At 38.7% G+C, this 72089-nt stretch overlaps 2 protein-coding genes across 2 annotated transcripts; one reads left to right on the plus strand and one right to left on the minus strand.

Moving 5' to 3' along the window:
* Window positions 1–6248: 6248 nt before the first annotated feature.
* LOC131220421 (uncharacterized) lies at window positions 6249–9247 on the plus strand. The gene is made up of 2 exons (XM_058215363.1): window positions 6249–6863; window positions 9045–9247. Exons 1-2 carry the CDS (start codon window positions 6462–6464, stop codon window positions 9144–9146), a joined length of 504 nt encoding a protein of 167 aa, XP_058071346.1. The 5' UTR covers window positions 6249–6461; the 3' UTR covers window positions 9147–9247.
* A 22671-nt stretch (window positions 9248–31918) lies between these two features.
* LOC131219170 (AT-hook motif nuclear-localized protein 25-like) lies at window positions 31919–33629 on the minus strand. The gene has a single exon (XM_058214187.1). It carries the CDS (start codon window positions 33235–33237, stop codon window positions 32362–32364), a length of 876 nt encoding a protein of 291 aa, XP_058070170.1. The 5' UTR covers window positions 33238–33629; the 3' UTR covers window positions 31919–32361.
* Between the last annotated feature and the right edge of the window lie 38460 nt (window positions 33630–72089).

A 72089-nucleotide genomic window follows, 5' to 3' on the forward strand; every position in this document is an offset into this window, starting at 1 on the left:
ACATTTCATGGGTCACCATGCCAAAAATCACAGAGATCAGACGATCTAATCCTTCCTTGATTTGGCCTTATTTTCTTTATCCATCCCTTTTCTAAGCCATGTATGAAATGATTATGATTACCTAACAAAATAGCTTCTTTGGAATCATAAGTAATCGATGATGGCACCTAACAAATAGATGGTCCAGATTGTTGACAGGACCTATTTTCTGTAAAAAAAATTGACCGTCTATATTAAATTAAAGCTATTGATCAAATGGTTATATCTTGTCGGATTATGAAATGTTTTAAGATAGCCCTGTGAAATGTGGGTTGGATCTAATGAACCGTCTAGATCAATGGATTAGACTGTCTAAGTGTCCCAATGCACCTAGTAGCACTATAACTCATGGTGCTTTTAGAGCACTGTGGCATTTCTCAATATAATATACTTGATAGAAATGGGGGAGAGGTTGATGGACAACCTAGCTGACTTAGATATTCCTGATATTTCAGCCGACTGGTTTTGATACCGTACCTCTTGTGGCCACTCAAATCACTCATCTAGTCCCCACAATATCATGCAAGAAGATACCATCACATTAGAGAAATGGTAAGCGTCGGGAGAGACTGAAGAGGCGACACATGTGCTAATGTGGAGTGTGTGCAATATCTGGGCCATTCATCAGGCATGGCCCGCAGTGACGGTGCCCTGGGCTAAAACTTAGACCGGTTGGATATCAATTTAGCTTTGGGTGTATGAGAAAGATGACCAACGGTCTACAATTAAGATATATGTGTGGCTCATCTGATTAGTGGATCTTTAAGAATTTTGGGTAGGGATGTGTTCACAGAGGGCCTACCTTAACAAGTGGTCTGGATCCGTCACACATGTTGAATATCGGCACGTGTGCCATGGATTGCCTATCCCATATCTCCATCAAAGAACCTCATCAAAAGGTATATCCTAAGAAAAAAAACGTGTATTATACTAATGCTCTGGCGGAAAGGTTGTACAGTGCCCTTGGAGCTTTTTGTTTGTACATGTGGGCCCCATGATTCAAATGATCCAAACTGTTGAAACTAAGTGCCTCATCTTGGATGGCCCATGAACAAAAATACCCCAGATTGGAAGATCCTAGCTGAATGTTATTTGGCCTTTCTCTTTCTTAAATGTGAACCGTCGCTCTACTGCTTATTTGTTGACAAACTATTTAAAGGCTAGGATTCATCCCAGCTTGTGGATTTTGGTGCATGGACCATCTGCAGTTGTGCCTCTAATATCAACCGTTTGGATCCCGGGCCCACTTGCCCCACATGTACAAAAAGGGTATCGTACCTCGTAAATAACAAATGATAAAAGACCGGTCAAACTTCAACTGATGGAGGGAGCACTTAAGCTACTTTTATTTTTCCGACTGGCAAACAAGTCCCTCAAAATATCAGAAATACCAAAAATACTAGACAGACCCACAAAGTTTCCAAATGATCTCAATCGTTGAATTTAAAGGGGGCATGAGCTTAGTAATGATCTCAACCATTGAATTTACAGGAGAAGTTTCATGTCTTTGTAGTTTCTATTGTGATCAGAAATGTATGATTTGAGTAGTTGGATCATACGGGACTCGTGTACGTCTCCTACCAATGTAACCTGTGGCTCAAACGTGATACGTGTGCAATATAAACGGGTAAGGGATTGGCTACTCCCCCTGCCACTAGCCAATGGCTAGTGGTCGGTGCTCTGTTGGCCCCACCATGATATATGTGTTTCATCCATGCCGTCCACCCGTTCTTCTATTTCATTTTATGGTATGAGCCCAAAAATGAGGTTGATCTAAATCTCAAGTGGACCGCACACGGCACAACATTGATTGAATGCCCGCCGTTAAAAACTTACTGGGGGCACAAAAGTTTGGATCAATATATATATATATATATATATAGGGAAAAGGTACTATGCACTCGACCTCACGAGTTGGACCCATGAGGTCGAGCTGTGTGGGCCCCACCGTGATGCCTTTCAAAAATCTAACCCATCAGTCAGATGCACCATTCCATCCTATGCCTAGATATCAAAAATCAAGTCAATCCGTGACTTTTTGGGCCACACCACATACAGAAGTGGGGAGGGGCTGTGCACCATTAAAACATTCATAATCAGTTTTTTGGACCCACCGAGATGTGGTTTGAAAATCCAGCCCATCCATTATGTGTGTCCCAATTGAATGAGGGTTCAGACCAAGTTTTAGCAGCATTCAAAACTCATATGGGCCCCACCAAGTGCTTTTATATGTTTTAGCGGTGATTCACATGATTTTAGATGGAATGGCCCACCTGAGTTCCGTATATGGCTGATTTTTGGGATATCCCATAATTTAGAGGGGACCCATCAAATGCACGGTGTTGATGGTTGACATGCATCACGGTGGGGCCTACACAGCTCGACCTCATGAGATGGACTCGTGAGGTCGAGTGCATAGTACCTTTTCCCATATATATATATATATATATATATATATATATATATATATATATATATATATATATATATATATATATATATATTCCCTTTCATCCAGGCCTATTTGACCTTATTAACAGGTTAGATGTCAAATAACCATTACAGTAGGCCCTAGGAGGTTTTTAATGGCGGAAATTCAATCACTAGTGTGGTCCACATGAGATTTATATCTACCTCATTTTTGGCATCAAGCCTTAAAATTATCTTTAAAAAATGGATGGACTGAGTGGATAAAACACATACATCATGGTGGGTCCACATAACACCGACCACTAGCCACCTGGCTGTGGCGGCGTCACTAGCCAAACCGCGTCCATATAAATGCACTCATCAAGCGGCTCCCACAGTTTAGACGCTCTGGTCCAATAATCATGCTGGACCACACTTCTAGCAGGCTACACGTGCGCAGGGTGATGAGTCAACCGGCCTGATTTTTTTTATGGACCAAGGCACTGGCACAATGGGGCCACCTGATGGGCGGCTTAGATCTCACACACGTATGCCAGGTTTGGCACGACCCAGGTGATGATCACACATCAACTCTGTAGGTGTCTTTACTACTAACGTTCCTGATGTTGGACATGCGTGAGTCGTGCAAACGACGGTCCACACCACAAAGACGACCAGCCCTGACTATCAGGTAGATCACCACTCTTTGGGTGCGCCACACATGTACTTTGATCCAAACCATCGATGGTCCAATTGCCCTGCCCAGTGGGTGGCCCAGCCCAGTTTTCATACTGGATGATCTTCATGCATGGTTTTTTACTCCTTATTCCTTATCACGTCCCGACTCGTTCTACTTCGGTGAGTCATGACTCACCCAAATCGCCTGAGTTGGGGGGTGAATCAGGTAAGTGACTCGTGATGTCAACTCAACCACATTCACGAACGAAACTGAGTTAACCCAAAGAGTCAGGACGAGTCATTAAACCATGTCTTAATGACATGGCCCACCTTTAATCGGCTCAAATGTTCCACACAAGTGATACATTGGTGGAAAGGATGGCACTTAATCCTGCGTGTGGTACGTGTCAACTAAAAATACTAGACCATGTTTTCAAAAAATTGTACATTTTTTTTAAAAAAAAAGCATTGTTTAACATTTAAAAAGAATAAATAATATAAATAATGTTGAGTTGCAACAAGTCCAGTAAAGTTTCACTACGCGTGAGTGTGTGGGGTGTGTGTGCTTGCGTTAAATATATATATATTTTTTTAAAAGTCCAGTAAAGTTTCACCGAGTTGCTTCTCAAAAATTCTGAATTTTAACTAAGTCATGACTAGTTTTAGTTTTCTCCAGCCCGGGTGAGATAATCCAGCTAGTTGGACAAATATATCAATATCATAGGGTGCGGATTAGGTGAGAGCCGGCCTAACCTAAGATAGTGTGGCCATTATCTTGGGACCCGCCTTGATGCACGTATATATTTTATATCCACGTTGTCGATTTGTTTTCCCAAATTATTCTAGGGCATTATCTCATGAATGAAGCAGGTCCAATTATCATTTGACTATACTCTAGGAAACGGTGGTGATGGAATGCCTACCATTTAAAAAATTCTCAGTGTACTTTAATGTTTTTGTAGTATTTATTTGCCATCCAACTTATTGATAAGGTGGCATAAGCTTGACCCAAAACTTTCTTGGCCCATTAATGGTCAATCACCACTGTTTCTTATGGTGTGGTCCACTTGACAATTGGATCTACTTCATTTTTGGGATGATTTCCTAAAATGATTGGAAAAAGCGGATGGATAGTGTAGATATAGAATATATATATATCAAGGCGGGCCCCACTGTAAGGGCCGCACCATCTTTGGGTGAGCCCGGGGTCTCACCTAATCGGAAGCGTATTGAGTAAACTCCGTGGGCCCCAGTGTTATTCATGCATTGTATCCACTCCATCCATCTCTTTTAACACATAATTTTAGGGATTTATGCCAAAAATGGAGTATATCTAAACCTCAAATGGACCACACCACCGGAAACAGTGTGAATTGAACATCTACCAATGAAAAATTCTTAGGGACAACAGAAGTTTTAGATCAAGCTGATCCATGTATTTCTGATCTTATGAACATGGTGGATGACAAATAAACATCACTGGGGGCCTTAGAAAGTTTTCAACGGTTGAAATCAATACTTCCACTTTTCCAATGGTATGGTCCACTTGAGCTTTGTATATGCATCAATATTGGGTTGAACCCATAAAATGATCTGGAAAAATGAATGGACGGCATGGATAAACCACATGCATTCGAGGTGGGCCCAACTAAGTTTACTCAGTACGATGAGAGCGTACGGAGTTCCACCTACTCCGCTCCCAATATTATTGCCAGATTTTCAAAATCACGGTAGATTAAAATTTATCATTTTTTGTCATGATAATATTGTGATATTAAAATAGTAAAAGAATTAAGGGAAATGGTACTATGAGTTCAACCTCACCTGATATTCTCATGAGGTTGAGCTGTGTGGACCCCACCGTGATTTATATCGGACATCCACACTGTGCATCTGGCGGGTCCCCTATCTGTAGCCTGAATTCAAGTGGGCCGCGCCATCCGAAGCTATGTGAAATCATGCCTAAAACATCTAAAAGCACTTTTTGGGGCACGCCTAAGTTTTGGATACATCTAAAACTTGGTGCAACCCCTCATCCAAGTGGGACACACACAATAGATGGCTGGATGTCTGAACCATGTCTCCATTGATCTTATAAACATGAAGGTTTCAATGGGTGAATATCTACTCTCAACCGTTGTCTATGGTGTGGTACACCTAAATCATGAATTGGCCTACTTTTTAGGCCCGTGTCCCACCATAGAAGGATGCATCTAATTGATGGGGTAGATGTTTGAGATAGATCACAGTGGGGCTCACACAACTCAACCTCATGGAAAGCTTGCCCACTGCAGGTCGTCCTCATAGTACCTTTTCCTTAAATTAATTTTTTTGATAATTTAAAATAAATGCTTTCATTTTTTGGAAGATTTTCTGAGAGCTTCGGTGGCTATTTGGCCAATGAAGTGACGTCAGAAAGTTCTATGGCCCCACCATGATGTGTATCTGTTGTGTTCGTCCACTTGGGGAGACAACTTTAGCTCATGACACGTGAGCCTAAAAATAAAGCAGGTCCAAAGCTGAAATGGACTCCACTATAGAAAATAATGGAAATTGAATATCTACCATTAAAATCTTCTCAGGGCCATGAATGTTTTGGATCAAGCTGATATTTGTGTTTTGTCTTTGTTCACGTCCTTTGAACTTCTGAGCAGGTTGAATCTCAAATAAACATAATGCTAGCCTTATGAAAGTTTAAATATTGGTGGGTATATTGTCTCAACTATTTTCTATAATGAGACCACCTTAGCTTTGGATCTATTTTATTTTTGTGCTCATGCCCTAAGATGAACTCCCCGAATGTATGGACAGAATGGATACAAATACATCATGGTGGGCCTCACAGAACTTGGTGACGTCACTTCAGTAGCAAGATAGCTACTAAAGCCGTTAGTGGCTAACCCCCGTCCGGTGAAATCTGGTCGACCCAAGTCGACTCGGGCAGATCGAGTCGCGACCGAGTACCAAAAGGGGATTTTCATAATTCCTCAGGGGTACTTTTGTCAAAGAGAACATAATATTTTTTTAATCACCCTAGCTTTATCCCCCTTCATTCCTCATTACCAATAAACCTTTATAAAAGAAATCTGTCAATGTCCGGACTCCGGAATACAAAACGAGTATCGCATTGTAAAAATTCCTACTTGTTATTTTTTAGTTTTTCTCAAGTGGCCGTCCAAACGCTCCATTTTCCACGTACTTTCCCTCTCCAAGTTTTCAATTCAAAGAACTACCTACATAAGAAAGTCCAACAAAACGACTTCCATAAGTTCCAACTCCTTGAAGAAGTCTATTTATATCCCACAACACAACTTCCCACATTTCCTTCAAAAGCCATGGGCCACATAGGCTACTACAGGTCCCGCCGTGGATGGCGTCGGATCAAGGGCTTCCGAGTGAATTCTGGCCGTTTATCTGTCCACCGTCTACGCATCCGCTTCTTGGATTTCATCAGCTTCTTGCGAAGATGGAAGCGTGTATGTGATCGCGCTCTAAATTCACTGAAGAAAGGTATCAGAAACCGCAACGACAATAGCGTTAGCAGTAAGCGCAGCCTAGTAGCGGAGCGGCGGCGTCCTAACGGACCCGATTACAAGTTACGGGCATACGGACGGTCGAATTCGTTCTACGCTGAAGCGATCGCCGATTGCTTGGAGTTCATCAAGCGGTCAGCTCTTGTGATGGATGATGATGGCCCGACAAATAACGGTCGGATAACGCACACCGAAGGGTCATGGGTATGTGACCATTGATTGAATTTTTGGGATTTTGGTTTGTTTTCCATGTGTATCATTGTTATTATTTGTTTTTCCTACGTATGGTTGCACCAAAAAATGTGAAATTTCGTGATAATCATGGAATATTGTGATATTTGGTGCAACCAAACGCACCACCTTTGGTGCGTTAGCTAGGGTCGAACCTGCGACCTTGAAGGTTGCGACACAAAGCAGTGTTGGAGCTTGTTTTTTTTTTTTTTTTTTTTTTTTTTTTTTTTGGGTTTTGTAAAGAAATATGTTCTTGAATTGGAAATGAAAAGAATCCAATTTCTCTATTTTAATTTTTGGAGTTAATACCACGAGTAGAAAAAAGGTGTACGTGATATGCATGGTGGGTGTAGATATCAATCTACTTTTTCTATTAATTTTTTTTAAATTCTTTTGTTTAAATATTGTTAATTGTTAAGAAAAAGTCCTCGAAAATGTGAGTTTGGTTTCACGTATTTATTATATAATTACTTTCCAAAACAGTATGATGAAAAGAAGCGCCGTGATTGTTGTTACACAATGGCTGTGGTGGGCCATTGATCTAGAGTCATCGGACGACTCTGATTATATTATACCTGTCTTTTGTTGAAAATAAACAGTTGGACTTTGGGATTTTTTTTAAAAAAAATAAAAATTGTTCTTCTGTTCAAGTAAGAAAAGTCTTAGAACGCAAAACCGTGTAAAAACATGGAATGCGTCCTCTCTCCTTAGCTTTTTGACTTGAATTAAAAAAGAAAAGAAAAGAAAAAGAAAAAGGAAAAAGAAAGTAGAGAGCTACGGTGAGAGTTTACCACGGTTCTGAGTTATGGTGTGGGCTCCATTGTGTGATGGAGCAGAAATCATCATTGATTGATATCGAGTAGCCTTAACGTCCACGTGATGGCCACCATTTAGATATTGAGAAATTCTCATAAGTTATAGTGGCCCTAATTGCATTCGTTCACTTGGACACTGGGATCGATCGATCTGAGCTGTCCATTAAGTTAATAATACATATCATGGTCCATGTTTCAAAAATGAAGTTAATCGGATGATTCAATACATTCTTGATTTGGCCTTTTTTTTTTTTTTTTGCCATTCTTTCTCTAAGCCATTGATGGGATGGCTATGATTGCCTAACGAAAGTAATTCTTAAGAATCATAAGTAATTCATGATGATCTCTAACTGACAGATTCTGAACTATATATAACTTTTTTGTGTGTGAATGACCTTGACTGTCCATCTTTAAGACCATTGATCTTATGGTTAATATTTTTCAGATTAATGTAATGCTTTCATGGTAGTCCATGTAACGAACGTGCATTGGACCTAGTGAATGGTCTAGATCCATGGATTGGACTGTGCAACTGTCCCAATGCAACTTGAAGCACTATAACTGAAAGCACTCTAAGAGCATTCTTCTTACATGTTAGTGACCCTAACAGGATCCTATCATTTGGATGGAAGCTGATCAGATGGTTTTGCCAATGCCACCCAGCCTGGTGTGTTGATCATGTGTTGGGTGCTGTGGGGCCCAATGTGATGTATGTGTTTTATATCCATACCGTCCATCCTTTTTGCTTCCCATTTTAAGACATGAACTAAAAAATGAAGTAAATCCGAAGATAAGTGGACTACAACACAGGAAATAGTGGTGATTGAATGCCCACCATTAAAAACTTTTCGGGAGTCATAAAAGTTTTGGATGAGGCTGATATTTGCCTTTTTCCCTTCGTCCAGGTCTGAGTGACCTTATTAACAGTTTGGATGATAAATGAAAATTACGGTGGGCCCTAAAAAGGTTTTAACAGTGAGTGTCATCATCTCCTCTCTTTCTTGTGGTGTGGTCCACTTGAGCTCCAGATCTATTTCAATTTTAGATTCGTGCCTTAAAAAGAGCTGAAAAAAGGGATGGACGGCATGAATATAAAACACATATATCACGTTGGTCCCCACGGAGCCCAAAACATCAACACACCACCACCTAATCCGCATCCCATTTGGACATTGTGGTGCCCTGCCACGTGTACGGTGGATGAAATGCCAGAAACGTGAAAGAAAATTGCGGTGAATCATCACCGTATGTGTAAAGAAAAGGCTTAACTTGGTAGGTGCCGTTTTATATGTCATTCGTTGTTGCGTAATAGGCGTCCTCACGTCTTGGTGACTTACAGCATGCTTCACATGAAGCGGTGCGCATTACGCACCACTACGTGGCAAGTGAAATGCACGCGGAGAGAGAGTGGTCTTCAAGACGTGGAAGATACGGTGAATGAGCGGTTGTAAAATGCTCTCTCGCTGTGGTGAGAAGGGGACGCGGATTGCCTGGGGACGCACGGCAGCAATCCTTCTCTCCTAAGGTTTGGCGGAGCCTACCACGATGTTTGTAACAAATCCAACAAATTCATACTGTACGTCGGTTCTGCCAGCTCATAAACATGAGTTCTTTTAGGGCCTGTTTGGATAGTGATATTAAGTTGTATCAAATGGGATTTCATTACTAATTCCATTTTGAAATTCAGAATAACATATTTGGAAGAAGTGTGAGATGCGATTAAAATTAACTTTATAGGCTTTGAAAAATAAGCCTTGTGTTGGAAAGTGTGAGATCACTAATCCCATGGATGATGGATTTTTGCTTCAACCAGGTTCAATCCAAATGCAATTTGAAAGTAAATCCTATAATTCATTTATTAATGCATATATTCCAAACATAGTATTAGAAATGCATGCATGGAAACATTTTCTAAAGTTATTGAACCTTTCCTTAGTTAATATTTGTGTTTCAGTTCATCTTAGTGAAAATGACCTTGTGAAAGGCTTAGATGGCATATAAACATCAATGCAAACTCTGAGAAGGTTTCAACCCTAAGTGATTTCCAAGGCCCATGTTCTAAAATGAACTGACAAAACTAATGGAAGGGGTGGATTTTTTGCAAATATCATGGAGGGGCCACCTAGCTTCCTAACTTGCCATGGTCGATTCACTGGCAATCCTATCAGTGAGAGGGTCTGTATGAGAATACCATCACGTATTGATCAATACATACAGTACGATTGAACCTTGTAATACATACACGCGACAGTTGAAAATATTTTATTTCTAAAAGTGGTACCTATGCTTTGGTGACCTAACCATTGCTTTTGTTCATCTGCATCCCACTGCATCCACCATGGATACATAGTCCCGCATGTTGGAAGATCTACTATGGATACATACTCTAAATCTTTGGGTTTATTTTTATTTTTATTTTTTAACATACTTATACCACACACACGCACACCCACACCTACACCACATGGGCACTCAATCGCATGATCTCGGTTGAATATGGAACATTGCTGGCCAAAAATCCAATGGTTTAATCATTAATGGTGCCATTAGGGGATTTATGGGCATAGGTGGACCACCTATTTTACACGGCCCACAGAAGATCTTCGTTCTTTGATTTTTTTAGTTTTTTTAAAAGGTGGGAGTGCACACCGCCAATAATTTTATTCATAGGCATTAGAAAATTACACCTACTAAAAGGAGGACAAAAGCTAATACTCTTAGAAAGCACTATACATCATATGAATCACTTCTAATAAAATGTACATAGGCAGCCCAACGACGAACTCATTTGGAGGCTACTTTAATGGGAATAATATAAATTTGCTCCTAGAACCGCTAAATTCACATAGTTGCGGCTCATCTGAGTTTTCTTATCAATCTGGATCGTCCATTTTGCTCAATCTGCTTTTCTTAGGATGCCCTTAAAAAGTCATATTGATTGGTTGATCAAAACCAACTGGTCAATTTTCATTCAAATTTCATTAATCTGCTTGAATTATGCACATTTGACATGTTTTCTAGCTTAATTTGGCTGGAACTATAATGTGGATGGATGTGCGTGTTCCAATGTAATATCTCTTATAAAAAACAAACAATTCAACAATTACATCAGCGGACCCTTGTGTGTGTGCATATGCAATTAGAGATGGGCAACGATTCGATCCATGCAGCCCGAGTTTGGTTTGCTCTAGAAAAATCTGAATTGGGTTGGGATCAATTTGGTTGAAAATTTTGAACTGAGCTGAGCCAAATTCAAACAAGTGGCTACTTTTTGTTGTTGTTGTTGTTGTCGTTGTTGTTTATTTAAAAAGTTAAAAAAATAAAAGTTAAAAATAACAAAAAATATCTTACTTCATGATGTTTAACACCCTCGAAAGGAGGAGTGCAACTTCAAAATAATTATTGCTGTTACCATTGGAGTTTTTTTTTTTTTTTATTTTTTGTTTTTTGTTTTTTTTTTTTTTACGTTGAATCAAGGGTGGCCGAACAAGGGCTACTGGATAGGGGTTTGGGTTGTGGCAGTGGATGGCGTCAGCAAAATGGCACGACAAATGGACTGGGGCGATGTCGTTAGGCAAGGGGTTTCATTGAGAGAGAGAGAGAGAGAGAGAGAGAGAGAGAGAGAGAGATTTGGGGACTGGGTGTGGCGGGAAGAGTTCATGGTTTTTTTTAAAAAAAAATATGTAACTAGTATTCTACGGGCGGAATCAGGCTGGGCTGGTCCAAAGCAGGCCAAGCTGATCTTCAGGCTGGGCCGGGCCAGCACTGAAAGAGTTAGGGTTCAGCTTATTTATTAAACAGGCCGCATTAAACTCCACTTTGAACCGAGCCAAACCGAGCTTTTTAAATATGGCCTGGGCCAAACTTCTGAGCTGGCTGTGTTTATGCCTAGCAATCTATATGCAACCATTGATAACACATGAAGGCATGATCCAGTGGGCTAAGTGTATGGAAACCTTCCCATGCATCTAGTTGCATTTGGAAATGCAGACAATCCATAACATCAATCTGGACCATCCACTGGGCTGGATCCACTCTTACTCTTCACGGTATGCCTTGAGGAAACCAAACTGATTGGATGGTAAAAACCATCTGGTCAATGGCAAATAATAATAATAAAAATAATAAATGAAGGGATAGACAAGATCGTCAGTCGAAGATATATAGGTCCATTCACAGATGTTTAGTACCATCCAATTATTGTGATTTTCGTACAATAGTGGAAGTAGAGTTGACTGGAACTACAGGTCGCTCTAAGTTGGTGATGTGGATGCCTACGAATTTACACGTATGCAATCAGGTGCATGGGAATTGGAAGGTAGATATTATTTACACATCCACTTCTTTTTATGTACGTACGTATCACTTCTTCTTCTTCTCTCTCTCAAGCTTAGGTAGTATAAAATGCTATATATTCTACTCCCAAAAGTAAAAAACGAGATGTATGGAACAAAAGCATGGGGTAGTGAAATGCCCATTTCCCCTGGAATGAAAAGACTAAACGTTATCATGTAGAGATAACACAGTGTGAAATGGCATCATGAGTGCAGATAAGACAGGAGCATATAAGTAGCTGTATAAGTGAAGAAAATCAACTAAGGAACAAACGACTCTGTGTTTTCTCGTAGAAGGCCTGATCGTTTGCAGAGAGAAGGATTGTAGAAACTGTGTAAATATTATGTAATATTGTACAGATTATTATGTAATACACATTCTTTTCTGGATGGAATTCCTTCTAGGGATTTGGAATAACACAAGTTTTCTAGCAAATTTTCTGGTGTCTGGTAACTACCGTCAGTCCGACAGATCTTAGTTGCCCTGCATGCTGGGCCTCTCTGAGCTCACTTCTTTCTCATGCCTCCTAGCTGTTGTGATGGTTGGTGAGTTTTAGTATTAAGGAGGGATTTGAAGCAGCTAAGGGTGGCCAGCGATGTCCAGTTGTCATGTTGAAGGAGATGAATGGTTGAGCTAGGCCTGTGGATGGCTGTATATATATCATGTTGGTTTGCAGAGCTTGTCTTGGTTTCTATGGCTAGCATTTTCTTTCTTTCTTTCTTTTTTTTTTTTTTTTGGGCGAAGTTTTGGGCCAGGATGCATGTGATGGAGATTTCCTCCAGGTGGTTTTTTTTTTTTTTTTTTTTTTAAATTATTATTTATTTATTTATTTTTGTTTCTACATGAAAGGTTTATATGATAGGTGAGGATCAGATATTTTGTGGTGCCCACTTGAATCCTGTAGAATTAGCCTCTTTTTTTTTTTTTCACTTATCTATTTATTTATTTATTCCTCTTCAAATTAATGGAATTCCAATTTGGATCCTAGACCCTGAATATAAATTCGGCCAAAATCACAATTTGCTTATTTCCACTTTATTAGACAAGTAATTGCCATTCAACTTGATACTGCATCCAAACGGACACTTAGAGTATGTTGTTCACTAGCAACTCATTTATTCTTGCTTTGTTTATTGCATTAATTCTTAGTTAGATTTTATGTATGGTAAGATTATATGTTGATGTATACATAATGATTTACAGGTAAATCCAAATGTATGGTCTATTTGCCAACGGCAGTAATTATGGAAACATGAAGAGGTTTATACGGGATCGAGTGAGTCAGTATAGTTTCAGTCAGTAAGTATGCAGCTTTCTCTTTTTTGGTGTGGTCCTTGTTTTTTGATCCTTCGTTGGCCTCTTGGGCCTGGTCGTCCATTTCAACAATAGGAACGGTTCGAACATCCTGTGTTTGGAGATTAATGCATTTTGTGCTATCTATAAAAAGGGCTACTTTGGGATGATTGTGTTAGTCCATCTGCTCATCTCGAAAGTCACTCACTAATCACCATACTAGTAGTATGTAGAGATTGCATCTTTCTGGTATAAACCAATTTCACACACACACACACACACACACACACACACACACACTCACTATCTGGTGAGATACTAGAGAGATGGAAGAATCGGCCGGTATCAAAATTAAGTAGTATATGTCAAGCTAAAATGAGATTAGTTTCGCATATTTTCGATGGATAAAAATAAATGTCGATGGGTCTGCAATTGGAAACCCAGGACTTGCGGGAGGTGGGGGTCTCTGTAGGGACAGCTCAGGAGGTTTCATTTTTGCTTTTGTGGAAGGCTACGGGACAGCTTCCAACACTCACGCGGAGCTCAGAGCCATCCATGACGGTCTGCGGTTGGGCCTTTCGAAAGGGTATTGTCAGATAATTATTGAATCGGACTCTCAACTAGTCATCAGTCTTCTGTCCGGCTCTGCTTCCCCTGGCTGGAAATGGTTCTCCTGGCTCACCAGAATTCGTGATTTGGCAACGTCTGCCAAAGTGATCTACTCACATATCCTTAGGGAAGGTAACACCCCTGCAAACGCCATGGCTAAGCAGGGTAGTGGTTTGCAGTCCTCTTTTTTCTCGTGCACCTTGGCGGATCTTCCCTCTCACACCAGCGGTCTCATCTTTTTAGACAAGGTGGGACTAGGCTCGATGAGAAATTGCTAGCCTTTTTTGTGCAGATTTTCTTTTCCACATGATAGGTTGCCCCAGGTTCTTTTTGTGCTGGGCAATCCGAAGCCTTTGTAGAGTTTTGTATCCTTTTTGATTTTTGTATGCAATGAAAGGGCGGTTTTCAATTTTTTTTTTTTTTTTTTAAAAAAAAAAAAAAAAAAGGTTTCGCATATTTTCCGTAAAATGGTTTGCTCTCCTCAACTACATAGAATCCGAAGTTTATTATTTGATTCCCAAATGGAAGCTGATCACTGTCTGAATTTCTTTTTAGGACCTGTTTGGATAGAGGGAATCTAAAGTGTTCCTTTGGGATAGAGTCGCTGAAAGACTCGAAAGGAAGCTTTTTTCCTGGAAGAAATACATGCTCTCCCTTGGCGGTAGACTGAACTTAATCAAGGACTGCTTGGCGAACCTTCCTGTCTAATATATGTCCATATTTCAATGTCCCAAATCTGTCATGTCAAAGATTGACAAACTTCAGAGGAATTTTTTATGGCAAGGAAAAGTTCAATTTCTAGTAAATTTCACCTTTTTAAATTGGAAGGAGATTTGCACTCCCTACACCCAAGGGAGGGAAATCATCAAGGACTTGAATTTGGTTAACCTAGCGCTATTAGGAAAGTGGGTATGGAAGTTCTCCATCGAGGAATTGCTCTTTGGAGAGAGATCCATGCTTCTAAATATGGTCTAACCCTCATGGGGTGGTGGACTAAACCTTCCTCGATGTATAGATCATCGCACATTTGGAAAGGCATTAACCAAATAGCTGCCTCTGTTACCATCTGTTTTTGATTTTCTATGGTGAATGGGAGGAGAATTAGGTTCTGCTTAGATCCTCGGTTGGGTGATCAGCCTCTTTTATTTGATTTCCCAAGCTTGGCATCTGTTTTTTTTTCGGATATTAACACTTCCGTGGCCTCATGCTTATCGGGTGGTATCATTTTTTTTTTTGGTGGTTCTGCAGTTGTGGTTCTTTTCTCTTGTTGTTTCTCCTTTTGTTTTTCTTCAGTCTCTGGCTATTCAATAAAGTTGTACTTCAAAATTTTTTAAAAAAATAAAAAATTTAACATGTTTTTGGAAAGCACAAATGCTCCGTTTGTTGAAACACAGATGAAGGACTGGAGTCAACCATGTGGTATACATATCAATAATTTAAGTAGCGTTTATGTCATTAATCAAATCCTTTGAATGGATTGTCCGTAATAACAAAATTTTCAAAATGGATCTGTTTATCTTAAAAGGAAATATAATGTTTCTGATACTGATTATCCTACGTCACCTCAATGGTTATTTGAACAAAAAAGGTAGGAACCTGGACTTCTTCAGCTGCTGGCCACACAGACTGTTATCGCTATTTGGCATGGATTATAGCCTGCACATCTCTTCTTTTTTTTTTTTGTTCAATCAGCACTAATCATCACAGGTCCTAGAACCATATACAGATGGTTGCAAGCTGTTCACCCCAAGGTTGGTTTTCTTAGGACGTTACTGGAATTTACAAACTTTGCATATACAAAATAAAAATAATAGTAAATAAATAAAATGCATACACATTAATCGTTTTGAACAATTGCGGCCTTGTTTTCATGGCGTTGAGCATGCACGGAACGCGCTTCACATGGAAGCGTGTATTACATTGGAACCACTGTTCCGATTGCAATGATCCTGCTGGGTTATATTATCAAACCGGCAAAGGCAGCCCAGCCAAAGCTCGGAAGAAACAATAGAGAGAAGACTGCATTGGAGCGATGGAGAAAGAAATGGAAATGGCTAACAGTCCTGGTAATCTTTTTTTTTTTTTGAGAGATAATGATTCATTTTAATAAAAGGGAAAAGAGAAAAGAGAAGCTATAAAGAAAAGATCAGAGCTGCTCAGATAGCGACTCCACTACAGCCCAAGAAAGAAAAGATTATAATCCTTAAGCTTAGGAACATTCGCCGCGCGTTCTGCTACTAACAATCTGGCCCTCCGAGAAACACTCTCCACGTTTTTGCTCTCACTCCTAAAGCATCGATTACCCCCTAGTTTTGAGAATTTGTTATACTTTTTCTTCTTTTGTAGGTGGCAGTACATTTTTTTATTTTTATTTTTGGTGTGCCCTTTGTTTCTTGTTGATTTGCCCGGATGTAAACTATACATCTAGCTGAGGCATTGTTTCATTAAGAAAAAAAAAGGCCTTTCACATACATTCGTTATAAGTTTCAAGAGAAGTTAGTTACAGATTAGGAAACAAAAACAGTTTGATTGATGTTGAGGGCCTGATTAATTAACACACCTAGATTGAATGGTAGAAAATGCAATTCAATTGAAGATTGTTTTAGAATTTAAATATCAGACAAAATGGGGAAGGGAAAAAGGGGAAGAACTCACTTAGATTTAAACCTTTAATGATACAGAGTGGGGAGACCAAGAATTACACCAGTTTTTTTTTTTTCAAAAGGATGAGCACAGCAAGTTTGCTGGCTCGATTTTCATTAATCTTGCAAATTTACAGCCTAAGCCTTTCAGGCGGGAAACAGGGCAAAAACCTGTCCCACCTATCATTTTTTTTTAAAAAAATAATAATAATTTTACAGCAGGATTCGGGGGGACCTGAGAGGGCTCCCTATCGTAAAAGCAAAAAAGCACGAGAAAGGGATGAAGAAGAGGAGGAAGGTAGTGCGAATGTTGTCCAACCTAGTTTTATCTAGGAAGATAAGGCCTCGGATCTTGGCCGGGAGTGTGAAAGTCTCCCGAAAAAGGAGGTTCCGCCTGCCTGCACTCCCCATGCGAGCCAACTCATCGGCTGGACAGTTGGCTTCTCTAGGACAGTGTGAGTAGTGGACCACAAGGGAGTGGCAGAGGGCGTCGATCCTTGTGCGCCAATACCACATAGACCATGACATGGAGGCACTTGAGATGAGGGCAGATATCACTGAAAGGGAATCACTAGTAATCTCCACATTGGAAAAGCCCCGGTTTGCACAGAGGATGAGCCCGTCAAGGATTGCACGGATTTCAGCACGAGTGTTGGATCCTAAACCGTAAGAATGAGAGAACGCGAATAAGGTACCACCGGCTTCATCCCTAGCTAGGCCCCCTCCACCCGAGGAGCCTAGGTTACCCCGAGATGAACCATCAACATTTAACTTGATCCAACCAGGTTACGGCCTGGCCCATCTGACAACAGAAGGGGTTGATGGGGGGTGGTGACGAGAGGGCATGCAGAAGGAATGGAGGGCCATGGGTGGGAAGAGGTTGACTAAGACTTCAGCAGGGAGAAGGGGACTGAGCTGGATAATCCAGCGATGGACGTTGGCAAGGATGCAGGAGGTTGAAGTGTCGATACCGTTGAAACGCACTGAGTTCCTGTCTTTCCAAAGCTCCCAGAAGATTAGCGCTAGCATGAGACCCACTAAGGTTCGGATCTTTGGAGAAGAGGTTACTGCAGCCCACCAGAGAGAGGCCATTCCAATGGCCGTAGAAGGGGATGGGCTTCCCATGCCCACAGCCCTGATGAAATAATTCCAAACTGTCTTGGCTTTGGAGCCCACCAGAAATAAGTAATCAATGGTTTCCATCTGCAGAGATGACGGAGGAGGGCAGCAGTTGCAGCTAGATGCTAATGGAATACCCTTACTCTGGATTCTGACGTCCACTGGGATTGCCTTGTGGATGAGTTTCCAGGTCAACAAGTGGTATCGAGTGAACGTTGGGTTTTTAGATTGAATTTATAGACATGACATCGAGGGGATCGAATGTAAAGTTCGAGACAAGTTCACGGGTAAAAATAATCTTGAATTATAGAGATTAAAGATAAAATCCCTCCTAATTCAGCAAGGGCTACAACATGTACTCCTCGACAAAGCAAAATGTACTTAATCAATGAAAGAAGAGGATTTGGATGAATTTGATCAGAGGGCTATTAGTGTAATTCAATTGTACTTGGCCTTAACAATGCCATTAATGAGACGACTACAACAGGCCTATGGGCAAAGTTGGAGAGCATCTACATGACTATATCACACCTCAATCGTTTATATATGAAGAGACAACTGTACAATCTAAAGATGACTGAAGGGTCGGATCTCTCTGAGCACATCAACACTTTCAATAAACTAATTTATAAACTGACAAGTGTGCAGGTGAAGATCAACGAAGAAGACAAAGCACTAATTTTATTTATGTCTCTTATTTATGACAGGAGGGCCTCCCCTTTTTTCATGGAAGACTCTCCCGAATTAAGTGCTTCAGTGCTGTATTCCATCTGTTATTATGAATACAATCGTATTTGGATTTTTTTAAAAAATGGTAAGGATACATTGGACCCTGATATCATTATCTCATTCCTTCAATCGAAGCGGTTGAAAAGGAATAATGATGGGGAAGGTACTTCAATGGCATTGGTTGCTAGAGAAAGATCGTTTGAGCAATAAAATGGAAAGTCGTGATTGAGGTCCAAGTCGAAGGGCAAAGGAAAGTTGAAGTGTTAAAATTGTGGCAGAACAGGACATATAAAGGACTGTACAAATTGCAAAACTCAGAAGATGAGAAATCAAATGATTTGCTGAATGTGGCTAAGTTAGCAAAATTCAATGAAGACATGAGTGGTTGTGACGTATTGTCTGTATCTAAGGTCGGACACTTGTGTAATAAGTGAATTTTAGATACAGGGGCATCGTATAACATGTCTTCATCAGAGTTAGTTCACCACAGACAACGAGTATGATGGTGACCTGGTTCTTATGGGCAAAGATCACGCCTGTAAGATTATATTAATTGGTTCAGTTTACATTAAAACGTATAATGGGGTGGAGCATACTTTGATTGATGTGAGGTACGTTCTAAATCTAAAGAAGAATTTGATATCTCTAGAAACTCTTGATGTACTTTTTTTTTCTTTCTTTTTCTTCTTTTTTTTAAAAGGCCGGAAGACCCATCTATTCATTAAAGTGAACTGTACACAATTCGGGAGGGCCCAGACAAAAAGGAGCGGGCCACTCCTATCATATCAGTGGAATCCCCAGAAGAAACAGAAAGGAAAAGGAAATGACAGAGCACGGCTCTAACTCTTGAGATACTTGGATGCAAATTCGCTAGATACTGTAACGCCCCGAAAATTGGCACCCGAGTACAAAGACTTCAATCCCGAGTTCCCGGGTATTAACCTAATCAGAATGCACGTGTGTCCTCATTCAGATTCAAAGTCATTTCACGCACAGATAATCAGAGTAGTACAATTCGAATTAGCGGATCCAAAGTGAGGTAAAGATAACTATAGATTAAGAAACATAGGGCTAAGAGTTAAAAATATAGTTTCAATTGTGATGATCACCTAAAATGGGATTATACAAACCATAATCCACAATATACATACCAAGACGTTTAAAGTGTAAAGCCTTCAGTTTACACCCAATTCTCTAAAACATAATGGCGTTGGCACAACCCGATATGCGCCTACCTCTCTAAGGGTTTACTAGTACCTGCATTAATGATATGCCTGGTTGGTGTTTTAAAACACTGTCCCAGGTGGGAGTGAATAGCTAACTGAGTGGTTCCATTAGTTCTAAGTTACACATGCTATCGACACAATTAGCGCAGTTAATGATATACAAGAAATCAAACAATTCCTAAATACTCTTGCTAAATGTGCATAGGAAGATATGACATTATGCATGCCCTTTCCAAACAACACTCCCTGATACGCGACTCATACCACCTAGTTCGCAAATGACAACACTCCTTCAAACGTGTGACTTCAACGCTTGTTTCGCAACATTCTAATCTAATATTGCGATGTAATGAATGATCATGTTAGCCGAGTAATTATTAAGTTAAATTTATCCAGCATATTGGTGAAGCTAGGATACCGACGTTATATCACGAGTCCTTATCCGAATCATGTGGCTTGTTGTCGCATGTAGCGACTCCTTACTAGTGTCCCATGATCCAAATTTAGGTATTACTCATTTATCTCACAAATCAACAATTCCAACGGTACAGTATAATACTTAAATATATGAGTATCAACCCAGTATGGGTCGTCACCCAAACTGAATATGATAACTCAATTCCAAGGTTGTAACAGGCCACAACACACTGCCCTGACAGATTGGAGCGCTGTTTTTGAAGGGGGTCCAGATCAGACGGCTCACCCCGACCCACGCTCGGACCACAGCCCGGATGAACAGTGGCTGGGGTGTTACAAAGGTACAGGCTTATCACGTACAACCAAATTACCACAAGAAAAGGGCTCGTCACCCAATTCTATTCACGCCTGTGTCGTTTGAACGGTACTCTAGCATGCAACCATCGGCCGGGTAATTTGACAGGAGTCGTATGAACAATGGTCTATCACCTCTATTAGTGCTTACTGGTCATTATGGGGAGGCTCGTCACCCCAGCATAGGCTGACAATTCGGACACGGTGTCCTATGCCCAATTCATGAGTCTTAGGAGGATCGTATCCTACGAATAGTTATGAGTGGACACATCCATTAGGAACATGGTATCCTAGATTCTATTTAGTCGTGTCATACATTATGAACATACATGATCAGTTGGTTAGTGGACTAATTAGATTGACCTAGGAGAACCACGACACAACCGGCATTGGGTGAAAGCAACCCGTGTAGTCCAGCTACTGTCGGTCGTCAGTGTTCACCCGGGTCGATCAAAAAAGCCTAGGGTGGCCTGCCTAACTAGGGCCACCCCTTGGTTTGGACAATTTACCGACTGACCCAACATCTTAGTAATCTTAAGTATTTCTATAGACTAAACTCTATATCATACAATTATAGCATAAATTTCACTACATAACCACTAAGGCATTTCATCAAACATGTGCGCATCCATAGAGTATTACACTCACTAAAGCATTAAATCAAACGTGTGGGCATGCATAAAGTAATACAATCACTTAGGCAATAAATCAAGCATGTGAACATCGACAAAGCAACACATTCTACCACTTAGACATTTCATCGAATATGTGAAAATCCATATTCAACCAATATTATATAATACAATCAAACATGACATATGAATATGCTAGTTATTATAATACATTCAACATAAGACACCATTAACTGAGACCCTCAAGGGTCGATAAATGATTACCTAGAGATAATAGTCCACACCTTGTGACGTTTCGCCCAACTCATGGCACTCCTTGGGTTAAAGTTTTGAGAAAGATTATTGCATTACCTAAGTGGCATATAAGCTTGTGAGAATGGGGATAAACAAGTATTGAAACCCTAGATTACAAGTGAAATTCAACACTTACCTCCATTTATTATTGAAAAAACTTCGGCGATGACTCTTGTTACGGCAAGGCGGCTAGATATGGGATGTGAGGGCGGAGGTGCACCAACACCCACAACCTAAGCTCTCTCTCTTCTCCTTTCTCCTCTTTCTCTTCTCCCTTTCTCCCTTTTTTCTCTTGCTCTATGGTATGAAATTCGTATGAGAGGAGGGGGTGCCCAAATAAGGCTTTATATAGTGCCAGATTTGGTGTAAATGACCCTAAGGGCTGGGTTTTTACTATACTAGCCTAAAGGGAGTGTTTTTCTACCATTTGGGGGCCACTACGAGGCATAGGAGTTGACACCCACCGTTGGATAGTTGGATCTAGTGATGATATACTCATTGACACAATCGGCCTGTCATTTAGATGCATCGATCGATGGGTATGATCAGAAGTCTATTCAACGGTCACCGATAGTCGATCGGGGCCGCGGCTATACAGATATATGTGAGGAAATATCCTTATTCTACGTGTGAAGTTTAGTTGTAAAGTGGCTGTTCGAAAGCCTCAACTTTGCATAAGAGTGGACGACCCAATTCACTTAAGTTTCAGCTTCTTCCTTTAGGGTATTTGCACTTCTCATTCACTCATCTATCGGCTCAAGTTATGCGGTTCTGAACACTACCCAGGTCCGACTCCCGCGATGGACGTTGAGCCTAGTAATACAAACATTATTCTATAGTTTTGAAACTAATGGCCTACTAATGAGTGGTTTAAAGCTTGTTTGGATAATCAAGGCATTTCTGGAATGAATTAGGTAGCAAGATTTCTTACACGCGATAATTAGGATTTAGATTAACTATGTTCATAGTGTGGTCTATTCGTAATTAGTAAAAATGACGATTCGGTTTTAATAATCCTAAACGGTCGATTTTTAAACTAAAGGAGTAACTGGATTGATTTGGTTTGTTAATTAAGATCTGACCCTTACTCGTCTCGGTTTTGTATAGATCTTTATTTAATTACGATTGTCTCGATTAGTCAGTGATAAGTCGGCTAGATTTGGACCCTACGTGAGCAAATCGTGTGGCTAAACTTACTGTTTCAGTGATCGGCTAGATTCGTTGGCTTCCTACGGTTGATTAATCAGATTAGTATGGTTCTTTATTGGTACCACTCGCATATAGGCTAACATCAAGTGTTAATAGTTAGTAAGTGACAACATAAGTTAATTCTAATGAAAATTTTTAAGGATTTTTAGAAATCCAAAATAGCGAAAATTCAGGACGTTACAAATACAAAGATATTTTAAAAGTTTAAAAAGTGGCACTCACTATTATGAAGGTAAAATAAAGCAGAAATATTTACAGATTGATCAGGAGCACTAGAGGAATCCATGTCAGCACATGTGTGGTATGCGTGTCTAGGCCACATGAGCGAGCGTGGTATAAATGTACTTCTTGATCATGGTATTATTTATAGCTTTAAAAATTTTGATTTAGATATATGTGAGTATTGCATATACGAGAATTAATTAATGTTATCTTTTAAAACTGGAAAACATGTTAGTAAATGTTAGCTTGATTATGTACACTCAAATGTGTGGTGGCCATCGCCCATTATTTCTAGAGGAGCATTATTATTTGTTATGTTCATTTATGATTTCTCTAGAAATGTATGGGTTTATTTTATAAAACATAAATATGATGTTTTTGCCACTTTAAAGGCATGAAAGGTAATAGTTGAACAGCAGACATGGCGAAATGTAAAAATTCTAAAGACATATAACGGTGAAAAATTTACTTATAGGGAATTTAATCCGTACTACAAGAATGAAAAAATCGTGAGGCATAAGATAATGAAGCATACATCAAAGCAAAATAGTGTGGCTGAACATATAAATCATACTATTTTTGGAAAGAGATGAAAGTATGTTAAGTAATGCTGGGTTAGGCATAAACTTATGGAATGAAGCCGTTAACATGTCTTACTATTTAGTGAATCGATTTCCGTCTACATCAATTGATTGTAAGATTTCAGAGGAGGTATGAAGTGGTCAGGAAGTTGATTACCCGGGGCTGCACATATTTGGTTGTGATACTTACTCTCATGTACCGTTAGTTAAGAGAGAAAAGCTACAACAAATGGTTAAAAAGTGTACTGTCATTGGATATGGTGATGACGTGAAATGATACAAATTGTATAACTGAGTTTTACGTAAGATCATTTTTAGCCGAGATGTCAAGTTTGATAAGGGTTTCTTATTCCACAAGGATAAGCACAAGAAAATAGAAAAATCAATGATTGATATTAAGACATATAAAGTAAAACACTTATAGAAGTTGAGTTGCACAAAGAGATACAACAAGAGGTGGTGGCACCACCTATTAGGAGAAATCCACCAAGAGGTTGCAAAGTACCGTTGAGATTGATTCTCTATATAAGAATGAAATGTAAGAGTTGGTGGAACTACCCGTTGAGCGGAAAGTGATTAGGTGTAAGTGAATTTTCTACAAAAACTTAATAAGTACAATGTGAGACTAGTTACGAAGGGATATATTTAGAAAAAAGGCATAAACTTTGTTAAGATATTAACGCATGCGGTTAACCAAGTATCTATCATATTCGCATTAGCTTTAGTTGCCCGATACAATTTAAGATTGGAACAGTTAGATGTGAAGATTGCATTTCTACATGAAAATTTAAAAGAGAAGATCTATATGAAGTAATCTGAAGAGTTCGAGGTGTAGGGAGCATAGAATAAGGTTTACAGATTAACGATGTCGTTGTATAACCTGAAATAATTGCCTAGGCAATTATATAAAAAGTTTTATTGTTTCATGTTGAGCCAGCTCTTTATCATAAGCAAATTCAATCATTGTGTTAATTTTAGATCATTGAGTGATGAAAAATTCATTATTCTGGTATTGTATGTTGATGATATGTTTATCGCTAGACATAATATGTTTAAAATCAATATATTGAAGGCTTAATTATTCAGGATATTCAAGATGAAGGATCTAAGGACTGCAAAAAGGATTCTCGGTATCGATTTACACAGAAACAGAGAAAGGAGCAGGCTATGGTTATCTTGGAAAGAGTATCTTGAGAAGGTCTTGATCAAGTTTGGAGTAGAAAAGGCTAAACCGGTTAGCACACCCTACGTTGCTCACTTTCAGAGTTCTTCGAAGTAATGTCTTATGTTAGATGAAGAAAATCTCTATATATCTTGTGTGCCCTATTTGAGTGCTGTTGACAGTCTTATGTACGCCATGATCTGTACTAGACCGGATATTGCATACATGGTTCGTGTTGTGGGCAAATACATGTCAAACCACAACAAGCAACATCAGGAGGTAGTGAAATGGTTACTTCGTTACATACGAAATATGAAAGACTACATTTTTACATTCGGTAAATCTGAAGAGAGATTTGTAGGTTATGTGGATATAGAGTATATTGGTAACATGGACAATACAAGGTCAACTTCTGGTTATTCGTTTGTATTAGCAGATGGAGCAATTAGTTAAATGTCAAAGCTTAAGTATATAGTTGATCTTTATACAACTGAAGTAGAATATATGGCAGTGACGGAAGCATTGAAGGAACCATTTTGGTTAAAAATAATTATGAATGAGTTGGAGCTTCAGAAAGAAGCCGTGCATGTGCATTATGAAAGCAAAAGCACAATTAATTTGGCAAAGAACTCAGTGTATCATTTTTGAACTAAACATATTAATGAAGAATATGCTTATGAAGGAGGTTCCTACAGAGAAGTTCAGATTTTGTTTAACTTCTCTGTGATTGGCGAAGAAGGAATGAAGACGGAGTATGCACGAGAAGTAATAATGATGGTTTTGCTATGAAGAAATTTAGAGATGATAACAATAACTTGGAAGAATAGAGCTATAGGATTAATACGATGAAGATTGTTGATAGAGTGCCTTTAATATGGTGTAGTGTTGTTCGGTCGATCGAGGAATTCTTGGGTCGATCGAAGCATGTTGTAATCTTTCCGATCAACTGAGATTTGTTTTAGTTGATCGAAAGACGTTGTTGATGTATCAGTTGACCAAAGGTGCACAATTTTATTTCTAATTCTGTATGGGGGTTATATAAATTGTGTTAATATGGGATTAGGGTTTTTCTAATAGAGTAAAATGTGAGAGCTTGTAAACTAAGGATTTCGAGGGAGAAGTTGGAGTTTCTCATTTGTAAGTTATTCTATCTCTTATAACTTTTTGTTTAGAGTGGAATGTTTGTCACTTGGTGCCATCATTTTTTTCTGCAAGATTTTTTCACATAAAATTTATGCATTTTATGTGATTGTTTGAATTTTTCTTTTCCCATTGCATTGTGTGATTTTGTTTGAGGTTGCTTCCGCACTCAAAAAGTCATGTTAGAATTTGTGACATTCCCACATATATGTGCCATACAAGCACATTTGCATTCATGAACTTCTGACTATACATTAGCTAAAAAAACTTTCAAAACCCAATAACAAAAGTGGCTAAGGAGTAAGCAACCATGTATTAAACACAAGCAATGAGGAATGCTAAAGGGCACTCCTCAATTGCACTTTTAAAGTCCGCATATCTCACAGGAGAAAAACAGAACCTGAGCCGCTCATTATGCAATTCCCACCGGGTACTCTCTGAAAACTGAGGCTTGCTTGATTATCAGGTGCCGCACACGTGTAAAAAATAAATCAATGGTTAAGAGAAACTGACCATGGGTCAAAATTTTACGTGCATTTGTGGCTCACGTGCAGCTTGATTATGGGACATTGCATCTAAACAGTGGAGAAATAATCCCTCATCTCTTACACGTGCTCCTCATTTCCGCGTGTGAGGTGAATGCACTTAGCATTCCTTCACAAGCACAGGGATTACAAATGCCTTTGATACTGAAGTTGGAAAAAATGACAGAGACTGTAAGGAGAAAAAAGAAAAGAAAAGAAGAAGCATGCCACATTTTGCATTTACTAAACTAATGTTCATAAAAGAAATAAATTTTCTCCGGACTAAAATAATACACCACACCCCATCTTCCTTTTGTCACTAAAATCATACATTGTATACTAATCTAAGTCCAAAAGTAAATGCGGTTGTGTGTAAAAAAAAAAAAGAAGAAGAAGAAGAAGAAGAAAAGAAGCAGTATTGCCCACAGAAACCATAATATGTTTATTTTATTGACAATAATTTTAAAATATATATATATATATATATATATATATATATATATATATATATATATTTTAAATGTCAACTATCCGTAAAGATTTTAAAAGATACACGCCTGTCAATCTAAACAACTATTTGTAATTTGTACAGCTATGCGTACATTGGTGTACGTAAGTTTCTTATATTCCAAGGCCCTCGAACGCAATATGGTCGGAAAAGAGTATCTTAGGCTTGAAAAGTATAGTGAGAGTTTACTTAAAAATAAAAGAAAAACTCATTGCTAACACGTAATATAGAGTGAACACCTTTTCATTGAAAGTTTCCTTGCTAGAGCTACTTGGGAACATTTTGGAAGGGCCGACAACATTTTCATAGGGGGCTCTAAGTCGATTGAAGTCAGATTGAATCGTTGGTGGTACATTTCCTCATCGCATAGGAAATCATCTTCGCTGCAGATGTTAGTCCTGTGCTTCATTATTTGGGAGATTTGAAATTCTAGAAATGGGGCCAGGTTTGACGGCAGGCCCACCTCAACTCCCAATGTGATTGCCAACGTCAATAGTTGGATGTCTCGGTTGTCCAACTTCCCCCCACCCCAACAACTATGGGCAACTACTAGTTTGAATCAACGTCGGCAGGGGATAATCTCTGCTCTTCAACCTCAAGTCTCTTCCTTGATAGTAAAATGGATCAGGCCCCTGTCTGGCTGGGCCAAAGTTAACGTTGACAGGTCGACAAAGGGTAACCCAGGTCTCTCTGGCGGCGGGGGTGTATGCAGAGGTGATAAGGGCGAATTTATCTTTGCCTTCTCGAAAGGTTATGGGTCTAGAACTAACACTAGAGCGGAGCTTAGGGTAGTGCTTGACGGGCTAACTATTTGCTTCTCCTTGGGCCTTTCCAAAGTGGTGGTAGAATCTATTTCCCAGCTTGTAATAGCAATTCTAAATGATAGCATCATTCCGAGCTGGAAATGGAAATATTGGTTGGCCAGAATTCAAAGATTGAATCATAGACGGCAGGTCCTTTTTGTACACACATATAGGGAAGGTAATGGGCCAGCAGATGGCATGGCCCGTATGGGTAGCGATTTCCAATTGTCGTCGTTCTTCCAAAGATCAAGGGACCTCCCAACCCAGGTAAGGGGCCTCCTCTTCCTGGATTCTGTTGGGCTTGGGGTGGTGAGGACGAGCTCTAGCAGCTAGAGCCAGCCCTGTCTCACCCTCTGAGTGTTTTCGGCTGAGGGCTCTGCTCCAGATTTTCTTTTTATATTTTCTTCTTTCATTACATAGATGTTTATGATAGGCTTCGTCCAGGTCCTTTTTTCTGGCCAAGCCCGAATATCCCACTCTTGTACATTTTCCTCTTGATGAATGAAGGAATTATTGGAAAAAAAAAAAGAAGCACTTGTGATAACTTTTGGAATGTGAACCATTGACGCTTCCAACAACTTTTAAATAATCTAGTGGCACTTCTAGTAGGCGGATGTTAATCTTTGTTTCTCCGATTATTGGAATTTTAACCATTAATCTTCCGATGGATTTAAACGTTTTGAAATATATAAATATATATATATATATATAGAGAGAGAGAGAGAGAGAGAGAGAGAGAGAGAGAGAGAGAGAGAGAGAGAGAGTAAAAGAAAAAAAAGAAAAGAAAAAAAGATATGATCATATCAGGCTAAAATGGCAACAGGTCCCGTTCAAAAGTTAGTACAATAACGGGTCCATCTGAAAGCCGATCATAAATGAAAAACATATCTAATCAAAAGTCCTCATGGAAAATATACATTGTGTAACATAAACAGGGAAGATTTATAAGGCCCATGACGCCAAAGGAAATGAGATAAAGATAGTGATGAACAACAAGTGACAGTCCTTAATGGGAACATAAATGATATGGTGTAAAAGGGTGCACTGCAGTCGGTGCACCAAATATAGAAACAAGAAAAAAGAGTCCTCATGGCCCTTTCTATTACCGGAGAATTGGTTTTCAAAGGTAATCAGGGCTTAGTAGCACGGACGGTGGCGACGACAAGAATGGCAAGTCCGATTGGAAAACGTGCAGTGTTAGAGGGTTTTTAGATGCCAGTAATGCCAGATTTAATGGAGATGACAGTGGAAGAAGACGTTAGATCTAAAGATGGGTACCCTATAGTGCAGGAGAATTGGAGATGTACTGGCGCACGAGCCTTGTTGATTGAGCTGACAGAAAAATGGATGATGGATTTGGTAATGGTACTCTTGCAGATTCGATCGAGAAGATGACGGTATGTAGGTTTTGGTGGTGGTTTTCTGATGTATTTCCAGGAAGGTTTTCTTCTTCTTCTTCTTTTTTTTTTTTCTGTTTTTCCAAAAGACAAACATGATAGCTTACTAAGAAGCAAAAGCCACAAATGATTCTCAATATGTTTTTACGACAAAAAACAAGAATGTCAAACTCAAAACTCAACACATGAAACCTCTATGAAGAATCAAAAGTCATGAATGATTCTGGGAATACATTCTTACCATATAAAACAACAAGAACCTAAGAATCAAAATCAAATAGCCCCCTGCACAGAATGCAGCTTCATCACTCATTCTTTTTATTCAGGAGAGATCTTCAATCCAATTGCAACAAGCAAAACAGCATAGACCGACAAACATGAAGGCATGCACCAATATGGAAACCGGGCTCGTGATGTTAGTTGCAAATTCGATTCCTTGGCTGTTGCCTGTAAAGTTGAAAGGGCAGCCCGGGTGATAATAGAAAGAAGACGAACGTTCCGACAATCATGGGAGCCCAAGGGTGGTGCGACAAGCAAGTCGATGCTGAATTTGACTATAGTGATGGAGTAGACAGTAGATGGTGGGTGGGTTCTGTTGAGGATTTGGCAGTGGGTGTGCTCACAGGAAACAGTGGCGGCAGACAGCTTGTAGAGTCAGTCAGTAACGGTAAACATGGTTCACGGATCTGAACGTGACATGATTTGCAAGTGTTGATTGATCAGTTTGTTTTCAATTATGCCGGCATGCTAGAATCAAGTGGCTCAATCCAAACTAATTAATTTTAACCTCAAGCACCAAAATAAGCAAATACATTCAATATGAATGTATATAATCAGATTATGAGAATATCTGTCGCTTACTTGATCACTTACAGAAGTTTATGATGATCAGATAATCAAAGTGTGGAGTTCTTCCTTTGAAGATGAGTTATTTTGTGCCTTCCCAAAAAAGTACTTTCAAAATATCAATGCAAATCAAACAAAAGGAAAAATTCAAAATTAATCATTAAGAGCAATTGCAAGAATACATTTCTCAAAAGAATTGCTTAATATTGGATAAAGAATAAATCCAACATATGAGCATAGACTTGGATTACAACTAAAAATTATAGATAAGAATTACTGCTACTAAATTATCTACTCCTATGATAAGCTTAGATGAATAAAATTGATAAAAAAGTTTAATTATTGATTTGTTAGTTTTGAGATTTGATGTATTTGAATTTTCTATCTCATTATTCTGCTATTTATAGAGTTCTGTTTAAGCCTTGTTCTTCCAAATATTTCCATCATTACTCCAACGGTTATGGTAGTCGAAAAGCCCTTCTCTAGATCATTCTTTTTATTACGTTTCTTCTTCCTGACTTTTTCTCTTACAAGCTCTACTTTAATTGCTAATAATTCATTTGTCACACATTAATTGCATTGATTTCGTCGGTCATCTGATGACGTGCGGTATTGATTATTCTAAATGTTTCTCTCTTTAATATAACAATTGAATCATTGTCACGTGGTCTTTCAAATCTTTTTGTCTTTCTTGACATGTTTCCCTTTGTCTATTCCGCTTGTAAACGTCTCCCGACCACTCATTTTACTTGTAGGCGCGTCTCGGCTGCTCGTTCCGCTTCTGAACACCTCTCAATCACTTGATCTAAGTTTGGACACCTCTCGGCTGCTTAATTCACTTTTATCGAACAATATTTTGTTGTTTTCCCTCAGTCGTATTTTATATCTTAAATAGTTCATTTGCACTTCTTGTATATCAACCAGAACATTTTGTCGACCATCCACTGACGTGTAGAACTAAACTAAATATGTCAACTGTAAGTTCATAAAAAGTACTCCAAATATTCTTGAAGATTTTTAACATGCTATGCTTTTCCCTTGCTATAACATGTGTCCTTTTTAATTGGATTTCTCAATAATAATTCGAAATATGGTACAATAGCAAGTGTTAGATGGAGATCTATGGCAAGTTTGTGATGACCATGTTAAAAAAGATGACCAAATATGTCTAGTATACCAGGATGAGGCACAACTGTGAAGGGGTAGCGGCCGATGAGAAGATGGTCACGATCTGACACACAAGGCCCTCATATGAGGCATAGGGCTGGTGGCAGCACATGTAGAGACAAGGACATCACAACACCAATATGAATAAGGGTAGAGGGAAGGTTTCAGCTTAGGGAGGAATTCCCACTCTCATGTCAGTTGAACAGGGATGAAGACACTTAAGCGAGATGCAGGATTATTGACGTGTAGGCATCGGAATGGAAACCACTTTAGTGTCATGTTAGATATAAGAGACTATAATGTGAAAATTATAATTTATTTATTTTTAAGAATAATAAAAATATACAGCGGAGGTAAGAGATCCATCCATGGAGCTCTCAACCAGAGTAAGTTTCTTTTACTGTAACATCATCCGAGCGTATGCGTCATTTCTCAAAATTATACGGTATTTAGAGGCAATATTAGGAGAATAAAGAAAGAAAAATAAAAGGACACAAGTTCCAAAGGATACTTAAAATTTGAAGTTTCAAAGTTCCAATGTTCCAGGCTTCATGTGGGTATATTTCTTCTTTTTCTCATACAAGTGGAAAAGAATTCTTGGGAATGACTGACACAAATTCCTTTTCCTCAATATGCAGAGGTGAAGGCAAGAGGTGTAAGACAGACGCTAAAAATGATGCAGACTGAGAGTTATGGCCTTGAGGACTGCTCTATCCCATGTTCGGAAAATGACAAATAGAACTTTCCTTTTTACTATTCTGTAACGTTTGCTCAGAAAATGGGAAGTTGTCAGACCTGAGAGGGGAACAGGCCTTTTAAGGATCTTCACTGTTACAATAAGCATTTTATCATGGACGGCAAGCAGAAAATCAATAAATAAATACATAAATAAATAAAGGAGAAACCTCAGTGAAAAGATGAATAAAAACTAGGGTTTTTTTTTTTTTTCTTCCTTATTTGTTAATACCTAGATTAGGGTTCTTGAAATGCATAAATAAGAGAAACACACTTGAAAATTCAGTAAAGAAGAGACATTAATTGTATGGAATGAAAAACACTAATTTCATTGTATGAGAGTGGATTTTTATTCAATAGATGAAAGTCAAACAAGGGAGAAATAAATCCTCAAAGGTGGTGCAATACATTTTCTACATTACATCTACAAATCAGTACAAGGTGAAGGAAGAAGAAAATAAAATGTAATGATTTGTACACGAATTGTAAAGCTACTGACCTATACAAGTCTGTATAGTAAATCCTCTCTTCTTCTCTTCAACCCACAGCTGTGAGAACCACAGACTCTCTGGCATTCTTCTTCAAATGGTAGATGAAGAGCCCAAATCAACCCTGTGAAATCAAAACATCCTACCATTCATCTCATCATCACCACCGCTAACATCAGTGCCGTTTTTGATTGTCAGTTGTCGCCATTGTATCATCATCACCGTCAAAAGGGTGGCCTTGAAGCATTCCCACCCCAACCAAAAACATCCCCAGGGAACTGATAATTCCCCATATTTACACCCAAATTATAGAAAGGAACAGCACCACTACCACCACCACCACTGCTGCCCACATCGCCAATCTGTCCACCGCCTCCTTTGCCGCTGCCTGTAATCCCCGATGACTGTGACGCAGTCGGCTGCTGCACCTGCACTGCAGGCTCCTCTTCCTCCAATGGCAGCCGCTCAAACATGGCATTTGCAAATGATGCCGCTATCAGTAAGACGGGGCCCGAGGCCACAAGAGGTCCGACCACAGTCCCTCCCACCACCTGCCCTTGCCCACCCGCCAAGAATATGGTCAGTCCACCAACCCCTGGTGGTGCCGGCGGCGGCAGCACTGTGCCCAATAGTGATAGTATCTCGAACCGCCCGTGCAGTGTTGCGACTGTCCCCGGTTGCGCTGCAGGCTGGCGCAGGGTGACATTCGTGACGGTGCCGCCACCACTCAAGATGCAGAGGCCACAGCCTCGCCGCCTTGCATAGGTCGACACGCACTCGACGATGTCGGCACCTGAGGAGACCTCAAGCACATGGGATCTGAGGGAGTTCGGGCTGTCGCGGGTGACAATGATCGGTGGCTTGGGTTTGTTTTTGGATCCAGGAGGGCGGCCGCGTGGACGTCGGATAGCACCTGATGCTGCGCCAGAGTTCGTTGTGGGAGCATCTGTTTCATGTTTTGGCTCTTCTTCCGGGGAGTCTTTTGTATCCGCAATTTGGGCTGTTTGATTCTGCAGCTGAGATGACCTCTGTAAGTGTAATTCGGGTCTGAAGAGCTGATGGATGTAGCGAGAACCTGGGCCTGGTTCCAACCCCGCCATTGCCACATCTATTCTCTCCCACCACTTGTTGGCCAGCTTCTCTCTCTCAGAGAAAAAGTCCCAAGGACTAGGACTCGAGCTGTTTCTAACCTTTTCTCTCTTAGACAGATGAAATTTCTATAAACCTAATTTTCATCCTCAGGAATTCAATCACCCAACAAATCCAAAACTGCAACAACAGCCTACAACTCATGAATTCCCTGCAACCCGTTTTCTTCTTCACTAATTCAAACACCAAAACCCCAAAGCTAACTCTCAGATCACAACCCAAGAACTCGAGAACTATTCACAAAACCATTTTCGCTTCTCTTAAAAATACTTTGAATTTTATACAATCCATTTTTCCTTCTCTATAAATCTATCACACACACACACACACACACAAAAAAAAAAAAAAAAGGAAAGAGAGAGAGAGAGAGAGAGAGAGAGAGAGAGAGAGAGAGAGAGAGAGAGAGACGAGCAGTTTCTACCTACAAGATAACAGGAATTCTCTAAAATCTATTTTCTCCAATGTTTCAATGAACCCAAGAATCCAATAGCAAACGCTCAAACGAAAACCCCAAAGACAACAAGATCTCTCTCTCTCTCTCAAAATCCAAACCCATGGATGGAATCTACCTGTTTCAAGGTCTTGATTTCTCTGACCGGAGAGAAGAACCAAGAAGACAGAGATTTCTACCAAGATATGTAAGGGAAAAGGACCCAAGAGAGAAAAATCAAAATAGAAGAACAAGAATCAGTGTAAATCTGCACATGGGAAATAGGAAGTGTGTTGTTTTTGGTTAGGAATCGATGGCTTTGTATGTCTGAAATCGAGCTTTGAACGGCAGAGAGAGAAAGAAAAACAATAGCAAAGAGATGGTGGGAAGGGTGAACAGTATTAAATTACGAGAAATATATGATACTCTGGCAGAGTTTGATGGATGATACACAGGCATCTAGAAGTTACTGAGAAACTTCATACTTTGCATACAAGTAATTTAAAATAAACCGTCCAAAATATGGTATTAGCTTTAGATGTATCGAGAACAAAAAATTACTTTTGTTTAGTAATTCGACTGTTAAATTGATAGTTATCGGATGGTTAAAAATGAAAATATCCAATGGTCTATTTCAGAAAACAAATTCTCACGACTCAGATGCCCGAATTGCTCCATAAATCTTATTTTTAGAATGTAACTTAGCTACACTGGTTTAATTTGAGTTAGATTTATTTCATCTGTACCGTTTCTAAGTGCCTGCCTGTCAAGTTCATACACAACCAGAGTATCAAATAAACTCCTTTTAAATTACAAAGACAAAGGCATTTAGCATATGCTAAGCAAAAGCAATGCAAGTGTGCTCTCATCAAGGTGCACTTTTTTTTTTTTTGTGGGGGGGGGGGGGGGGGGGGGGGCGGCGAGTCCTGCTCGCACGTGGAAATGAACAACCCCTGTGAGAGATCCTAGTTCCTCATAAGGTCATGCTGTGCAGATTTCTTTTCACAAAAATAGCTTGATCTAGTTTTCAGGTGGACCATATTTTTACATAGAAAATAAACCATTGAATAATTTATATTAACAGTTCATTCATTTGGTACACATGAGGCCTACTCGATGATCAGATCTAGGTTATTTTGGTACAAGGTATATAGAAAGGGGTATATCTGAATGGCTTCGGTATCATACACGTATGCCACATTATTACACATGTTAATGGGGTGAACGAAAAGAGTGCACTCGAGCCAATCTACCATGTATTCTTCTGTTATAAATTACAAGACACTGCATAAAGATTAGCTAAGCAAAATTAGAATACCAACTATTGGGTTCTACCCTGAAATTTGGATCACTTGCTATTTTACTCTTTTAACTATCATTTTCTCCTCTTTTTTATTATTATTATTATTATTTTTATTTTTTTTAATTAATGTAAGCCGCTACAACCCCTCCAACTTGGCCAACCTAAAATCTGAGTCCCACCAACCACCCAGCCTACCAAGTCCACTGTACATCAAGAGCAAACCATGCAGCCCATCTCATAGGTGAAAAAGACTTCAGGGTGCCGCCAGACTGCAACTCCCATAGAAAAATCTCACCACTGCAGGCCGACCTCTCTACTGGGGCTCATAACCTACCCAGGCCATCCTACCACATAGGACCCCTTCACCAGCGGACCCTCCAGGAAACCAACAGCGGGAAACCATAGCCCTATATCCACCCAACCTCTCCCACCAGAGCCGAGAATTGAATCGACCAAAACCCCCTCTGCCCTAATTACTTCCTCCTACGACCCTGCTTCTTGGCCACTCCCAGCCCCGCATTGTCAAGCACCACTAACAATCATTTTCTCTTAACCATCCATTTAAGAGCCATCAATTGGATGATTATGATTGCCTTATCACTGTGATTTTAGGCATATGCTCCATCTACAATGGGACCCACAATTTAGATGGTCTGAATAACTGTTAAATCTTGCTGCAAGCAAGGAGGATGAGTTGCCACCATTTTAAATTGTCCAAATTATTAATAAGGTAGTATGCACCTAGCTTAATGTTATAAACTCAAAGGAAATCACTGACAGTGTGGCAAATATAGATTATGAACGTCTCACGGTAATATCAAAAAAATTATACTAAACTATATTGTCGCTAGATTTTCACAATATTATGTTTTCTTGCAATAAAGGGTGATATAAAAGGGGGAAAATAAAGGGGTTTTTCTCTGAAAATTCCTGCAAGTTCTATAAGATATTCCAAAACAGCCTTTTGCATAAATCCAATAATTTTATCACCGGTTGAGTAACTTGATTTTAGGCATTGGTATAAAAAACCAGCTCCATTGGTGATTTGGTGTGACCCATCCGAATAACAGGTCAGCCAGATTTTTGACCTTATACCTAATGCAGAATTACTCATATAATGGTCGGAATGGATTTCACATACACAGTATGGTGGGCCCTTACCAAAAATCGACCCAGGTATAATTGTTTCAGCTTTCCTATATTAAAGAAAACAAATTTTGGGATGCACACCCGAACCTACTATAATGTATGCGGAAAATCCACTCTTAACAATGAGATGTGTAATCCCATGTCAGATATGATACTAAAAGTTAGGATGACTTGTGATTTAAATAAGCCATACCAAAGGAAAAAGTTGGAAGACAAATGCCCATGTTGATTAATTATAAGGCCCACCATGATGAATATGTGAAATCCAGTTAAATCATTAGATACCAAAAAAATTTAGGCCTAAGGCCCCAAAATCTAAACAATTCCCGATTCAGGTGGGCCACACCATGGGAAACACTTTGGAGGGTGGTCATCACCCTATATACTATTTCCAATTGTATGGTCCACATGAATCACAGGCGGGGCTTTTTTTTTTTTTTTTCTCTGCCAATGCTTAAAATTGGGTCACACACCCAACGGTTCAAGTGGATTTCAAAAACATAGGTAGGTGAATCCCACCCCATGCAGCAGACACTTTTTTAAAAAAAAATCAGAACTGGATAAATTCTGATCAAGAGATATACAAGGTACGGACCAAAAAAAAAGAGATTCAGGCAGCTTCCAGAAAACAATCCAGCCGACACTTGGCTGGCACGGAAGTTCTGTTCACGGGCCCTAACGGGAGATGGGATCCGAGACTCTTCGGTTTGGCTGTAAGCCGATTGGGTGACTAAGATGGACAAGAATGGAGAAACTAGGTCGCCATAGAGCAAGCATCTAAAGGATTTGAAGTATCCACAAGTCTCTTCATTCATGAGAATTGAGAACCAACTATTGTTCTAGCATTGCTCCACCATGTCGCATATATCACCATTCATCTTTTTCCCATCGTGTAAAGAGCCCCCAATATACTAATGTTTCACATATGTCACCGGCCATCTTCTATTGCAGTACCCCATATGTGTTATTGTGCCATATGTACCACCATTCATCTTACTTATGTTCCACATGTGTAAAACACCCCACATGCAAATATGTCACGTGCAAATGATGTCAGTGTATTAATGCATGTCTTATGCCACATGCATTCTCATATAACTTCAAACACCTCACATGTACCACATACCATTCTTTTCACAATTCAACTTCAAATGCCCACATATGTTGTGTATGCCACATGCACCACTATTCATCTCTAAGCATCCCACATGTGCAACACGTGCTAATCTAGCACATGCTATTGACTATTTAAAATCTTTTCAAGAAAAGTTTTAATTTTGCTACAAATTTGAAAATAAATTTTAAATTTCTAAGAAATTCTTGTTAAAAAATATTATTTCATTTTCCACAGTTTCTTGAAAAAAAAGATTTCTCTATAAACAATTTTCCCTTTTTCATGTTTTTCATAAATCCAAATAGGCTCTAAGGAATTTGTAAAATAAATGTATATTAAAATTTTAAATGAATTTATTTGTTTACGCTAATTATTTGTTATATTTTTATGTTTTAGTGAGATTGTCCCGGTAATATTCCAAAAAAAAAAAAAAAAAAACCTCAAAACTTCAAAATCTCTCGAGAAATTTCCTTGTCGAGAAATTGCGGAGAATTAGATTTCTTACTATGGCACTGAAAGACGAAATACGGATGTACGCGGTGAGAGGATTCGGTAGATTGCGATAAAATTTCACACACGTATTTTCAAAAAAAAATGATACTCTTCCAGAGTACGATGGTCCATACACATGCACACAAAAAATTGTATGCTTGGCACGTATACTGATCAAACTAAACCGTCCAAATAGTGGACCTCACAAAAACTTTCACCACTCCAGAGTACAACGGTCCATACACATGCACACAAAAATTGTATACATGGCACATATGCTTATCAAACTAAATCTCAGTATAGATAGACTATAGATCAAACGTTAAACCGATTGGATAATGCTAACTGGCTTAGTGGGGTCGGCTAAAATAGAAAATAGTTATGGTACGAATTCCACCAGCCATTGTTTGAGTGGGAAAGCTCCTTTTACAAGTGTAATCTTCTCTGCATGTTGTCATACAAGGAGTTTTACCACTCAAACTCTAGAGTCGTATCTTGCATTAAAATTTAGGGTTGATTGAGGTGACAGATTAGTGATAGGGATTTGTGAAATCTATGGATTTTAAAATCTTCTTTCCGTTTATTTTTTGTTGAGGATTTTCCAAGTTCATAAAATTTTCAAATCGACACCAGTTGAAATTTATGAATTTTGGACAAATTCAAATCTTTAGAAAAATTAAAAGACTTGACAAACCTTAAAATAAGAACTCTTTTGAAAGTAAATAATAATAAATAAGTAAATGATTCCTTTATAATAAATACTCTACCATCGCAGCATGCTCCGCATATCCATGTAACTTGTGGATTGATTCCCAAATGAACTTTGGAATTTGTTGAATTCAAATCGTATGCAAATTCATAAATTTGATAAGTTTATGAATTTATAAAAATTCACATCCTCATTTCCTCGATCAGGAATGGAGGCGTTGAACATGAGTAGAGGCTGACTTGAGTATAGTTAGCAAAACTTTGTTTTAAATTATATATTTTTGAAAAAAAATAAAATCTAATATAAGTTATTAAAAAATTTAAACTTTCTAAATTTAAGAAGATAAAAGGGAAAAAAAAAAACTCATTATTTCAAGCAAACAAAATTGAACACTTATTTTTCAATAAATAAAACATTCTATTAAAAAGGACACTTTTGAGGCTGACTCAAATAAAGAGATTGAACATTGTGATGCTTTGATAAATCGAGTATAAAGTGATTTTTTTTAAAATAAATAGTGATTAATTTATATAAGGATTACTTAAAATGAAGGATTTGATAGAGTTAAATATCGAAAATAATCCACTATCCAATTACCTATTTTTTTTTAAAAAAAATTTAAGAAAGAGAGGGTAAATAAAAAGGAATGGTTTATCATTTATGGAAATATGATAAACTATTTACATTACTACTCATGCCTCTATAAATCTAACCATTTTAATATAAATTTTTATATTTTAGTCTTTATTAACCTACAATAATATATGTGTAAGTAGCTTTTTTTTCAATCTCTATTTCAGTTAAGAACAGAAATTGTATTAAACTTTGAATGTTTCATTTTTCTATTTCTTTCTTTCTTCTTCTTTGACCGAATTATATTTTTAACCGTACTTTAGAGGATCACAACCGAATTATACATGGACATATTTTTCTTACTTCTCCTATGTGCCTTGAGCTGCGAACATTGGGAATTGCACAGTGGCAGGCGGGTGAAAGGGCCCAAGGGATTAGCTAGTGCATGCATGATAAAAATAAAAATAAAAGAAACCTGTATGGATCGTCTTCATATGCAGCTTTATACGCATCACATGGCCAACCTGGAAAGTGTGTAAGAGACATATGATCAATGAATAAGGTAGATTCCCATGAAGAAGATGACCATGAACAAGATCAGAACAGGCCATTGATCAAGTAATCTGCACCATCGCTTCCAACTGATGGCTCAGTGGTTTATTTATTTATTTAAACCAATCACAACTGTTTTTTTTTTTTTTTTTTTTGCCGAGTGCTTGATGGCACGCGCATTTCAACATTGAGGTCATGGGGTCTGTGTGCGAAAAAAGTAAGTCGCATCTATCCATTTAATTGGATAGTTGGCAAGTTATATCACCCTCTCATTCTTTTCACGAGTGGTGGCCCACCTGATGACTTTACAGTTAATTAATACTCAAAGTGGGGGCCACCTTAGGGGCTATTTGGCAACTTGTATTTGAGGTGATTTGAAAGGATTAGGGGATTTGACACCTAAATCTATTGTGGCACAGGTGGACATGAAGAACATCCCGAGGCAAATTCCTATTAGGAGATGTTGTTCTCTCCCTCTCTTTTTCTGTACATCTGTAGGTATGAACACGTACAGTGAAGCTTAGCCTCTCTATGTCTTTACGTGTGCTTTTTTCTGCTATGCGATTTATTTAAGGAAGGTCATAGTTGGAGAGTGGTATTTTATTATCTTCATCTTCTAAAGTATTTTTTAGTGCAAAATTTCTTGTATGGGGGAGAGAGGGGTAAGATTTTTATTTTTATTTTTATTGTTTTAGTGAAGAAGAAAAAAAATCTATATTATTATACTATGGAGAAGATATATTAATTGTTGAACTACGTAAATCATTATGCCTCTTGTATCTTATTTTGATTTGGCTCTATTTGTCTTTTGTTTGGCTATTAAATTTGGCGTTTTGTCCTCATTTACATTGATTGGTCATAATACTTTTGGAATAAATATGGAATTAAAGTTATTTAATATACACACTTTCGGTGTCTTTTAAATCTTATGTTTTTCTTGATATTTCAGTGTAATAAGAGTGAAATGACGTCCTTTTGGCTAGGTCCATCTTCAAAAGGTAGGAGAGTTGCATGTGTGACAAAGTTGTTGCTAGGTTATTAATATGTTTTACACGACACACTAATGATACCTAAAATCAATATTCTAAGATTACATTAGTAGAATAATTTGAATTATCCTAATGTTGGTTGTTTAATGGACAGTTAAAAAAATTAGTAAATTGCTTGTTTGTATGTGGCTCACCTGTGGTTGGAAATTTTGTTATTTTCCTAGGATATATATTTTAATAGGCTTATTATAATCTTTTGTCAAATATTAGACAAATATGTAAATTTCAAATATTAAAGTTAACTTAGTTAATCAAAGTCATATAAATATACTAATAAAGAATTCTAATGCATTTGAAACCCAACCTCCCAACCAAAATGTTTGGATTTCAGTGCATTTTAATTATAAGCTCTCAAACACGCAATGATTCAAAATCACCTTGGATCCCGTATTATTCTGTGTGCGCGCGTACATATGTGTACCCAACAACATATTGACTTTCTCATGTGCATAAAATAGCCCTTGAATCCAGGGACGTCTTTCAATAATTCAAACGATCTAGATGATGGGCCTCTAAGTGGAGGAGAAAATTTTAACCTTTGATCATTTTTATTTTAATTTTAACATGGACGTACTCTTTAACTTTTGTTTTCTTCACCATTTATCTAATGTTCAAGACCTAATCTTGAAGTTCCTGGGGCCAGCCCCATTTAATGTGTATCTAGTAAGATCAACGGTTAAGATTACTGAACATAACCTTCTATCCAACGTACATGTCTCCACCTATCCTAACAGTGATAGGTAACAAACATCTTTCAAAAAAATAAAAATAAAAACAAATACGGGTCTAAATAACCAATATGTCCTTTAACAACGAACCGGATGAGTAAGGTTTTCTAGCTCCACATGTACCACTATAAGCAACCACATGGAGACGGATTGGCCACTCCCCCTGACACCCGCCCAGTGGCTGGTGGTCGGTGCTCTGTGGGCCCCACTACGATGTATGTGTTTCATCCATTCCGTTCATACATTTTTACAGATCATTTTAGGGATTGATAAAAAAAATTATAGGGACGTAAATCTTAGGTGGACCACACCACAGGAAAACAATAATAATTGGATATCCACCATTAAAATCCTCCTAAAGCCAACTGTACTGTTTATTCGACATCCAATCTGTTGATTAGGTCATAAAGACCCAGATGAAGGTAAAAAATAAATATCATTTTGATCCAAAACTTTTATGGCCCTCAAAACGTTTTTAATGGTCAACGTTCATTCAACACTTTTTCTTGTAATGTGGTCCACGTGAGATTGAGATATACCTCATTTTTTCTTTCACAGTATAAAATGATCTATCAAAATAGATGGATGGCATGGATGAAACACATACATCATGGTAGGGCCCATAGAGCACCGACCATCAGCCAATGGGCGGTGGCAGGGGGAGTAGCCAATCCGTTTCCCAACCACATGCGCCAACGTGGCATGACTTTGGTACATCCAAGCCGTGTAGACCATCAGATCAAGAGCTCAGCATATCCAATTCTCACGTAGCAACACGAATATGGGAATAATGGTAAAGCATGCGTCTTGTAGACCGTCCATTGCCCGTGTAATCTTCCACGGAATTGAATACCTTTCTTCTTCTACTTTGGACAGATGATCTACGAATGGATGTCATTGATACGTGTCAGTTGGGCACGTGTACTAACTCTAGACGTGCGTCTGAACTGGGGCTTGTGTAGCCAGCAAACCACTGATTCAATTCCACCACTTCCGAGTTCCTGACACCCTCTGCCATCACGTGTGGCCAACAGGTCAAAAACTGGCATTTGAGCAGTACAGCTGTCAGACACGTGGACGGTGCCGGAACATCGGAACTTGGTCAACCTTATCTAAATATGGTGGAAACCGAGAACCCGCCCGTTTAGCTGCAGGGGTGTCTGGCAGTCTGGGCAATAACCCCTGCCTGTCCCCCGGTAGGGTATGCGGATTGCGCAGTGACAGCGTCACTAGCGAGGTGGCTGTTCCGTGAGCCCCGCATGATATATATTTTTATCCAAGCCGTCCATTTATTTTTCCATATCATTATAATATCATGAGCCCAAAAACTAAGAGATTCAAATCTCGAGTGGACCACACCACAGCCTCTTATAAACATTTTCAATATACGGGCGGATGGCTTGCATTTCTCCATCTACTCCTCTCTGTGTTACACGTAATGGTCCAGAGAGACGAATAACGAGGGGGTCCCAACTTGCCCAGCTCTACTCTCCACCCAAAATTTTGCCAAACTTTTAATGCTAGCCTTTAAAAGCACAAATCCGATCTGCCACGTCAGCACAATTATCATGTACCGAGTGCATATTTTGATGGTGGGCCATACAACAACAAGGGCACATGTACAGGTACTCACATGGTCCCAAATATCATAAATGCATGCTGGTCACAAAAGTTTTCCACCTCCACACGCAACTCTACGTGCGGTGAACGTGTCAGCATGGAGCATCCGTACATATCCTATCTTTGTATCAGATGGGGCCCACTGTGTAAATCATTTCGACCTCTGAAGAATTGTCTTCTAGACCATCCAATTTCACAGCAACGATTCAAACAGTTAGGATTATGCGTCCAAAATATCTTTCGGGCTGCACTGGATCCAAAACGCACATGAGATCTTTTAACGGTTCGGATTTAGTTGCGTGTAAAACATCTACCATAGCTATGTGCATGTGTACACAGAATTGTGCTCTATCATGGCAAAGATTTAACTGAAACCTATGCCCTGTTGGTTAATGCTGAATTTTTGCACTTGACCCAAAATGGCGAAAATATTTAGCGTTTCATGGTGTTTGTTAATGCATCACTAATGTGGAAGAAGGAAAGTGCTAAGAGGTTTTTTATTGAATTTTTTCTGTGATAGGAGTCTGACTTAATGGTAAACGCGAAATATGCTTAGTGAATTTTTTATTAAACAAAATTTTTTGCTTTCAAAATTACCATTTTCCAAGTTACTGAGGTAATTTTTTCTCTTTAAATTGTTTGTGCAATACAAAATCAACTTTTAACCTATGAAACTTCATTATGCCCCACCATAATGCATGTGCTTCATCCATTCCATTCATCCATTTTTAAAGATCATTAAGGACTTGATACCAAAAATGAGAGAAATATAAATCTCTGGTGGACCATACCACAGGAAAATAATAGTGATTGGATATCCACCATTAAAATTCTCCTAAGGCCCAATGTACTGTTTATTTGACATCCAATTTGTTGATTAGGTCATGTAGACCTAGATGAATGGAAAAAACAAAGATAAGCTTGATCCAAAATTTTTATGGCCCCGAAAAAGTTTTTAATGGTCGACGTTCATTCAAGACTGTTTTCCTGTAATGTGGTCCACTTGAGATTGGGATATACCTCATTTTTGGTCTCATATCATAAAATAATCTATAAACATAGATGGGCGACATGGTTGAAACACACATCATGGTGGGGCCCACATAGCACCAACCATCAGCCATTGGTTGGTGGCAAGGGAGTAGCCAATTTGTTTCCATGGACACGAATGGGATATTGACAGGTTGAGTAGCAAGACTTGCTACCGAAGTTATGCCACCAAGTTACGTGGGCCCTATCATGACGCATGTTTTGTATCCACGCCGTCCATCCATTTGGAAATATAATTTTAGGTAAAGATCCAAAGAATGAGTTAAATCCAAACCTCCAGTGGACCTCACCACAGAAAACAATGGGGAGAGTGACGCCCACCATTAAAAACTTAAATAGGCCACAAAAGTTTTTGATCAAGCTGATATTTGTTTTTCTCTTCTTTCATGTCCGTGTTAACTTGTGAACAGGTTGGATTTAGATTTCAAATAAAAATAATTGTGAGCCTTAGGAAGGTTCCAACGGTAGGCATCAATCTCGCCACTGGGTCAACTACATATTTGGATCTACCTAAAATTAAATCTCCAAATAGATGTACGGTGTAGACAAAGCACATGCATCATAGTGGGCCCATAGAACTTGATGACGTCACTTTGGTAAATTCAACCTGTAAGTAGTTAATCCATGTCCAAGTAGGATGCGGATTGGTTGGTGTACCTCACACCAGCTATATATCTGTTGTATTAACGTCAACAAGTTCTATGGGTCCCATTATGAGTTATGTGTTATATCCAAACCATCCATCCATTTGGCAAAGCTCATATTAAGGCTTAAGACAAAAAATAAGTTGCAAAAAGTGACGGGGGATTGAACGTCTACCATTGAAACCCTTTTTAGGGTCACAAAAGTTTTAGATCAATATGATTATTTTTTTCGGTTTGAATAGCATATAAATATAACATGGGCTTATTTGAAGGTTTTGTTGCTACTGGTGTTCAATCCTATAAAATCTTCCCGCTAAGAGGAATTGAGGGCCTTATGATGATTTTTAGTTTTTTATTAAGTATTTTAGTTTATTTAAATTAAATATAATGATTTTATTTTCATTTCGTAAAAAATAATTTCTTTATAATGTAAAACATTTTCAAATGAGAGATAGGGACAAATGTGTCAAATTAACATATTTCTGACATTTAAGATGTTTGTTAACAAACAATTTGTTTAAGATTCAGTACTTAATTTTTATACTTCAGTCATAATTATCCAACAAGTTTTTCTACTTCAGATTTCAGATACGGACAATAGATTTTAGATTCAGGCTTCAGATTTTAGATTCGGCCTTTAGACTTCAGATTTAACAAACGGGCCCTAATACATAGAAAAACATCCCATGTTGCTTTTTATTTCTCTCTCTCTCTCTCTCTCTATAGAGAGAGAGAGAGGAAAATCCAGTCATACTAAGGTATCCCTTCTCTTACACTGGTTGATGTTTGGGTCCATTTATTCTAATTTTCACACCTCAAAAATCCAAAATAATTAATAAAGTGGATTGGAAGTGATCCATTTGACACTTTGATCCAATCATTTAAATGGTTGACTGTCCTTGGTCTTGAAAGGCTGAGAACCATTGATTTATTATTTCTTTTTTGACGATGCAAATGCAATCCAAGAAGAAAAATAAACAATAAAGGGAATTATATATTATTTTCTATTGGAGTTGTTTTCCTTTTTAGTTTTTTAATAGTTTTTTGGTGGTCAGTCATAGTGTATGTTTTCTTTGAAAACGAGTTATTTGATTTTCTGGTAGAGCGTGATGTTTCATACGCATGTCCTTGGCAGTTGTACACGTGGCATACTTGTAACTTGACAAAACCATGTAAATATTGGGAACAAATGTAAAGAGGTCATGATCCCACAAGTCAAATAGATTGGAAGATCTATCCGTTTATTGATGGGCATTAATTGTAGGTTAGATTCCAACCATAGAATATTCTCCATTTTAACCATCAATCAGATGGCCTATCCAATCAGCCGATAGGATATAAGTTCAGTGTAATGACCGATCTAAAAGTGGGCCCCACGATCCCCAAGTGTTTATTTTTAATTTTATGAATGACACGTGAACAGTTGTTAACTATCTTCCATTCTAACCATCCACCGAATGTCATTAATCAGCTAGTTAGGGCATCAGTTCAGTGTAGTTCTTGATTAATGAGCCATCTGATGTGAGGCCCATGGTTTGAACGGTTTGATTTCATTCAAGCGTGTCATATGTACAATTTCTGAGCGGACGTACATAAACCATCACACATTGCTGAGAGAGAGATTTGAAATGAGTTCAAATATATCTTATTATATCATATTTTAATATATCACATCGTGTCATTTCAACAAATCTCATATTTAAATATGAGTTAATGGACCTAATGTTTCTTTAGGTGGGTGAAAACTACGTTCCACATATATTCAAGGGATCAATCGCTTTTAACTGTCATGGAGATATGAAAACAGATCTTAACCATTGTTTTGTGGGCCATTGGTCAAAAGTTTAATAATTATCACAAAGATATGAAAACAGTCCTTTAACCATCATTTTGTGGGCCATTAATCAAAAGTTAAGATCTTCTAAGTTGGAATAGTCTTGCAGTGTGGTTCACAAACATGAACCCAATTCCAACAGTTATAGCCACTGCCAAAAAAAGAACCATAAGCTACAGGTTTAATTCGTAGCTATATCTGTTTTGACTTTCTAATAAATCTACTATGTATTACCATTCAGTGCACAATGAGTTTGTACACAGATATCCATGTGAAACCATGTCCATCCACATACAAGCACGCATGCCATTATCACATGCGTGGGATTTGAGCTTTCCATCAGGTGGGTCACACTGCTAATCTTTTGAAATAAGAAACAAGTTGGTCTCATTCCTGGGGTTGCTTGGATGGGAATGGACATGACTTCACATAGGGCATGGGCTCTGCATAACACCTGCAATGATTCACCTGGAAAATAAGATGGTTGCCTCAATCATCCCAACGGATTAACATTCTCCACCAATGCAAATTGATTTGGTAGGTAGCAGTTATGTGGTTGAATGCATGTATTGAGGTACCGCCCACACACAAAGCCACCCATCCATTTACACATATGCCTAAATAACTCAATCTATATAAAAAAAAAGGATCTACCTAGACGTGACGCTTATTATTATATATTATTATTATTATTATTATTTTATTTCTTTTGTTGACATCAGGGTTACAGTCTCCGAATTTGGGTCATGTTTCAATTATTCAAATGGTTTATACCCTGTCGTCATCGATAGGATAAAAATACTCATTTCTTTTTAGATGAATTAACTATTTTACTTTGACCGTAAATTGTTTCCTTAACTGTTATTTTCCAAATTATTTTTTGAAAGTTTGTAGTCTTACTATCATAAAGATTTTCAATGCAGCTATCATCAATTATTTATCTCATCAAATTAACCGTTTGGATCACAAATATGACCATAGCTCCAATGGTTATAATCTTGATGTATCTTAATAACAGTAGATCATGTATTGTAGTAGACATCCAGTTCCTATGATCCACAAAACTTGGATTAAGCTAAAAATATTTTATAGATATATGAATATAATTCTTCCAATCAGATATCTTACAAAATCCAGGTTCCATTGGATAAGTACAATCAAAGGAGCTGAGCCTCAATTAGGGCCGTTGATTGGCCAGACCCGAGGTTGGTTGGTTCAGCCAGCTGGATCATGAACAGGTCCACCAGGCCTTGTTCAAGCTTTTGATTTTGCTTGTCCTAGGCCAGCTCATCGACCATCTGTAAATCCTCACCATCATCAAAATGGAACTGCGATTTGGTGGATTTGTTGGGACTATTCTGTTAGTAACCATCAAACGGACGGTTAAAAAGAAGGTTACAAACCTAATGAACTCAATCTGACGATCAAAATTGTACAAGTAGTGTGATTTCAGGCCATGGACCATAAAAAACTGGGGCCCACAATTTGGACTGACCCAAAATGTATAGCACATGTAAAGTAGATGACCAACGGTGCACCTTTCCTGGTAGCATCCTGACCCTTGGATTAAACAATGAAATGGGAAAGTTCTTGGAAAATGCCCATTAAAATAATCTTAGAAAACAATATGTAAAAGTAATTATGCTTATGGTCATTCTGCTGCATCCCTAACCTCATATCCAACTGTTAGACAACTAGTCTACCGTTCAACCAGTAGATAATTTTACATCCTGTCATATGTGTATAACATCCAATCCTCTCAAAAGTTTGGCTTTAATATGTGAATTACCTTATTCAAATAATTTTTTTCGATCGACTCATCAAGCGATCTATTCCTGCATTTTTATTATATTAGTGGATGTCCATTATATTCTATTTTATGGCCCAACTAATGAGTGAATTAGCTGATTCTAGTACTTTTGGTTAATCATTACAGTGGGTACAACTTATTGGAGGTGTTGGATGTTTCATACATATGATAATTCAAATTTACCCATTTGTTGGACAGTAATTTATTGTCCAACTGGTTGGATGCAAGCATTTCTCATGCTAATACTCACGCAAACGGACGCGGATTTCGCAGTAAGTTCCTGCGGTGGAAACTTAGGTGGCCCAACGTGATGTTTTTGATAAATCCACACCGTCCATCCGTTTTGTAATCATTTGAGGACCTGAGACCAAAAGTGAGAACACTAAAGGAAAAGGTGGGTAGGTAAACTCCCAACGTTGAAACCTCCCTGGGTCGACAGTGATGTTTACATGCCATCCATACCGTTCATAACGCCATTCCTTCTGGGATAACTAAAAACGTAAATATTAGCCTGGTTCAAAACTTCTGTGGCCCCACGAATATTTCAACCGTGGACATTCAATACTTACATTTTCGGCCCACTTTAAGTATTGGATCCGGTTCATTTTTGGCCTCGTGTCCTAAAATGAGCTAAAAAACGGATGGACAGGATAGATTTCTCAAAAACATCACTGTGGGCCCCACCTAGTTTCCCAGGCAGGAACTTCCTGCGAAAGGCTTTCCCAGAAAAACCGTCCCACGCAAACGATTATCATTCAACTAGTGCTTAATTGCTACATGACATATGTGCCCTACATCTAACCCGTCCAAAATGTCAACCTCACCATGAAGAACACCCAGCACAAAAATCGGGCCAGCCCGTCGCTAGGTTATAATTCATGTACTCTACATACAAGAGTGGCGGTTGATATTTATTTTCTATGGTGTGGCCCACTTGATGAGTAGATTGGCTCTATTTTCGTGCCAGATGTCCTTCTTGATGAGGCCAACATTTTAGATGGGTTGGACTGCATGCACTTGACACGTTGACATTTAGGTGCTAGTTAGATTATAACTCAAATGGTCTAACAATAACTAAATGTGTATAAGACCTCTAAATAATCATATTTAGAATGCTACAAGTTGCATAGGACATAAAAACATTATAAATATAAAGGTTGAAACTTTTAAGTGGGACCAGTGAAATAATAATGCATATTAGGCTTTGACACAACTATTCAAAGCCCAACATGACCTAATTATCATATTAAAAGTATAAACAAGTTGTAGATGACTTTAGAACATATCTAAGGCCGGTGGACCGCCTCGTCATCGGGCACTCACGTGAATGACATCGACTGTGTTGTCATGTTCCTCAATTCCAATCCGATTGTCACATGCGACAGGCCAATTTCATGATTTTTGATACCTTTAATTCAGACCAATTTAATTAACCTAATGTGTGTGTGTGTGTGTGTGTGTGTGTGTGTGTGTGTGTGTTCCTTTGGTTTTTGACATTTGCGGATACTTGTTGTTTTTGCAATTTTCAAATTCATTTCCTACTACGTCTAAAAATGGCAAATACCACCCTATTATAATAGTTCTCTGACATTTTTAGCTCTTTTTTTTTGGACGTAAGTGTTTTAACAAGGAAATGGCCAAAACACCATTCAATGTCTAAAATAGTGATTATACCCTTAAACTCCCATCCACTTCATTTCTTTCTCTTTTTCTCTTTATATTCCTCCCCCACCCTGCATTATTATGTTCTCAATTTCAATTAAATTGTCGCATGTGACGGGATGAATCTGTAGTTTTTGAGATCTCTAATTCAAATAGATTTAACATAAGCTTCTTTCTTTTAAATTTTTATATATTGGCCCCTTCACTTCTAAACATTTACATATACCCCCTTTGTTATTGCAATTTTTAAATTCCTTACAATTATGTATAATGATGGCAAATACCTCAATTCCATGATAATTCTACAGCGCGTGTGTCACTTTTTCTTTGGACATAGCCATTTTGGACAAGAAAATGGCTAAAACACCATCCACGGTTTAAAATGGCAATGATATCCCTACTTAAGCTCCCATCTACTTAATCCTCGTTTTTTTTTTTCCATAGCAGACCCTCTGCCTCTTAACGTTTGCAAATACCCACCTCTACTTTTGCGATTTTCAGAATTTTTGCCTATTGTGCCTAACAATGACCACTGCCCCCTTGCCATGACAATTCCAATTGTCCATCCCTTCTTCTTTGGATGACCAATGCTCCTACTTCCACCTTGCTTCCAAGGTGGAACTAGCCAAAACACCCTCCAAGGTTTAAAATGGTGATGATGCCCCTTCTTTAGCTCCCATCAACCTTATGTTTTTTTCCCTTTCTCTCTCAATATTCAAAGCATAAGCAAGTTGCAGATGACTTTAGAACATATCTAAGGCTGGTGGACCACCTCGTCATCGGGCACCCACGTGAATGACATCGACTATGTTGTCATGTTCCTCAATTCCAATCCGATTGTCACATGCGACGGGCCAATTTTATGATTTTTGATACCTTTAATTCAGACCAATTTAATTAACCTAATATGTGTGTGTGTGTGTGTGTGTGTGTGTGTGTGTGTGTGTTCCTTTGGTTTTTGACATTTGCGGATATTAGTTGTTTTTGCAATTTTCAAATTCATTTCCTATTATGTCTAAAAATGGCAAATATCACCCTATCATAATAGTTCTCTGATGTTTTTGGCTTTTTCTTTGGACGTTAGTGTTTTAACAAGGAAATGGCCAAAACACCATCCAATGTCTAAAATAGTGATTATACCCTTAAACTCCCATCCACTTCATTTCTTTCTCTTTTTCTCTTTAAATTCCTCCCCCACCCTGCATTATTGTGTTCTCGATTTCAATTAAATTGTCGCATGTGACGGGATGAATCTGTAGTTTTTGAGATCTCTAATTCAAATAGATTTAACATAAGCCTCTTTCTTTTTAATTTTTATATATTGGCCCTTTCACTTCTAAACATTTACATATACCCCCTTTGTTATTGCAATTTTTAAATTCCTTACCAATTATGTATAATGATGGCAAATACCTCAATTCCATTACAATTTTATGGCGCGTGTGTCACTTTTTCTTTGGACATAGCCATTTTGGACAAGAAAATGGCTAAAACACCATTCACGGTTTAAAATGGCAATGATATCCCTACTTAAGCTCTCATCTACTTAATCCTCATTTTTTTTTTCCATCGCAAACCCTCTGCTTCTTAACATTTGCAAATACCCACCTCTACTTTTGCGATTTTTAGATTTTTTGCCTATTGTGCCAAACAATGACCAATGCCCCCTTGCCATGACAATTCCAATTGTCCATCACTTCTTCTTTGGATGACCAATGCTCCTACTTCCACCTTGCCTCCAAGGTGGAACTAGCCAAAACACCTTCCAAGGTTTAAAATGGTGATGATGCCCCTTCTTTACCTCCCATCTACCTAACTAGCCAAAACACCCTCCAAGGTTTAAACTGGTGATGATGCCCCTTCTTTAGCTCCCATCAACCTTATTTTCTTTCCCTTTCTCTCTCAAAAACAAAAATCGGTTTTCTTGTGTCACCGACTTGATTGTCATGTTTTTAATTCCAACATAATTATCACATGCGGTGGGCTAAATGATCCATAATTTTTTAGACCTCTAAATCAGATGGATTAACCTAATCCCCGCTTTAAATTTTTTCCATAGCAGTCCCTCTTCTTCCCAACATTTACAAATACCCTTCCTTTGCTTTTAAGATTTTCAAATTCCTTGCCTAATGTGTCGATAATGGCTAATGTCCCCTTGCCTAATGTGTCGATAATGGCTAATGTCCCCTTGCCATGACAATTCCATAATGTTGGTCACTTATTTTTTGGAAATAATCATTTTGAAAAAGGAAATAGCCAAAACGCCCTCCAAGGTCTAAAATGGTGACAATACCCCTACTTAAGCTCTCATCCACCTCTCTCTCTCTCTCTCTCTCTCTCTCTCTCTCTCTCTCTCTCTCTCTCTCTCTATATATATATATATATATATATATATATATATATATATATATATATATATATATATCATTCCCTCCCCCCCCCCTTTCTTGTTCCACCAATGGCATTGTCATGTTCACAATTCTGACCCGATTGTCGCATGTGATGGACTAAATTGGTAGGCTTTTTGGACTTCTAAATTAGATTGAATAACCTAGACCTCATTTTTATTTTTTTTTCCATAGTAGACCCTCTGCTTCTTTACATTTGTAGATAACCCCCTTTGCTTTTGTGATTTTCAAATTCTTTACCTATTGTGCCTAACAATGACCAATGCCCCCTTGCTATGACAATTTCATAATGTCCTTCACATTTTCTTTGGATGTTCAATGCCCTTACTTCCACCTTTCCCCTAAGGTGGAAATGGCCAAAACGCCCTCCAAGGTTTAAAATGGCAATGATGCCCTTGCTTAAGCTAGCATCTACCTTATTTCTTTCTCTTTCTCTTTCTCGCTCATTATTCCCAAACCCAACCCCCCCCCCTCTGGCTTTCTCGTTCCACCAATCGACTGCATTGTTATGTTTTGAATTCCGTCCTGATTATCGCATGCAGTGGGTTAAATTCATAGTTTTTTAGACTTTTAAATTAGATGGATTAACCTAATATCCCTTTTAAAAAAATTTATATAAAAGCCCCTCTTCTTCTTAACACTTGCATATACCATACCTTTACTTTTGCGATTTTCAAATTCCTGCCTACTATGTGTGACAATGGCCAATGCCCCATTGTCATGACAATTCCATTGCGTCCATCACTTTTTCTGTGGACAACCATTTTGGACAAGGAAATGGCCAAAACACCTTCTAAGGTCTAAAATGGTGATGATACCCCTACTTAAACTCTCATCCTCTCTCTCTCTCTCTCTCTCTCTCTCTCTCTCTCTCTCTCTCTCTCTCAATAGTCCATTCCCACCTCCCACTTTCTTGTTCCACCGACTGCATTATCATGTTCTCAATTCCAACCCAATTGTCGCATGCGACGGGTCAAATCCGTAGTTTTTTTAGATCTCTAAAATAGATGGATTAACCTAAACCTCATTTTTTTAACTTTTTCCCATAGTAGACCCTCTGCTTCCTAAAATTTGCAGATAGCCTCTCTGCTTTTGCGATTTTTAGATTCGTTGTCTATTGTGCCTAACAATGACTAATGCCCCCTTGCCATGACAAATCCACGATATCCATCACTTTTTTCTTTGGGCATCCAATGCCCCCACTCCCCTCCCCACAAGGTCTAAAATGGTGATGATGCCCCTACTTAAGCTCTCATCCACCTTATTTCTTTCTATTTCTCTCTCAATATTCCATTCCCCCTCCCACTTTCTTGTTCCACCAATTGCATTGTCATGTTTTCAACTCCAACTCGATTGTCACATGTGACGGGCTAAATCCGTAGGTTTTTTTAGACCTCTAAATCAGATGGGTTAACCTAATCTCTCTCTCTCTCTCTCTCTCTCTCTCTCTCTCTCCCTCTCTCTCTCTCTCCAATTGTGTTCCTGTCTCCCTCTCTACAGTCGTTGTGCAGTAGGTTTTTAAGTTAGCTTTTCTTTTTTGCATGAAATCGGACCGAGCTTGATTTAGTGAGGCCGTGACATTGAGGCACAACTTATGTATTGTATGGCATATCCACGTCGTCCATTAGTTTTGCCAGCTCATTTTAGAAATTGTGCAAAAAAATGAAGTAGATCCAAATTTAAAGTGGCCACACCATAGGAAGCAGTGATGAGAAAACCCCCACCATCAAAAACTTCCTAAGGCCCATTGTAATGTTTATTTGTTATCCAACCTGTTGATAAGGTCACACAAACCTGAATAAAAGGAAAAAAAAAATAAGTAGCAGCTTGATCCAAATTTTGTGGCCCATAAGAAGTTTTTTTTTTTTGTGGCCATTCAATCACTATTGTGGCCCATATGAGATTTTTGGATCTTCTTTTTGGTAGGCCTATGATGAGCTCGAAGAATTGATGGATGACATGGATATACAAAACATACATCAAGGTGGGCCCTATGATCCATCTCATCAAGGTAGATCATTACTCTTAAGATTTTTATTTTTTTAACTATTTAGTAAGTTGATCCATGTGGTTTTATAGGTAGGAATTATACTATTCTTCAACCAAGGATATGTAGTTTTTTGGTTTTATAAGTGGGGCCTACCTATTTTGGGAATTACACAAATTGGATATGTTGGGCATATGGTATACATAGAAAATTTTGATAGCCCATTGTACCTTATATATATATATATATATATATATATATATATATATATATATATATATATATATATATATATATATATATATATAGACCTTTATTTGATTTTTGAAGGTTTAATTTATGAAATGAGTTTTTACATGATGTGAAGAAAATGATATGTTTTATTTAGTTTTATATAGTTTTATATTCATTAGTTTTGTTAGGTTTTTCTATTTTAATCAAGGAATTTGATTCTTCATGAAATATATATCTACGTGGACCTTTGAATGGAAAAATTACTGTTGTTTATAATACAAATAAAAAATAAAAATAAATAAAAATTTCTAAAGCAGTTGAATAAATGTTTGTTTTTCTTTTCATGAGTTCTATTGAGATTTATATTATGATTATAATTAACTATTAGATTTTCACACCATATGTGTTTGCTTGGGCCTTTGCTTGTAAGGAGGTTGAGTTTTCACACCATATTTGGTCACTGTGTTCCTTGGTAGTATAATTAAAGAAATAAATGGTTGGAGAGGATGATTCTCAAATATTTTTTTCCTTTTTACTCATGTGCTTGGTATGGTTCGAGATGATGTTATTAATGTACTTTGTTTTGTTGGATTCACTGTTAATTTCTTTTAGTACTTATAATGAGTTATTACTTCACATTATAAGTATTTTGATTTTGTAAGCCTATTTTAATAGCTAACTTGATAACTTATTTAGCTTAAAAATTTGCTCAAATATTCATCTAATTATGTTTTTAAAAAATAATATATTTGCTAAAAAAAAAAATGATTATAACATTTTTAAAATGATTCCCTTCTCCAAGCTTTTCTTAGTGTAAATATATAACTTCTTATTCATTTTTAACTTACATGTCACTCAAACATGAAAAATAACTGTAAGTTACTTAATCACAACTTACCTCCAAACAAAATTATCTCTAAATGACTTTCACTTGATTTATAAGTCACTTACAGCTCAAAAAACTTGCATGCATCCAAATAAGCCCTAAAACATTTACATTTTAAGAAGTCCACATGTAAGACACACGAGATGAACTTTCAATTTAAGGATAAAGCATGATGGAAAACATTTAATGGACGTCTCAAATCCATCATGATTCATATAAATATGTAAACTTGGTCATTGTGAGGGGGTGAGGCGCATTCCTTGGAGGGGATCCTAGTCATTTAACCATCAAAAAATAGCTTTTCCTAAGGAAAGTAAAGGGGCTGATATGTAAAAAATACTTTTTTTTTAAAATTCAATATGCAAATGAGAATGGGCGGAAATGATTGATGGTTCTATATTTGCATTATTCTATGTTCTTGGATCGAGAATCGATACCCTATTGGCCCCTGCTCAGCTCTCTCTCATGCAAGTTATTTTTAGCCATTAGATACGTCGAAAGGGGAATATAACTGAAATTATTTATGCATTGCCTAAAAATACCCTGTACCACAAGGAGTGTGCAGGAACCTGTAGGTGATCAGATCTCAGTTGGATCAAGGCTCTATACAATGCTTACATGGTGTCCACGTGGCACTTTTGCAATGGAGCTTGATTTGGCTCCTTAGATGATCCAAACCATCCATTTGGTGGGCTTCGCTATTGATAGATTAATGAACAAAAATCGGTTTGATAGAGTGATCATAGCCACCCGATTTTTCCATTCACTCTGAAGAGCACCCATTGTAGGGCCCATCGACTAGAGTGTCCAGAATCCAGATCATCTGACACCGTAGCTAGATGGACCGCTCATGGTGCATCTTACGATCAACTGTCCAGATTGTGGGCCACAGTTTAGGTGGGAGACATAGGCCAAAAAAGGATTGGATTAGCCAACCGTAACCCTTATTTGTGGGTCCTTGTTTTTTTTTTTTTTTTTTAATTAGCTTGTTCGTATACCTCACTGTCAGTTCAGACTTTACTGTTAGCCACCTCTATTGGTGACTGATACCAAGCCCTCAGTGTGTGGGAGTGTGTGTTCTTATAACAAAAAGGAAAAAAAAAAAAAAAACCCTTATTTGTGGACATTTGTTCATTAAATATGGACCATTGGTTATTTCCATTAACTGTCCATATTACGGCCCACGATCCGACAATCAAGATCGCCCATTTCAATCTAATTCCCGATTATGACACATGTATAGTGGGGCCCACTATTTTACACGTGTGACATGCATAGCAGCTCTGTGCATGCGTACATATGGTCCCATTCTGCCACATTACCGTAGGATTTAGGAACCGTTTCGAGTTTTCAAAATGCCGGATGTTGGAGCTTATGGCACGCTTTGGGTATTACGACAAAAGACAAGTGGCATGTATGAGAGGCAGTGCACGGTAAACACACGTGAAGGCCCACTTGGACTGTCCACGTGGGCATTGAATCGGTGCGTGAACCCACTAGATTGCGCAGCCCCGTGGTGGGCCAAAGATCACGTGAACGTGTTCGGTTTGGGCCGCTGAGGTGGGCCCAGGAACACGAAGGGCACTTTAAAAGCCACGTGAGATGTTTTATTTTATGATTTTTTTTTCTCTGTCGCGATTCAGGAAACAGCGTGTGTCGCCATCCACGGGGACCACAATGCTGAGATAATCCGTTGATTTGGACCGTCCATATTCTAGTTTCTACTATGAATAGGCTATTATCGCACAATCACGGTTCAGGGACGATCTTAACCTTTGATTTTTAGAGCTAAGTGAGAGCCATTGAAATTTTTATTTTCCTTCTTCTACATTCATCTACAGAAATGATGATCAAAAGTACACATGATGGACGGTTACGGTTACACTCATGGGGCCACGTAGCATGTGGGGCCCATTTGCGGGCGACACATGATGGGTCCTGAGTCGCGAAAGAGGTAAAACCAGCCTTTATTTTATTTTATTTTTAGTTTTTCTTTCACGGCTAGATGTCCACTGTTTAGATCCACCGTGGTTGATAGATACGCCCTTTCTTTTCTACTTTTATAATACCACTACCCTTTATTTGGTTGTATCTATCAGTTGGGTGGATGTAGCTTCAATTTCCTTTTCCTTTTCCTTTTTCTTTTTCTTTTTTTTTTGAAAGCTGACGTGGCATGGTGGGGAATCGCCGTGGGCGGCTGTGATGAGTGCGCCGTCGCCAGCTTTCATAAGCACTAACGAAGGTTGGAATTATGAAGTGGACTGGAATCTTATACAACGCCTGTTTTATTAGGCTTCGCGTAAAACACCCAGGCACTTTGGGCCCACCATGTTGTATATGTGAGATCCACTCCGTCCATCAGGTGAGATCATCGATTACTATTCTCTGGGACCAAAAATTATCCATATCCACAATTCAGATTGGCCACACTACAGGAATAATGGGGATGTTATGACAACCAATGTAGTATCTTTCATCGAATCCGTTCATCAGATTTGAATCATCAAGATGAAAGGTGTATACAAAATTCAACCTGACCCAAAAACCCAGGACGGCCAAAACGTGCGAGCCCAATTTTACATCATTTCCATTGGAGTGGGTAACGTGAGTTTTTATCCGGATGATCATTTCTATGTACAGTTCAAATAAGGTTTATCATCTTATGGACGGAGTGGATTTTACATAAACAATATAGTGGCCCCAAAGAGCAAGGGTGTTTTACCCACTGCCCAGAAAAGGTGCTGTAGATTATTCGGGTCCATTGGATAGAACCTCAACGGGTGGTTTGGCCAGATTGCACTGGGTTTTCTCATCTGATAGGACCCATGGTCTAGTGATCCAGAGAGAGATGATGGTGGTGGTGGGGAAAGGGTTGAGAGGAGGAATTTGAGTTTCCTTGGTTATGCTGGTAGAGCTGTTTAAAGGTTGGGTTCGGGTCTGCCCTTATTGTAACCGTACACGGGCTTACCGGGTCCGGCTCTAATTCTTGAAGACTAAACCCGAACTTCAGATATCCGTAGGTTCCAATGGGAATCTTGGAAACTAGGTTTTCAGTTGAGTTTGGAGAAAAGTAAAATCATTTACCCGGTTGGGCCAACCGATCAATTGATGGATTAGATAACATATATATCACTTTCGCGTGTGCATGATGCTTACATGGGCTCTCTTAAATGTGGGTAGATTAAGAAACCTCATTTCTTTTGATAAATCAAATACATAAATAATTTTACCATTAAAACTAACAACCAGTCTACCCAACTGATGATAACCTAACATCCAACTCCTCTTTCAGGTTGGCCCAACGATAAAGATCACCTAGGAAACAGCAGGAAACAATTTTTGGCCATTGACAAATAACAAATTATAAGTGTGGTCCACTTGAAAAGTGGATGTGGCTGTTTTTTTTTCCTGAATAGGGTCAACCTATCAGACAGGTTGGATGTTGCACACACAACACAAGTTGGAAGTCATCTGCTTTCTGGACCGTAATTTATATTCCAACTAATTAGACTTGAGAGCTACTTGAACAAACCTCATTTCTTTTCATAAAAGGATTGATATTGTTGCTGTTCAATCTAGCCACGTGTGTAATGAATGCTCCAAATTTGTTCAAACCTGTGTGGTGAGATATAATGTTGAGAGTTGTACTCGATTCAAATCTGTTGAACTCTTTTGACACGAGGCGTCAAACTAATTCATATAGAATCAAGAGTAAGTTAGCCTGACCAAGAAAACAAATGATTGGCCCCACCAACTCCTCTTATAGGTTGATCACCTTGGAAACAGCAGGAAACAAGCCTCTTGTGACCATCAATTATTTTAGCAATCAAGCTTTTTTCAATAAAGGAGGTCATCCATCCTTCAAATTTAGATATGTTTGCCTTGAAATTAAGAAAGTGGTAACATATCAGTAAAGAAAATGATTGGATAAAATTAAAAATAAGTCTAGATCACCAATTTTATTAATTGAAAAGTTAAATCAGTATAATCAATGAGAATGAAAATAAACTAAGTGAAGGAATAAAAAAAAAACTTACATCAACTTGTGCTAGCAAAATAGCCATGGAAATTATAATATTATGTTGTGAGATGGTCATGGCGTGAGGTTAGTAGGCTGTGTGACTAACAATATATCAAATAGGAACTCGGTAATCGAGGTACCTGACAACAACAATCATGGATATTTAACCTACACCTAATGTGTACTAGAGCAATGTGTTGGATAGCAGCAAATTCAAAATAAACTAATGACTCCGAACTTTCTACATTGAGAATAGTTGGATAGAAGTGGAGTGGTTAAACTAAGGATAAGCGACATTGCGCCGTGAAGGATTGAATATTGATGGAGAAGGACTTGAGTATTTCTTCGGATGTTATTTTTATAGACTTGGAAAGAATTTACCGTGCGTATGATTAGGCAATGTAAAAGTTTTGAATAATTGGCCGATACAAATCTCCTTGATTATTTATGTAAATATAGTCTATTACATATGACTGTGTACGAGAGATCGGTTACACCTCTTGTCATTCTGACATTGCAACACACGTTAGAAGCCTTACAGGAGTCTGGTCATCACGGGACTCTTTCATATAAACTTTTACCAAAGTCTTGACGTCTCTAAACTCTTGCATAAAAACCTTTATACAAGTTACTTTGATGTAACTCTGGTATTTAATATTTATAAATAATTATTTTTGCTAGATACTTACTTTGCAGGGAGTTGTTATTTCTGAAACCCTAACATTTAATGCTCTGAAATGTACACATCTCTAGCTCGTTGCATTAATTTGAAGTTCATTCATAACGTGTGTGTGCGGCATAACTACTAATGGCACCTTCTGAACCGTATAATCTGGCCATGATCAACCAGATGTAAACAAATGCATATTTTTTATATATATATATATATATATATATAAATTTTACAATTATAACTAATTACACCTGACCCGGCTGACTTTAATCGACCTGATTTTTTTACTAGGTCCAAAAGGTGATACCCGACCCAATTTCTTAATGGGTCTGATGATTGGGACCTGGACCCCTTAAAATTGGGTTGGCTTCATAGTTACACGTATCAATATTTGAAAGCCCTATGAGGTGGGAAATGGGTCTAGAGGAGGAATTAGGCAAATGTATATTAAGAAAACTGACACGTTCTATACATATGGAAAGGAGGAAGTAGAATACAATTCACGGCAGACATGGGAATTGTAAAAGTAGATTGCTATTGCAAGAGAGGAATATAATATACACTTTAATCCTCAATTACCTAAAAGCTTTTACATGATTTAGATATTTTAAATGACTAATTGCATGTGATCTTTTACCCTCAAGGCATTCTCGTTATGTATTAAATAATGCTATTAAAAATATGCAGCTCTTTTATGGGCTGAGATGGGCCGGGCATGGAAATCCCACTTTATTTTTTTTGGAAATCACTTCTTGAGTAAGCGTCCAAACGGGCCCTAAAGGATACTCCTCTTTATAAAACACATACAGGAAAGATAAAGAATAGTTGGCATGGTGTTCTATTAAAGGGGTGTTTGGATAATAAGTTACTTTGAATAAGCTACTTATGCCATAAGTAGCTTATCTTGATTTATACTTATTCAATCAATAAGTCTGTTTGGCAACGAACCAATTAAAAATAGGGTCAACCTCATGTGGACCATTCATCATGTCAACTATTCATTGTATGGCCCCATCATGTAGACCATTCATTGTATGGCCCCTCACATCCACCATTTATCATATGGGGCCAACCTTTGATGTGGACCATTCATTGTATGGCCCCACCTTTGATGGGGCCATCTATTATACGAGGCCTAATTTGGATGTGGCCCATTCATTATTATGGCCCAATCTATAATGCGCACCATTCATTATGTAGGGCCCACCTTTGATTTTGTCATCCATCAAGTAGGGCCCACCATCAATGTTATTGTCCATAATGGGGCCCACCTTCAATATCCACCACCCATCATGTGGAGCCCACCTTTAATGTGGACCGTCCATCATGTAAGGCCACCTTGGATATGGGCCCCTCATCATTAGGGCTGACCTTTGATATGGATTGTCCATCATGTGGGGCCCACCTTGATGTGGACCGTCCATCATTTGGGGCCCACCATTATTAACTGTCCACCATGTGGAGTCCACCATTGATGTGGACTATCCATCATGTGGGCTCCACCTTCAATGTGGGTTGCGGTTCCCATTGGATGTGGATCATTCATCATTAGGGGGCAACCTTTGATGTAGACTATCCATAATGTGGGGCCACCTCAATATGGGTCATCCATCATACGGAGCCCAGCTTCAATGTCCACTGCCTATCATATAGAGCTCACCTTTGATGTGGATCGTCCATCATGTAGGGCTCACCTTTGAAGTGGGTTGTCCACCATACCAGCTCGCTTGGATGTGGGCTTTTTATCATTATGGGCTGACCTTTTATGTGGACCATCGATATGTCGGCCCATATTCATATAAGGTCATCCATCATGTGGGGCCCACCTTTTATGTGGACCATCCATGTGGGCCCACATTAATATAAGGTCGTCCATCATGTGGGGCCCACCTTTTATATGGACCGTCCACTATGTGAGCCCTACTTTTAATGTTAACAGTCCCAACATGGGCCAACTTTGATATGGACCAAGAGAGAGCCTCCTTTGACATGTAATGCGAGAAAGAAACAGGAAAGTCACAAGTTAAAAACTAAAAATATTTACTTATCACCATAGCAGGCACATAACTTGTTTTTTAATTGATGCTTGCCAAACGAACTTAAGTAAATAAAAATAACTTAATTATTTAACATAAGTTAAAAGGTAACTCATTTGGTGGTATCCTAACGGCCCTAAAAGCAATGGAAATGCCTCTCTCACCCCACACGTGTAATTGTTTCTTCCGGTATCTCAGATGCACACATCTTACACCTTGGGGTGAAAGCGAATCCTCCTGGCCTGACCAAGTATCTCCTCACGGATGGCAATGATCACACGGTCCTACAAGCCCAACATGGCTTTGGACGGACTTGGACCCATTAGCTTGACCTGTGCGATGGGCTTGTGCATAAACCATTTTAGCCAGCCTGACCATACCCGACTTTCAAGGCACGTCTTATATTCTACAAATATGTCATTCTAATCCTTAGTTTACGATGAATATAAACTGATTATTTCATTCCTCTAAGTGTATACTTCTGTGTGCATGTGTCACCCACTTCATCAATGCATAAATTAAGAACATTCAAGTTGGAAATAGGGACTTCTATCAATTTTCTAACTGGGCCAGGTTGGGTAAACTCAAGGCTTAGCCAAGCTTGGCCTCGGACCTTGGATGGCCAGGCCCGGGTCAATCCTGCTCAGCCCAATCCAACCCCACTGGGCTTGGGCATGCTTCTCGGGCTCCTCCCTAACTAACATCACCAGGAAGAGGCTCAAGTCTAAAAGCCCAATGGAAAGCTTGCTCAGTTTGGCTCTGATGTATGTGTTTGGGCTTGGGCTGGAGAGAGAGAGAGAGAGAGAGAGAGAGAGAGAGAGAGAGAGAGAGAGAGAGAGCAGATTGGACTTATTTGAATATTTTCCTTGCGACTCGGCTGGCCTGTAGGGCCAGTTAGCCACCTTTAATTCCTCGATTTGTTGAATTCAGACCATTAATTCTTATTTTAACCATCTAGTAAAGGGATGGTTATGATAACTCCAGCAATGTGCTTTCTAATCCAAGTTTCACCCAAATGGACCCCACGATTTCGACAAGTCCAGATCCATGTACCTTAATACATAAGGCTACCATCTGACCAGACTGGGCCATGTACTTTTGGGTCCCAGCCGGTTAATGATAACGCTTGGGCCTGTAAAAGGACCCTGGATCAGGCATGGGCCTATTTTGAGCCCTTATTGATAAATGGATTGAATGGCCATTGATTTTGAGCCCTGATTGATAAATGGATTGGATGGGCCTTCATTTTGAGCCCTGGTTGATAAATGGATTGGATGGGCCTTTTGGTTTTTGCAAAATTTCCACAAAGTCCCGGCCTTATAACTCACGTATCAAACTCCTTGAAATTCTAATAGGTTGCTTGGGCATGAATACTAAACGTTCCTTTACTTCCTCCTGATTTTTGGGCCATTAAAAGCCTGGCCCACACCTCTCACCAGGGTGCAAATGGATGGGGCTGGGGCCTGTACGAGTCATATCCAAATCCAGCCGATGAATGGAAAACCAGAGTAGATGCCCAGCCCAGCAATTGTCGTTCATGGTGAGCCCGTCCCCAACACCTACAACTAAACCGACCTATGCTTAGCAAGTCCACTTTGTTGGGCTCACAGACAAATAAGGCTTGTAATATTCTGGGCCTGGCCTAATAGCCACCTGTCCCGTTTGGACATATTGTCAATTGTCGATTGTCGCTGTTTCCTCAAAAGCCAGTCAGATTGATTTTGGGTCTCATTTGTTGCCTTAATTTTCAGGTAAGTCCCGAACGAGGATTGCGGTGGCATCCAAACAGGCCATGAAACTCTGGTTTTCACTCTACATCGAAATGGGCCCTAAACTAACCCTAGGCCCACCCATTGCCAGGCCTATGGACAAATGCAACCCAATTAAATATCACTCTTACCCACCAAGCATAGACCCAACCCATTAGCCACAAGGTTCAACCCAAAGAGGCTGGGGCTGGGCCATTTCCTACCCGGCTATTTAATATACATAGGAAAAGATTTTGTACAATCAAATGCGTATTGAGTCCGTGCGCGCATCTCCCCATTCACCTATAAAATCTTACGGTCCATTTGGTTACGGTATCTTGCATGATCGAAATTAAGTCTAATCCCAACTTTGGTGGGCTCTATGTCCCATTCGCGATAATGCTGCATTTTCTTCGGCATAATTGCAACTAGTGGCATTTTTAGTTCCTTTTAGAACTTTCATAATTGCATATATGTGGAGGAAAGCGCTACTTTAGTGCGGCGATGTAGAGCGTATGCGGCATATCAAAATTTTGATTGGCCACCATTCAAATTTTAGATTGAGTGGACAACCTAACCTATGATTAATAGGACCTAGATCACTAATTTGTATTTTGACCATCCATTGGATGTCCACCAATCAGAATAAATTAGAGCAGTTTCAGTCTGCATGACATATCATTTGAACTTGAGAATTGGCCTGTTTGATTAAAGTGTAGATGATGTCTATAATTTCCTAGTGGCTGCATGTCAAACCATAGATCACACTAACCTTTTATTTGAAATATTGTAAACACCTCCCCTCTATTTTATGTCAATTACAAACAACACCTCTTTAGTTTGGATTATTGCAAGCACCCCCTTTTATTCGAGCTGTTAGAAGGATTGGTCTGAGGAGTCTCGTCCGTGGGGCCAATCATTATAAGTTGTGTTCAACTTGGGTCCCTCCATCATTATTAGACAAAAAAAAATCACGCTAATCCAATTATTATATAGGCCATGCCTTAAAAATTGTGGAGAATCACCCATAAGAGCCCAAAATTAACGTGTGATAGCCCACCTAATAGATAGATTGGCTCTATTTTTTAGTGTCCCATTTCATTCAATGTGGAGCCACCACGCTGAATGGGTTGGATGACATGCATGCATTATAGCAGGTCCACACGTCCATAGCTAGTTTCTTAGGAGACCGGTGGTAAATTTCTCAAAGCTACGGGTGCTAATGGACAGGGTCTACGGTGAAGCTGCAAACTAAAAGGGAGATACTTGTCAATAATTCAAACTAGATGGGGCTGTTTACAATTATTCTTATTTTGGGTTGTGTATGTAATAGGGCTGAAACTCCTGTAAGTGGGTTGGGTTGGGTTGGATTGGGTTGGTGCTCAACTCTAGCCCAATCCAAAGTTCATATACCTCAACCCTAATCCAACCTAACCCAGTCTCAAGTTGGGAATTCTCAACCCAAGCCCAACCCAAGCAAGCTCATTCCGGTTGATCAGGTGAATATACGCTAATATTTTCATTATTACATTAGTCTATTATATTTCAATACACGTCTTGTATTTATAATTTTACTAATTATTTATCATAAAGATCTTCATTTTTTTCTAAACAAACAAGTTATAATATAGCACAACTACTTTAAAAGTTTGTTGTATACCACGCAATCTATTTGGGAGAGATAAATACATCATATCTTGTTAGCTTGAGTCATCAGAAATGATGTGGACCAATAAGACCCAACAGTACTGGAATTTCATATGCTTTCAATACAATGATCCACACTTAATTATAATTTACAAGTAACTTATATATTAATTGGTTCGGATTAAATCGGGCAACCCAAGACCTTGACCCGAGCCCAACCCAAGTTTTACTGGGCTGGTGTTTGTACAGCCGAAGACCAATACCAAACCCAATACATTTTGCCCGAGCCCAACCCAATGTTGGGTCGGCCACAGGTCGGTCAGGTTGAACCTGCCCGACTTCCAGCCCAAGTATACAATGCTATATATAAACCACGTTGTCAGGCTAATCAAATTTTTGATGAAATTATAATTTATTTGTGGAATCAGGATCATCCATTTCTTTCATTTTGACCTTCCATTAAATAAAATAGTGCCATTCCGGGTTTACACGACACCTGGACCGGAACCTTTGATTTATTCAAGTTACATGTACCCAATGTGTGCAGTTTCTTAGGCCTGCTTATCAACCACGTACTCCGCCAGAGTTAATTATTGCCGGTTCTATGTATTATAAATCAAGCGGTCACGATCACCAGATTGAGGAATGATAGCATATGGTTTGGCTCTGTGCAAGTTTTTAGTACAGTCATTACTTTCTTGCTAACTTGTCAAGTTAGTTTTTATAATATCTGATCCGTCCAAGTGGTGGGCCACATCATGATGACGATCTGGTGTCAAGATCAGATTGACCACTCATCCAGCAGGAAACAACATCATAATCATTATACAGCCAGTGGTATGAGTTAGTGTACCCAACAAGTTTACCTGCTTGATTTCTTACCACCTAATATCATTGTGTGGCCCACCTTTTCCTTGGATCGAATGCTCTATGTATCTAACGTGGAGCAGGTCGCGGACAGTTTTACGGCTAAGATGGATCAGAAAAGGCTCGGTCGACGACAGAAGTGATCCAAACAGGCAGAACTTAAAATGGATGTATCTTGCAAAATGGAATGAGCTATCGAACATATCACATATGATTTTGGGGTAAGAGGAGCAACTTTAGCCACCCAACCCTGTATGTCGGGCTTCCCATATCAAATTTGTGAAATACCATCAGATCAACGGTTGAATTCATGTTTTAATTTCGTTTTTACTATTTATAGTTAGTTTTAATTTGAGTATAACTCTGCATCCATTGGGCACATGAAAAGTATTTAGAAGAATTAGCAGAACAGCATGGTGAAGCCAAATAGGACACTATTTTTGGCCGAACCACGGGCACTAGTAGGAAATCATGACAGTCTATAAATAGTAAGTCATGAATTAGAGGAGTTTTAGTTGTAGTTTAATTATGAAACTTCTTCCATGGCTTAGCATCCCTATTTAAAGGGGTATAATCTCATTTTTTCATCATCAATCAAATTATTTCAAATTTCTTAGAATTATTTTTATTTTCTTCTCCCCACGGATCTGAGGTTTCCCTGTGAGGAGTGCAGAGAAGTTCCATAGATACGGAATAGTTATCCCCTTAAGAAAGACAGTGCCGGACCTCACGTCCTTCCCTGCATCAGTATCTGACGCTTTAGTAAGAAGAAATGCCCGCATGTTAAAGTTCACGTGCAGCCTCTGGATGTGATTATTTCTAACCGTTTTAATAGTTTTACTATGGCATACCATTGCGTGAGTTTACCCCGTTGGACAAACAAAATGCTTAAAAAATGTGTCCAGATATTTTATTTTGTGAAATATGAATTGTCTGTTAGCTTCAATGTGATTGGGTCAAGTCATTACATTTGACATTTAATGGAGAAGTAATGATGTTATGATGATGTCACCAAAATGCAAAGGATCATAAATTCTTTTTTCAACAAAACAAAGGATCAAATCCAAGAGTTGCATGTGTAACATGTGTATTACTAGGCTATTAATTTATTAGACACAGGGCCTATTGATGATATCCCAAAATAATTAGATTATCAACTGCATCACTTTAATTACTATAATATGACGATCTACGCTGTCCAAATATTGTCCATGTAAATCAATGGTTAAAAATTGTTGGTTAATCGCTCAAATGTAATCTTGTGCTTGTGGCTTATCCGAGACTTAAAATTCCACTATTTTGAAGCAAAGTACATATTTCAACAGGCTTCTTACAATCATTATGTCAAACATTACATACATACACTAATTAAATATATTAAAGTTGATTTAATAATTAAATTCAAACCCCTGTAATTATCCTATGCATAGCTACACTTGAATTACATAGGATTCATGAATTGAGGGTGCAAGACAGGTGTATTTCAAATCTAAGGGGTCATTTGGCATCATGGATTTGAGGAGATTTCAAACTAAGCTGTTTGGCGCCATAAAGTAAATGGGGGATTCAAATCTAGAGGTTTTAAATCCCTTCAATTTGGGGGTTTGAAATCCAAGGTGAGACCTTGGATTACATCTAAAATCATTCCTATGGTTACATGTGTAACATGTGTATCACTAGACTATTAACCTATTGGACACATGGCCCACTACTGATATCCTAAAATAATTAGATTATCAATTGCATCACTATAATTACTTTAATATGATGATCAGCATAGTCCAAACATTATCCATATAAATCAACAGTTAAAAATCGTTAGTTAGTCACTCAGACATGATCTTGTGTTTGTTGCCCATCTGAGACTTCGAATTTCATCAATTTTTTGGCAAAATATGCCTTATTACAACCATTACGTCAAAAATTACGTAAGTTCACTAATTAGAGATAATAAAGTTGATTTAGTAATTAAATTTAAACCCCTGCAAATATACTATGAATTGCTGCTTTTGGATTAAAGTTGATTCTCAATCTAGGGTGCCAAACACAACAAGAGGATTTCAAATTCAGGGGTTCCAAATCTAGGGGGTTTCAAATCCAGGCTCCCAAACAGGCCCTAATACTCCAAAAGCTATGATACTGGATACACCGGCACATAGTAATTTGACACGTGGCATAAATTAACTCAAGTCAAACTGAAAATTTTCTAAAAATCGTTGTCTCTAGCTTGTAGCCCAAAAGCTATATTTTCATTGAGCAAATCCAACATCCGATTTGGAAACATTTGTTGAAATAGAAACATTGGATATTTTCATTTTTAACCGTCCAACAAACATTGACCAATCCAATAGTCACATTAACAAATAATTGTAATCTTCGTTCGCAATGTATCTACATTGAACCCATAATTTAGATATTTTAATTTGACTGACTTGTATGACATGTACGCAATTTACAGTAATTTCTAAGTGCCTGCTTATCATCGACCACACACTGTCAGAGTATCAAAGCTTTTACTTTCCGAAATTACAAATGCTCGCTGGATTACCTTCAACTTGTCAAAAATGCCAAGAGATGTGTGCGCACGACTTCCGCAATATTAAATGCGCACTCCTGAAAATGCACACGCATCACACGTGGATTTGGCAAATAACATCAGCGTCAGTGCTCTTTCATCTCTCGTAATGCCTCTGTATAGTAATTTACGAGAAGTAAACAAACTAAAAAAGTAATTAAAGTGATTACTTATAACTGATTATAAACCAAACTTATATGAAATAAGTCACTTATCTATTGTTGTAATTAGAAAAAATAATTTATTTGGTGGTTTCTGAAGGGGCCCTAAAGAGTAGGAATATATATCAATGTAAATTAGTTATATTAAAATAGAGGAATTATACTTAGCTTTTGTTGTCAGAAAAGCCTTCAATTTTCAGAGTTTCGGGTTGCACAATCGGTCGTGGCCCTTGCACGACCGGTCATGGGAGCAGCTCGACTAGTCAAGCATTACACGACTCAAAGTCCAGCAAGCTCAGTTTTTTTGTATCCAGGATGCTCGACCGGTCGAGGGGATGTCACGACCGGTCGAGGGGGTCCCTCGACCAGTCGTGGCTATCCTTCGACCAGTCGTAGTTACGCAGATTCGTTTCCGAATTTGATGTGGCCTGCGGATTTCTGTGTCGCCTTTCGCAAGGGTGTAAAAGGGAAGTTGCCTAAACTATAGATAGGTGTCATTAGGGCTTTTCTATTGTATGAAAAATAATTCTAAAGCATTCTAAAGGGTTCTAGGGTTATCAAAGGGTGTAGCAAGGGTGGGATTCGAGGCTATTCGAATTGGGTAAGTCCTCTCTCTTGTAATTACTATTTCATAGTGGATCTCTGTCACTTTGTACCGTGGTTTTTTCCTCCAAGGGTTTTCCATGTCAAAAACATTGCGTTCTTCTGTGATTGCTTGTTACTATTGAATTACTATCCTAGATCTAGATCTGTGTGATTACACAGCACAAATCCCCAACAAGTGGTATCAGAGTGATCTTTGGGGCACAGATCTGAATCTACAGGATTAGTAATAATGGGAAACGGCAAGTTTGATATTAAGAAGTACTTAGGCAAAAATAGTTTTGAGTTATGAAAGGTTAAGATAGTTAGCCTGTTAACCAAGCAAGGCGAGATTAAGGCTCTTGAGGAGCGAAAATCTACCATGAAAGATATTGAATGAAAAAACCTTGATAGTAATGCTTTAACCTCTATCCGTTTATGTCTCACAGATGAGGTTCTCTATAATGTTTTGAGGGAGAAAACTGCGACTAGTTTGTGGGCGAAGTTAGAGAACATCTATGCAAAGAAGTCCTCTGAAAATCGCCTACACTTGAAGCTACAGTGTTATACCTTCAAGATGGCAGAGGGTGGAGATCTAGAAGCCCATATCAGCAACTTTAATAAATTGATGTGTAAATTACTGGATATGGAGGAAGTGGTCAAAGATGAGGAACAGGCTTGTATATTGTTGAATTCTCTTCCTACATCATATGAGTCTTTTAGGGACACGATGTATACCGCAAATAAAACCCTAAGTGTTAACACCGTTATCTCAGCCCTTCAAGGGAAGGATATGAGAAAGTTAAACGGCGACATGAGGGCATATTCTGAAGCACTGATTACAAGGGGCAAAGATTTTGAGCGAGGTACAGGATCCTCAAGGCCTAGATCCAAATCCAAGGGCAAGGGTAAAGGAAAATTAAAGTGTTGGAATTGTGAGTTGTCTGGACACATGAAGAAGGATTGTAGAAATCCTAAAACGAAGAAAGAAAATTTAGCGGCTTCTTCCAAGGAGGCCAATGTGGTCACATCTGATGAAGAATCAAGTGATGGTGATGTTCTGTCTGTTTCCATGATTGGTCACTTACACGACAATCATAAAGACTAGTGGATACTTTACACAGGAGCATCTTATCACATAACTCTTCATCGGAGTTGGTTTACTAGTTACAAGGAATGCAATGGTGGACAGATTTTTATAGAAAATGACAATGCCTGTAATGTTGTGACTATTGGTACGATTAGCATCAAGATGTTTGATGGGATGGAATGTACCTTGACTGACGTCAGACACATTCTTGACATGAAGAAAAGTTTGATTTCTCTTGGTGCACTCGAGGCTATAAGGTGCAAGTTCACCGATATTAATGGCGTCCTTAAAGTTTCAGAAGGGGCACTCGTGGTTATGAGAGCGCAGAGGTACGGAAACTTTACAAGTTGATTGGGAGCACTTCGGCAGGTGGAACGGCAGCAGCTATTGCAGACTCCGCGTATCTACGTATGTGGCATGCTCGTCTGGGCCACATGAGCGAGCGAGGCATGAAGGTACTTTTTGATCGATGTTTGATTCCATCTTTTAAAAATTCTGATTTAGATATATGCAAGCATTGTATATATGGTAAACAATCTAGACTGTCTTTTAAATCTAGAAAACATGTTTGTAAGGGAGTGCTTGATTATGTACACTCTGACGTATGGGGGCCATCGCCAGAAGTTTCCACTGGGGGGTCGTCATGGTTTGTTTCATTCATTGACGATTACTTCAGAAAATTTTAGGTTTACTTCATGAAACATAAATCCGAAGTTTTTATCATATTCAAGCAATGGAAGGCAATAGTGGAAAAATAGTTAGGGCGAAAAATAAAAGTTTGGAGGACTGAAAATGGTGGAGAATTTACTTCCACTGATTTTAATGAGTATTACAAGGATAAAGGGATTATCAGACACAACACAGTGCGCCACACACCCGAGCAAAATGGTATGGCTGAGCGAATGAATCGGACTCTCCTGGAGAGGGCCAGATACATGTTAAGTAATGCTACGTTGGGCAAGGACCTATGGACAGAGGCAGTTAACACGGCTTGTTATTTGGTGAACCAATCTCCTTCAACGACAATTGAATGTAAAATCCCGGAGGAAGTATAGAGTGGTCAGAAAATCGACTACTCAAATCTACTTATATTTGGTTATGACGCTTACTCTCATGTACCGTCAGTGGAGAGAGATAAGCTAGACCATAGAGTCAAAAAGTACATCTTT

The sequence above is a fragment of the Magnolia sinica genome, chromosome 1 (genome assembly GCF_029962835.1).
Source record: "Magnolia sinica isolate HGM2019 chromosome 1, MsV1, whole genome shotgun sequence".
NCBI classification, from domain to species: Eukaryota; Viridiplantae; Streptophyta; class Magnoliopsida; order Magnoliales; family Magnoliaceae; genus Magnolia; species Magnolia sinica.

Bases quoted from the DNA above. Each gene is read 5' to 3' on its own strand.
- LOC131219170 (XM_058214187.1), bottom strand. From the start codon at position 33,237: ATGGCGGGGTTGGAACCAGGCCCAGGTTCTCGCTACATCCATCAGCTC.
- LOC131220421 (XM_058215363.1), top strand. From the start codon at position 6,462: ATGGGCCACATAGGCTACTACAGGTCCCGCCGTGGATGGCGTCGGATC. The intron at 6,864-9,044 runs GTATGTGACCAT...GGTGACTTACAG, and splicing joins CGCACACCGAAGGGTCATGG to CATGCTTCACATGAAGCGGT.